Source organism: Salmo salar, chromosome 14 (genome assembly GCF_965601325.2).
Source record: "Salmo salar chromosome 14, fSalSal1, whole genome shotgun sequence".
In the NCBI taxonomy this organism is placed as follows: Eukaryota; Metazoa; Chordata; class Actinopteri; order Salmoniformes; family Salmonidae; genus Salmo; species Salmo salar.
Genome location: NC_138304.1, coordinates 67,252,905 through 67,313,852, shown reverse-complemented (window position 1 = coordinate 67,313,852; position 60,948 = coordinate 67,252,905). Strand labels below are relative to the sequence as shown.

At 42.2% G+C, this 60,948-nt stretch overlaps 2 protein-coding genes across 5 annotated transcripts; one reads left to right on the top strand and one right to left on the bottom strand.

Moving 5' to 3' along the window:
* Window positions 1–402: 402 nt before the first annotated feature.
* Window positions 403–16,942, bottom strand: LOC106570059 (transmembrane protein 268). Of its 3 annotated transcripts, none has more exons than XM_014142006.3 (9): window positions 16,845–16,942; window positions 14,282–14,411; window positions 13,677–13,771; window positions 4,613–4,720; window positions 4,245–4,397; window positions 3,760–3,870; window positions 2,891–2,980; window positions 999–1,220; window positions 403–735 (listed from the first exon to the last, which is right to left on the bottom strand). In XM_014142006.3, exons 2-9 carry the CDS (start codon window positions 14,397–14,399, stop codon window positions 565–567), a joined length of 1,068 nt encoding a protein of 355 aa, XP_013997481.3. In that variant the 5' UTR covers window positions 14,400–14,411; window positions 16,845–16,942; the 3' UTR covers window positions 403–564. The 3 variants fall into 3 exon arrangements, with proteins under 3 accessions (XP_013997481.3, XP_013997480.3, XP_013997479.3); XM_014142005.3 differs by lacking the exon at window positions 16,845–16,942 and adding an exon at window positions 15,445–15,725; XM_014142004.3 differs by lacking the exon at window positions 16,845–16,942 and adding an exon at window positions 15,471–15,672.
* Window positions 16,943–24,271: 7,329 nt separating this feature from the next.
* Window positions 24,272–54,766, top strand: LOC106570060 (sialidase-1). Of its 2 annotated transcripts, XR_001320609.3 has the most exons (8): window positions 24,272–24,674; window positions 26,241–26,430; window positions 28,781–29,043; window positions 30,700–30,882; window positions 36,454–36,673; window positions 36,831–37,055; window positions 53,497–53,558; window positions 53,721–54,766. XR_001320609.3 is itself a non-coding variant. In XM_014142008.3 (6 exons), exons 1-6 carry the CDS (start codon window positions 24,579–24,581, stop codon window positions 37,049–37,051), a joined length of 1,173 nt encoding a protein of 390 aa, XP_013997483.1. In that variant the 5' UTR covers window positions 24,273–24,578; the 3' UTR covers window positions 37,052–43,331. The 2 variants fall into 2 exon arrangements, 1 of the variants encoding a protein (XP_013997483.1); XM_014142008.3 differs by lacking the exons at window positions 53,497–53,558; window positions 53,721–54,766 and having other exon boundaries at window positions 24,273–24,674; window positions 36,831–43,331.
* Window positions 54,767–60,948: the final 6,182 nt, after the last annotated feature.

The following is a 60,948-nucleotide window of genomic DNA, read 5'->3' as shown; positions in this document are numbered from 1 at the left end:
GCCCTGCCTCCCCTACACCGCCCTGCCTCCCCTGAGCGCTGTGTCTCTCCCTGTGTGTGTGTGTCATCATGCCAAGCACCGGATACTTATGAGCCAATCACCTCAGCAGTTATGTCAAGGCTGATTAATAACCATGGGTTAATGAATGAAACTGTGTGCCACATGCACCTCCTGTGCAGCCGGCCAAGAACAATGATTCACGTTGACCCCCTGAGCTTAATACTTAATCTCTGCATCATTGAATCTGTCCTCTCCTGCCCCCCTCTCTCTCTTTTTTTTTTAGCTCTCCGCAAAATCCCTTCTTAATTTGCCCTGTTAATCTAAATGCACTCCCAAAATATATTGTAGCGTATACCTTATCAAAATAAAGGATTATACTTGTTTACTTAAGGACACAACTCATAAAGAAGATATACATTTATTGTTTGTACAATTTAATGCAAAATAATTTACACAAAAGTGGGTTTCAAACTGTGATTTTTACATGATCAGTGCAAACATTATACTGTCCTACAATAACATATTATTTAAAGTGGAATGAATAAGCTTTTCTGTGTCCCTGTCTTATAATCGTAGAACCTTGGTTTTGATATACTGACACAGACAAAGGGAGGCAGTGGTGCAGTGATTCCTCCTGGAGCGTAGGGGGCGGTGTGTGGAGTTTGGCAGCCTTTCAGACACTAACAGCTTGACATACACCGCACCATAGGTCAGTAAAAGTTGGAGTGCTTTGGCCTGCAAAAAGAGATATGTTTGGATAGCATGAACAACAAAAGAGCCTTAATAATACTATATTGAACACACTCTAGTCTGTAGGTAGGCTATATCTTAGACAGAGGTGGCTGGAGCCCATCCTCCAGATTTCTCCCTCCACCAGCCTCCACTGATCTGAAATACCATTTCTTCAACATATTGAACGATAGAAAAACCATTTAGTGAGCAGTCCAAATTCTAACATAAGATTACAAGTATTATTGAAAGCAGTTTCTCTAACTAACTTGAGCTGGTAGTATTTGGTCCGGTACCAAACTGTAGTTAGTGGTGAGTTTGGTGTCCTCCCTCTGGCTGGTTGAGGTACTGTGTCCAGCCTCCTCATCGTTCATCAAGAGGGGCCTTTCCTCATCAGAACTTTCATTGACACTTGACCCCCCCGCCACAGGATCAAAGGACATGACCTCTGTCACCAGGACAAGGTGGGACATTCTCTTATTAAGTATTTTCTAGGGAGTGAGTGAAAAGTGAGGATAACCGATTAGATTGCATTGCCTGCTACTGCTACACAGAACCACTGAAAGGTGGTCATCATTACACATCACAAGATTGCCTTACTAGGCAATAGAAGGGCTATATACACACCACCTAAAACCCTCTGATAGGCCTAAATCACAATCTATAATACTCAATGTCTGCTGTTGTCAATTTCCAGTTTAATTTCAATTTGCCTTATACAATTCCTTTTAACAGTACACAGAGATTTGTCAATATCAATCTACTGTAAAACTTCAATTAAATGCAGTCTCAAATAGCCAACTGTCCTTTTTAATAGCCGGGAGACGGCAAACATTTCAGCAAATAAACTCCTGTTTCAAATAAACGCTGGGTGTAGATGTTTATGAGGTTACCATGAATTGTTTATGAGGTTTAATGTTAGATTAATTACATTAAATAATTCAGTAATGACTCTAAAAACAATGTCAATCATCCATTTCTAGCACCAGTAAGAAACTTCTAGCCATTGACTGCTAACAGCTGAGTACTGCTAGCTAACTGGCAAGCGCAAAAACAGTCAACAATTTTGGGAGTACAGGGCCCGGTTGCATAAAGTATCTTAAGCGTTTTCCTTAAGGGTTTACATTAAGGAATAATTTTCCCTTACATAAGGGAATTGTTTAAGGACATTGCTTAGAGCCCACCAAATATATCCTTAGGTATGGGCATGCTCAAGGGGTTTTATGGTAGTTTGAAGGCACATATGGCAGAAAGAGTATCTGGTTACCATGGAGATGGCCTGATTCACTGACTAAGCTTCTCATGAAAGAAATCGCTTTAATTTTGTGAGATAGAAAAATATAACTTCAAGACAGAATAACCTAATTGTTTCAGAAGATAATAAACCATGTTTCTTGGAGTTACTTTTTTCTTTGTTTATACTACTTTCTAGTACGTCAAGCTAGCTTACAGCGTAGCTATAGCTAACTAGCTTTGTAGAGATGGATTGTGCATCTTCCATTGTTTAGCTAAGTAGCTAACGTTAGCTGGTTGATGTTTTCCATTTGTAACCACAGCAGACGAAAGCAACATTCACCTCCACAAATGCTGTTTACATTGACATCCATACTGAATGAAGAAGTTAAGGCACCGCATGGGTACTCTTAACTTTTTCACTTAAAATGTTTTGTTAAGGAAACTTTAAGGAAAACTTCAGGTGTTTTATGCAACCTGGACCAGACCCTTAGAAATCGGCAGATCGCCCTCTAGTGGTGAAATAACTGCCGAAAATGCACAGTCAGGAGAAAAATCTGTCAAGGAAGCATTTTTTTGAGGGGGGGATAGAGGCATTCTAAGACAAAATAAACTTGACAGTGTGTAAATGCTAACACATTAGTGCAGGTAATGAAGAAATTGATTACAATGCTGGAATTAAACAATTATCTATGCAAATGAGCAAAAGCTGTGTGCTTCAAATAGAATCTTGTCTCTAATAAGCGCTTGTTGTGTTCAGTGATTTAAGCAAATAAACACCAGGGCTATTAATCGAAGTTTTACGCTATGCATATTATATCCCATTGCCTTCCCGAAACAGCATGGACAGAAAAGCCTTGCCAAAGAGAACACAGACACAAATCAATAGAGTCATAGACCGAACATGGTGACATCATGATGTACCTACCTGGGCCTCGTCTCTGACAAAGCGCATCTCCTCTAGAGTTTCAGTCAGTGCCCTCAAGCAGTGGGCCGTATCCCAGTACACAATGAACAGCTGAGAGGGTAAGAGCGAGAGAGAGACAGACAGATAAAGAATGACAGAGGGAGACAAAAAGATACACACAGACAGACAGTAAGATGGACAGACAGATAATGTAATGGGGACATTTTAAATGACTGAAGTTGTGATCAACACAATGTTTAGCATATTCAGAGTTTCTGTAATACATCAATTCCAGGGTTCCATTTGTGACACTCAAGGTGAAGGTTGATGGTCACTAGACTTGCTTTGGATTATTCTCATATCTGTTGATCGTGATTGATGCCAGACTGGAGGTACAAGGACCAAGGATACTGATTATTCACTATTGTATTGATGGCATTCTGTGGCCACTGTGATTCTGTAGCAGCTGGCAAAGTCGCTGCCTTTTCGTTTTGACTTTGTACGTGTCAGAACATTTGGTGCTGTCTGATTAGGATATAAAGGGCCTGTCCCAGAGGCCAGTTAGACATTTTCTCTGCTTCTGTGCTGGGTGGTGTCTCCCTGTTGCAACTTACAATGAACCAGATAGATTTTTGATTGACCGTCTGTGGCTGCTCTTTTGTTTCCCCTGGAAATTCCTATTACAATGAAACTACACAATCATATCAATACATCGATATATAACTTCATAATTGATCGTTCGAGGGATCCGGTTACAGATTCATACCACAACAAACAGGCATTTAGAAGTAACCTCAATTACAAGAAATGGAGAGTGATAAAAAGGTTTGACACAAAATGTCTGCCCTCTCGGATTGAGCTGCCTAAATGTGCAGGTTAACGCAGCATACCTGTAGACTTCCAGTGCAGTTCTGCACCCAGTCAGCTACGCCCACAAGCAGCTTATGTCGGCTCAGCCTCTCATTCACCTGGATGAGTCGCACGTCAATGTTCATGTTTATCTGTAGGACGACCATTAAACATTACAGGTACATCTAAATCTAACGTTTCAGGGTCTTAGAACTGGTTGTAGGCTATAGCCCAATATCTCTACATAATTCAGACATGGAAATCATGGTGTTTAATAACGAACCATATTGGTTTCAAAGTGTCTGTGAATGTTTTGCTTCAATCCTCTTGAGTGTGACATATCTACATAGTGTATTTATGTGCTTCCACAAGCACAGATGCATTCCTATTAATATCTATGCATCGTTTATGTTGCTACCGCAGCTCACTAATAGCATTGCGATTAAAGATTGGATGGCATTAATAAGTGAGCAAACCATTACGGTTCTTAAGCACTCTCAGACTGGAAAACAGATTGAACACCCACCTCCTTGTTACTATAGTGGAGGATGACAATGATGGCTGTGGTGAGGAAGATGGAGACCAGACTGACAGACAGGCAGAGGACCCAGTAGTCAGTGACTGAGAGATAGAGGTGAAGAGTGGAGAACACAGCACACCATATCACCACATATAGAATCTGGAGGGGAGATAAAAATGATACGCAGTATAAACTAAACATACAAAGAACAAGCACTAACTCTGAACAGATACCGGACACATTAGTAAAAGATCCCCTGATGGTGTATGAGATTAACTGATACTGGACACTATAGTGTGAATAATGTAAAAGAGGTATAAATAACAGATACAATGGACCCTTGAGTTATGAACAAATACTTTGAGGGACCCTACCGGAGCCATGATGAAGTGGAAGAGAGAAGAGTTAAAGAACAGGTATCTCCTGACTGAGGGCACGTCCAGTGCTATTTCCAGAGGCGTCTCAAAGTCTGCTACAGGAATCTACAGTGGGGAAATCAGACAGTGAACACATGGCAATAATGTATTCTAAATGTAATTTTCCATGCAATGGCTTTCATACTTTACCAAAACACATTACACATAAACAAGATAAGGGGAAAAGATAAGAGGGGGGGGGGAGTGCTTTGATCTGGGTGGTAAAAAGGTTGTAAAAGTGTGTGTGTGTGTGTCACACTGGTATAAAAGATTTGGAGACAGACGCAGGAATACACAATAGGGGTTTTTAATACACCCAAAACAAACATGTATACAAAAACACTGGGCTGTACCCAAACAAAAGAGCGAGGGTAAACCTTGTTGAACGCCACGATACCCGTAATACACAATATATACGGCAAGCAGCATAACTGCTGCACCACCGCATAGGTACTCACACGACCAACGGACATGGAGAACAATAACCGACAAAGACAGCTGGAACAGAGGGCACATATATAACATACTAATCAGGGGAAATGGGAACCAGGTGTGTGTAATCAGACAAGACAGTCCGGGGTTGATGATAATGAATCCTGTCAGTAGACCACCGGAACTGGTGAACAGAATGAGCAGCAGTACTGGGGGGGGGGATCCGTGAAAGTATGTGGATGTGGAAGTGTATGCGTGTGTGAGTATGATCTCTAACATAAAAATCACTCACTTCACTCACTGTGTCTCTTTGAATAAGCTGTGCTCCAAAGGCAGCAGCACTACAGCCATTCCACACAAGTGGGTATTGCCACGTAACAATGTGTTTTTATCGTGATTCCCATGTCAAGTTTTGTGTGCCACAGAGCTTCTTGACAGAATAAAAAGACAGCTGATGCAAGCACACAAACCTTTTGTAGTTATATGTACAATCCATAAACAATGATTTAAGCAACTTTTATTTTCAATATAAGGTGTTTATTTAATATTGGGAAAAAAGGGTTTCTTCTCTCCTGGGACAGCCAGGGACAGCCCATCCATCTTGACGGATGACTGACTAGCAGAGATGCTCAGCGCAGACAAAGGCGTAAGCCTCGCTGCATTCATTATCAACCCACAGCGTTTGATAGTTTGTATTTACACAGTTTTGAGCCTCTCCGCCACCTTGGACCCGTCAGTCCACATCCACCTCCCTTCCTTAACGACGTCAGACAATCCAATCCAGGTGTAGAACTCTAAAGGGTCGAACATCTTGATTAGGGTTTTGATGAACTGGTGGTCTGCCTCACTGTGCACAGAGGCCAAGTTCGCTCCCTGAGTCACACAGTAGGACTCAGCGTCTGCCCAGTCCAGTCGTGTGGCAACATACTTATAGCAGCGTCCACATAGCTTCAGCATGTAAATCAGCTAGAAAGATGTGTCGGCATCGAGTAATTGTCTCTGGTCCCCTCCTAGTTAGGGGGAGTGATGAACTCTACAGCAGAGTCTCACAACTAAATCCTTGGTTGAAAACTGTTTTCTGCCCCTCCCAAAAGATAGAATTTGTAGATAATTGGCCTTCTTTCTGGGACTCACCCACAAACAGGACCAAGCCTGGCCTGTTGAGGAGTGACGGACTCCATCCAAGCTGGAGGGGTGCTCTCATCTTATCTACGGACATAGACAGTGTTCGTAGACAGTGTTCCCATAACTCCCCTAGCTCCACAATGAAATAGGGTGCAGGCCAGGCAGCAGGCTGTTAGCCAGCCTGCCAGCTTAGTGGAGTCTGCCACTAGCACAGTCAGTATAGTCAGCTCAGCTATCCCCATTGAGACCGTGTCTGTGCCTCGACCTAGGTTGGACAAAACTAAACATGGCGCTGTTCGCCTTAGCAATCTCACTAGAATAAAGACCTCCTCCATTCCTGCCATTATTGAAAGAGATTGTGATACCTCACATCTCAAAATAGGGCTATTTAATTTTAGATCCCTCACTTCCAAGGCAGTTATAGTCAATTAACTAATCACTGATCATAATCTTGATGTGATTGGCCTGACTGAAACATGGCTTAAGCCTGATGAATTTATTGTTTTAATTGAGGCCTCACCTCCTGTTTACACTAGTGACCATATCCCCCGCGCATCCAGCAAAGGCAGAGGTGTGGCTAACATTTATGATAGCAAATTTCAATTGACAAACAAAACCTGACGTTTTCGACTTTTGAGCTTCTAGTCATGAAATCTATGCAGCCTACTCAATCACATTTTATAGCTACAGTTTACAGGCCTCCTGGGCCATATACAGTGTTCCTCACTGAGTTCCCTGAATTCGTAACGGACTCCTCTTTAAATCTGCGTATTCCTCCAAAGCTCAGTTGTCCTGAGTCTGCACAACTCTGCCAGGACCTAGGATCAAGGGAGACACTCAAGTGTTTTAGTGCTATATCTCTTGACACAATGATGAAAATAATCATGGCCTCTAAACCTTCAAGCTGCATACTGGACCCTATTCCAACTAAACTACTGAAAGAGCTGCTTCCTGTGCTTGGCCCTCCTATGTTGAACATAATAAACGACTCTCTATCCACCGGATGTGTACCAAACTCCCTAAAAGTGGCAGTAATGAAGCCTCTATTGAAAAAGCCAAACCTTGACCCAGAAAATATAAAAAACTATCGGCCTATATCGAATCTCCCATTCCTCTCAAATATTTTTGAAAAAGCTGTTGCGCAGCAACTCACTGCCTTCATGAAGACAAACAATGTATATGAAATGCTTCAGTCTGGTTTTAGACCCCATCATAGCACTGAGACTGCACTTGTGAAGGTGGTAAATTACTTTTTAATGGCGCCAGACCGAGGCTCTGCATCTGTCCTCGTGCTCCTAGACCTTAGTGCTGGTTTTGATACCATCGATCACCACAGTCTTTTGGAGAGATTGGAAAACCAAATTGGTCTACACGGACAAGTTCTGGCCTGGTTTAGATCTTATCTGTTGGAAAGATATCAGTTTGTCTCTGTGGATGGTTTGTCCTCTGACAAATCAACTGTACATTTCGGTGTTCCTCAAGGTTCCGTTTTAGGACCACTATTGTTTTCACTATATATTTTACCTCTTGGGGATGTCATTCGAAAACATAATGTTAACTTTCACTGCTATGCAGATGACACACAGCTGTACATTTTGATGAAACATGGTGAAGCCCCAAAACTGCCTTCGCTGGAAGCCTGTGTTTTAGACATAAGGAAGTGGATGGCTGCAAACTTTCTACTTTTAAACTCGGACAAACAGAGATGATTGTTCTAGGTCCCAAGAAACAAAGAGATCTTCTGTTGAATCTGACAATTAATCTTGATGGTACAGTCATCTCAAATAAAACTGTGAAGGACCTCGGTGTTACTCTGGACCCTGATCTCTCTTTTGACGAACACATCAAGACTGTTTCAAGGACAGCTTTTTTCCATCTACGTAACATTGCAAAAATCAGACATTTTCTGTCCAAAAAGGATGCAGAAAAATTCATCCATGCTTTTGTCACTTCTAGATTAGACTACTGCAATTCTCTACTTTATGGCTACCCGGATAAAGCACGAAATAAACATCAGTTAGTGCTAAATACGGCTGCTAGAATCCTGACTAGAACCAAAAAAATGTATCATATCGCTAGCCTCCCTACACTGGCTTCCAGTTAAGGCAAGGGCTGATTTCAAGGTTTTACTGCTAACATACAAAGCATTACATGGGCTTTCTCCTACCTATCTTTCCGATTTGGTCCTGCCGTACATACCTACACGTACGCTACGGTCACAAGACGTGGGCCTCCTAATTGTCCCTAGAATTTCTAAGCAAACAGCTGGAGGCAGGGCTTTCTCCTATAGAGCTCCATTTTTATGGAATGGTCTGCCTACCCATGTGAGAGACGCAGACTCGGTCTCAACCTTTAAGTCTTTATTGAAGACTCATCTCTTCAATAGGTCCTATGATTGAGTGTAGTCTGGCCCAGGAGTGTGAAGGTGAACGGAAAGGCACTGGAACAACGAACCACCCTTGCTGTCTCTGCCTGGCCGGTTCCCCTCTCTCCACTGGGATACTCTGCCTCTAACCCTATTACAGGGGCTGAGTCACTGGCTTACTGGTGCTCTTCCATGCCGTCCCTAGGAGGGATGCGTCACTTGAGTGGGTTGATTCACTGACGTGGTCTTCCTGTCTGGGTTGGCGCCCCCCCTTGGGTTGTGCCGTAGCGGAGATCTTTGTGGGCCATTCTAGGCCTTGTCTCAGGATGGTAAGTTGGTGGTTGAAGATATCCCTCTAGTGGTGTGGGGGCTGTGCTTTGGCAAAGTGGGTGGGGTTATATCCTGCCTGTTTGGCCCTGTCTGATGGGGCCACAGTGTCTCCTGACCCCTCCTGTCTCAGCCTCCAGTACGTATGCTGCAGTAGTTTATGTGTTGGGGGGCTAGGGTCAGTCTGTTATATCTGGAGTATTTCTCCTGTCTTATCCGGTGTCCTGTGTGAATTTAAGTATGCTCTCTCTAATTCTCTCTTTCTCTCTTTCTTTCTTTCTCGCTCTCGGAGGACCTGAGCCCTAGGACCATGCCTCAGGACTACCTGGCATGATGACTCCTTGCTGTCCCCAGTCCTCCTGGCCGTGCTGCTGCTCCAGTTTCAACTGTTCTGCCTGCGGCTATGGAACCCTGACCTGTTCACCGGACGTGCTACCTGTCCCAGACTTGCTGTTTTCAACTCTCTAGAGACAGCAGGAGCGGTAGAGATACTCTCAATGATCGGCTATGAAAAGCCAACTGACATTTACTCCTGAGGTGCTGACCTGTTGCACCCTCGACAACTACTGTGATTATTATTATTTGACCATGCTGTCATTTATGAACATTTGAACATCTTGGCCATGTTCTGTTATAATCTCCACCCAGCACAGCCAGAAGAGGACTGGCCACCCCTCATAGCCTGGTTCCTCTCTAGGTTTCTTCCTAGGTTTTGTCCTTTCTAGGGAGTTTTTCCTAGCCACCGTGCTTCTACACCTGCATTGCTTGCTGTTTGGGGTTTTAGGCTGGGTTTCTGTACAGCACTTTGAGATATCAGCTGATGTAAGAAGGGCTATATAAATACATTTGATTTGATTTGATTTGATTCAAGTTGTACCAGCCAGGATTTTTGGGATAGCTCTTTACCCTGGTCAGGAGTGTCGTGTTCAGCATCCAAAGCAAGACTGAGGAGAGAGATAACACAGAAGAACACAAACATGGTTCTAGATGGGCAGGTAGGTAGGTAGGTATGCTGGGCTGAAGTGGGTCCTGTCCTTTTATCTGACTTACAGAGGGAACGTGTGGCTGGTAGGCATCATGTCATAGGCGGATCGTGTACAGACGTGGCACATTCACTCTCTCAGAGTAAATATTAGGCCTATATAAATAAACCTCAACCTTTACTGAAGCTGTTTAATCTGTAGAACAAAAAACTAACTCTAAAAGAAGAAACGAAATAAGGAAATCAGACAGTTTAAGAACGTTATTTCTCACTTCCCTCATTAAGGTCTGTGTGAATAAGCTGTGTACCAAAAGGTCTGATGCTGTACGACTGAAGGTAATTGCCTTGTTCCGCCCCACTCCCATCCCGCTGGACACCTTCCCTTCTCCATTCATCATTGAGCGTTGGTTGTTTAGCTATCGGGAAGAGGTGTCCAGAGAATTTGGCAACATAGCCACTCCGCTCCAAATGCATCACTACAGCCATTCTAGATAAGGGGGTATTGCCACATAAACCAGTGGTCATAACAACTCTGCAGCTGTGTTCTTCTCAGAATTTCTGTTCCAAGTTTTGGTACAGGGCTTTTTGACACAAACAAAATACACCCTGGATGTGATGTTTTAGCCAACAACTTAGACTTTTGAGGCAACATTTTCAACATGAACTGCTATTCAGTTGTCATTCCAAAGGATGATATATAATGATTTTTAAAGAACATAACTTAGAAATGACTCATGAGCTTAGTACACCGGTCTTCCCCATTATAACCCAAAATAAAGTGCCTTGAAAGTATTCATCCCCCTTGGCATTTTTCCTATTTTGTTGCATTACAACCTGTAATTTAAATGGATTTTTATTTGGATTTCTTGTAATGGGCATACACAAAATAGTCCAAATTGGGGAAGTGAAATTAAACAAATTACTTGTTTAAAAAAATTCGAAAAAATATCAACAGAAAAGTGGTGCGTGCATATGTATTCACACCCTTTGCTATGATGCCCCTAAATAAGAGCTGGTGGAACCAATTACCTTCAGAAGACACATCATTTGTTAAATAAAGTTCACCTGTGTGCAATCTAAGTGTCACATAATCTGTCACATGATCTCAGTATATATACACCTGTTCTAGAGACAGCAGGAGCGGTAGAGAAACTCTCAATGATCGGCTATGAAAAGCCAACTGACATTTACTTTTGAGGTGCTGACTTGTTGCACCCTCGACAACTACTGTGATTATTATTATTTGACCATGCTGGTCATTTATGAACATTTGAACATCTTGGCCATGTTCTGTTATAATCTCCACCCGGCACAGCCAGAAGAGGACTGGCCACCCCTCATAGCCTGGTTCCTCTCTTGGTTTCTTCCTAGGTTTTGGCCTTTCAAGGGAGTTTTTCCTAGCCACCGTGCTTCTACACCTGCATTGCTTGCTGTTTGGGGTTTTAGGCTGGGTTTCTGTACAGCACATTGAGATATCAGCTGATGTAAAAAGGGCTATATAAAAACATTTGATTTGATTTGATATGTTCTGAAAGGCCCCAGAGTCTGCAACACCTCTAAGCAAGGGGCACCACCAAGCAAGCGGCACCATGAAGACCAAGGAGCTCTTCAAACAGGTCAGGGACAAAGTTGTGGAGAAGTACAGATCAGGGTTGGGTTATAAAAAAATATCAGAAACTTTGAACATCCCACAGAGCACCATTAAATCCATTATTAAAAAATTGAAAGAATATGGCACCACAACAAACCTGCCAAGAGAGGGCCGCCCACCAAAACACCAGGCAAAGAGGGCATTAATCAGAGAGGCAACAAAGAGACCAAAGATAACCCTGAAGGAGCTGCAAAGCTCCACAGCGGAGATTGTAGTATCTATCCATAGGACCACTTTAAGCTGTACCCTCCACAGAGCTGGGTTTTACGGAAGAGTGGCCAGAAAAAGCCATTGCTTAAAGAAAAAAGTAAGCATACATGTTTGGTGTTCGCCAAAAGGCATGTGGGAGACTCCCCAAACATATGGAAGAAGGTACTCTGGTCAGATGAGAAATGTAGCTTTTTGGCCATCAAGGAAAACGCTATGTTTGGCACAAACCCAACACCTCTCATCACCCCGAGAAAACCATCCTCACAGTGAAGCATGGTGGTGGCAGCATCATGCTGTGGGGATGTTTTTCATCGTCAGGGACTGGGAAACTGGTCAGAATAGAAGGAATGATGGATGGCGCTAAATACAGGGAAATTCTTGAGGGAAACCTGCTTCAGTCTTCCAGAGATTTGAGACTGGGATGGAGGTTCACCTTCCAGCAGGACAATGACCCTAAGTATACTGCTAAAGCAAGACTTGAGTGGTTTAAGGGGAAACATTTAAATGTCTTGGAATTACCTATTCAAAGCCCAGACCTCAATCCAATTGAGAATCTGTGGTATGACTTAAAGATTGCTGTACACCAGCGGAACCCATCCAACTTGAAGGAGCTGGAGAAGTTTTGCCTTGAAGAATGGGCAAAAATCCTAGTGGCTAGATGTGCCAAGCTTATAGAGACATACCCCAAGAGACTTGCATCTGTAATTGCTGTAGAAGGAGGCTCTACAAAGTATTGACTTTGGGGGGGGTGAATAGTTTTGCACGCTCAAGTTTTCATTTTTTTTTGTCTTATTTTTTGTTTGTTTCACCCCAAAAAACTTTTAGCAGGCATGTTGTGTAAATCAAATAATACAAACCCCCAAAACATCTATTTTAATTCCTGGTTGTAAGGCAACAAAATAGGAAAAATGCATCCCGGCCTATCCCCTGTGTATGGATAGGCCAGGATGCGAATACGGAAACATTGCCTTTGCCAGTGCCAGCAGTATAACACCCTGCATCCCACTGCTAGCTTGGCTCTGAAGCTAAGCAGGGTTGGTCCTAGATGGAAGGCCAGATGCTGCTGGAAATTGTGTTGGAGGTGCAGTAGGAGGCACTTTTTCCTCAATTCTGAATAAAATACCCCAGGGCAGTGATTGGGGACATTGCTCTGTGTAAGGTGCAGTCTTTTGGATGGAATGCTAAACGGGTGTCCTAACACTCTGTGATTATTAAAAATCCCATGGCACTTATTGTAAGAGTAGGGGTGTTAACCCCGGTGTCCTGGCTAAATTTCCAATCTGGCCCTCAAACCATCATGGCCACCTAATCATCCCCAACTTTCAATTGGCTCATTCACCCCCTTAAGCTATTCCCCAGGTCATTGCTGGAAATGAGAATGTGTTTTCAGTCAAATTACCTGGTAAAATAAATCAAATGAAAGGTGCATAGCTGAAAAGGAGCGATCGGATTGAATCCCGGCCTCACTCATGGCTTATGTTTTGCTGTCATTAAAGACCTATAGCTTCAAAATATGTTTAACTATCATGTTGATCTCATGGAATGTCAGTGATTGCATGCAAAGCTTTATCTATGAATTTGAGTGCTTGCATTTCTCCAGCCCTATTCCTCAGCTTAGCAAATCAAGTGTGTGGGGTACAATTTGCTGTCTCATAAATTCAGGATTGTGGCATTAGCACGGGTCATGTTTTTCTTCATGAAAGCTTTTTAGATTGATGACATAACAGTAGGCCTATATTTTGATGAGACATAAGACAGTCTGAGAGAGGAAGTGAGATAGCGAGCTATTCTAGTTTAACCTCCCCACACAAGTGGACAGGCTGCTTGACATAGCGAGGCCCAACGGATGAGAATAAAGAGTGCCAGTGGGCGCCCAGAGAGAGAGAGAAAGCAAGCGTTTTTGTGTGTGTGTATGTGTGTGAGCACTGACCTGGAAGCCGTCCCTCTCCAGCAGAGCCCTGCAGAGCGACAGATCAAACCTGGGGCTCAGCATGGAGGAGGTGGGTACTGCCAGCACGGCCTGACCTGGAGGAGAGAGAGAGAGAGAGAGAGAGGGAGGGGGGTGATAGATAGATAGATAGATAGATAGATAGATAGATAGATAGATAGATAGATAGATAGATAGATAGATAGATAGATAGATAGATAGATAGATAGATAGATAGATAGATAGATAGATAGATAGATAGATAGATAGATAGATAGATAGATAGATAGATAGATAGATAGATAGATGAAGAGAGGGGAGAGTGTTAAGGTGGACAGTAACACATTCTGACAGAGATTGTAATAGTAACAACAAAGGAGAGTGATTGAGAGAGTCAAAACATAGAGAGAGAATGAAAAAGGTATAGAGGAAAAAGACCATGGGTTAAAGCGGGACATTGTGAAAAGTGTAAGTTTATCCCAAAAACTTGCCAAGAGGCAAAACAATGAACAAGGAAGAGAAACAAAAACACTGATTTGAAAGACAGGATATGCCACATGATCAGACTTTTACCCATAGTACAGTTTGATAACTATGTTACTACGCACCATTCCTCCATCTAAATGTTCTTCTGTTTTCTTGCTGGATCTTGGATGATCGTCTTAGGTCAACTTCAACATCACTCTCGTCTGAAAGCACAGAAGTCTTGTCCTCCATCTCATCCATGATGACGAGACCCTGAACGAGCAAAAACAGTGATACAGTTGAATCAAAATCCCCAACCATAATTCAGACGAAGTGACTAAGAGTGTAGTGAATGGCCAGTGTGATGACTGCCAGTGTGATATACAGCGCAGCAACACAGTTCCATTAGCCTGGTCTCAGATCTGTTTGTGCTCTCTTGTCAACTCCTACAATGACTAGAGGAGACAGCACAAAAATATCAGGGACCAGGCTACAGTTTTTTTGCTCAAGCAGAGAGATGCTTTGGCATGATTGTGAAACCACTTCCTAGTTCCCATGTATCGTAGACTGTCAGATACAGTATGTGTGTGATGTATACACATTGTTATGAAGTGAGTACTAACACTACAGCTTGCAAGAAGCACAAGCAGCACATTCCAGTGGCATGCAAAACAAACCAAGACATTGAAATTTAGAAAATTTGACCAAATATTTCCTCAGTAGATAATGTTTTCCTGAGGCATAGCTTAAACTGTAATCTCAGGTATACCAGAACTAAAATCTTGTGTAATTTGGTCGCGTTCGCAGAATCTGTTTTACAAGAGATTAATTATACCGTGACTCTACTGGAGAAAAAATGTCAAAGGGCTGAAGCTGAAGCTCCCTTCGAGAGCCCCCCTCTGAGACTATAACTTTATCTAGCAATGCCATCAAATGCCAAAGTTTAACTTTGGAGAAGTCAGTGTCCTACATCACTACTCCTTTTAGAACTGATTACATTGCTCTGCTATGTTATTTCAACATCTTGGAGAAACCAACAGAATAATTAAACTGTACTGCCAAGGATTTCAGATTCAGCACTTTCAACACAAGTTTAAACAATAATTTAAGTCGTAGACTGAGTAGACTGTTTTACTGTCATTGTACTTTCCTTTACTATCCAAGTATACTGAACTTAGGTGTAGCGAAAGGCAACTACACTTGTCTTTCAAATGTGAACTTTTCTCTTTTCTCAGGCTACACTCTTCACAGGTTTCTGTTGAAAGTGGTTAAACTGTACCACGGTTAGAAGATAGACATACTGCACCTCAATAGGCACTGTCTTCAACGCACCATACACAGCCAAATTATCGCTTTCCTTTCAGCAGCTACAAAATGTGTGAAAGAGAAATACTGAAAATGGAGAAGAGACAGAGAGCAGCTATATTTTTGTTCTTTGTCTCCGTATCCCTACTGTAGTTCTCTCTCTCTCTCCCTCTCACTCTCTCTCGTTCTATCTCTCTCCCCCTTTTCTCTCTTGTTCTAATTTTCTCCCCCTTCTCTCTCTCTCTCTCTCTCTCTCGCTCTCTCTCTTTCTCTCTCAGGCACACACTCTCTTACTCTCACTTCCTCCCTGCTGTAAGTGTTGTGACATCTTGCCAACTTTGAAACAGTTTGCCTCTATACGTTTCTGTGCACGTGTTGTAAAGAAAAGTGCATGCCTACAATGTTATGCGAATGAGTGTATGTAGCTGTGTATAACCATGTGATCTGCGTGTGTGTGTGTGTGTGTGTGTGTGTGTGTGTGTGTGTGTGTGTGTGTGTGTGTGTGTGTGTGTGTGTGTGTGTGTGTGTGTGTGTGTGTGTGTGTGTGTGTGTGTGTGTGTGTGTGTGTGTGTGTGTGTGTGTGTGTGTGTGTATGCAGGTTTAATGATAGAGAATAACAAAATATTTTAAGCAAAAACCATCGCTTCCGCTTGGCTGAGTACTCCCCTCGTGTTTTCTCTTTATCTATTTCCTTCCGAACTCTAGGTATGGTTTTTAAAGATAAAAACTATTTCAGAGAATCATAAAGTTTAGCAGTGACAGTGAGGTGCTGAACATAAAGGAGGACACATGACAAATAGGAGAACTCACCAGAGACTATTTAATGTAGAGTCTATTACATGATCAAGAGCTTCCTACCCACCCGCATTCAATGTAGTACAGTTACGGTATTACAGTGTGATCCTCTTCCCTTCCAACTACACTGCAATGCCTCTGAAACCAGACTCCCTGTATCCCCTTTATTCTTTATTTTACTACCCACTTAAGCCCCCCCCCTTCCCCCCACACAATCTCTAACTCTCTCTCTCTTTCTCTCAATTCAGTTTCAATTTAAGGGCTTTATTGGCATGGGGAACTCTCTCTCCCAGCTTGTGACTCAGATCAGCCGGACCACATGACTGGTGGAATGCGGCCTATGCTTCTCAGCCCAGCAAAGAGAATAGAGTGAGTGAGAAAGTGAATGAGAAAATTAGTCCAAATTGGGTATTGTCTACATACATAACCCTATCTGTGTAGGATCCCGTGTTAATGACATAGCAATGTATCACAACGCAATGACAACAAACTTTCTTTAACAGATGGATATAAACTGGCGGAATAGGATCCTACTTGAGCTATATGAGGCATCAATACACATACACACACACACACACACACACACACACACTATTCCGTACCTACCTTAGATTGTTGTTGTTATTCTAGCCAGTGTGGGTGTGGATCTGGATTCCTGGGAGAACAGCAGCTGTTCTCCAGGCTGTCATGACTCTGGTCTGGTGGTCTGCTGCTGGGGGCTGGGACAGTCACACATGAACACATGCCCCAGAGCCCAAAGGGGCATAGTGAGAGGTCACACACAGGCATGCACGCACACACAAGTCTGCATGGACGGATACATATACGGTCTCCAGGACGAATGTGCACAGGTGCATGCACGCACGCACACACACAGACACACATACACAGACACACACACGTACACAGGCACGCACACACACGTACACTTGGGCGGATCACATACGGTCTTTGGGACGGCTACGCACGTACACACTGACAAATGAGAACAGGCAGAGTGATATATGTTATTGATTGTAACTTGGTACCATGGAAATCTGTATCATTTTGTGAGACTAACCAGTTGACCTGAAAGAAGATCATCTAGAAACCACAATCTGATGACGCATGTGATACATTTATGAACAATTCCACCTTGGTTATGAGTTTACAATGAAGTTTCGTATTGTTCTCTCTATAATTTCAGGAACTTTATGAAGGCAAAAAAGTCCAGATTAAATGTTGACTTGGTGTTTCAATGGTTTATTACTCAGGACATAGCAGACCTTGTGACTGGGACATGGCACAACACAGGAATGGTGGCCAGTCTTTCACTTCACTAAAGTGCTCCGGCTAGTACGACATCTTGTGTGAAGGAGTAAACAAAACGGAATACTTAGTTGTGTGTAATGGGAATATTTAAGATGAATAAAGTTCTTATTCAGTTAAGAGTGATTAACACAATGTTTAGCATATTTATATATTTTCCCATGATGTAATTCACATGATTTCCAGTGTTCTGTTTGTCATGGTCACTAGACTAGACGCTGTATGTTATGGATTAAACTCATATCTCTTGAGAGTGATTGATGCCAGACTGGAGGTACAAGGACCGAGGACAGACTGATTATTATTGTAGTCTGTGTGATTAATCACTGTGTGATTATGTAGCAGCTGATAAAGTTACTGCTTTTTGTTTGAGTTCCTACAAGCCTCTCGTGCTGGTGTTTACAGAACATTTAGTGCTCTCTGATTAGAATATAATGGGTGTGTCTCCAAGATGCTAGATAGACATTTTCTCTGCTTCTATGCTGGTTGTTGTCTCCCTGTTGCAACTTGTATTAAACTGTATTGATTTCTGATTGACTTTATCTGTGATTTCTCTTCTCTTTTGTTCACCTGGAAATTCCTATTACAATCATCATCATCATCCTCATTACCATCATGTGCTATAGGCCTATATATAAAAATATAACCAAGGACAACCCTCCTGAAAAAAAAAACTACATAGACCAGAGCCATATGCATAGAGAGTTCGGCCAGGTTATAGAACGGCTGCCATGTTAGTGCCTTTATTCTTGAAATGTTGATGATGTCACAATTTGAGAGCGCCTCTCATAATTCACTATGAAATGACCCACTGTAAACAAGCAAAACAGAGCAGCGAATTTAACAGACATTTATATGTATTAGCATTCGGGATAATGTGTTTCCAATTCTGTACTGTGTTGTGGTGTCAACAAATGTCATTTCTGCGTTCACGGGACATCTTCATAGGTTTTGAAAACTATCAGAAATAAACGTAAACTTAGAGCACAGCACAGAAGCATCAGTTATCACTTAGCAAAGGCTATGGAGGAGAAAGTGGCGCTCTCAGAACGTTCTGACAGAAACCACATTGCCCCACTCTCTATATATATGGCTCTGGCCTAGACCAGCATATGCAGTGCCTTGCAAAAGTATTCATCCCCCTTGGCATTTTTCCTATTTTGTTGCATTACAACCTGTAATTTAAATTAATTTTTATTTGGATTTCATGTAATGGACATACACCAAATAGTCCAAATTGGTGAAGTGAAATGAAAAAAATTACTGGTTTCAAAAAATTCTAAACAATAAATAAATTGAAAAATGGTACGTGTGTATGTATTCACACCCTTCGCTATGACGCCCCTAAATAAGATCTGGTGCAACCAATTACCTTCACAAGTCACATAATTAGTTCAATAAAGTCCATTTGTGTGCAATCTAAGTGTCACATGATCTGTCAAATGATCTCAGTGTATATACACCTGTTCTGAAAGGCCCCAGAGTCTGCAACACCACTAAGCAGGGGGCACCACGAAGCAAGCGGCACCATGAAGACCAAGGAGCTCTCTAAACAGGTCAGGGACAAAGTTGTGGAGAAGTACAGATCAGGGTTCGGTTATAAAAAAAATATGGGGTGAATGCTTTCGCAAGCCACTGTACTGTATTTCAAGCTGGTCCATGGTGGTTTATGCTGGCCCATGGTGGTTAGTGCTGGTCAAGCTGGTCTGACCAGCTTGGTCTAGCTGTTCTGACCAGCATAGTTAGCGGGTTTGTCACGTCCTGGCCAGTATAAGGTTAATTGGTATTGTATTTTGGTCAGGACGTGGCAGAGGGTATTCGTTTTATGTGGTTCGGGGTGGTGTGTTTGTTGAAGGGGCATTTGATTTAAGTATTCCGGGGTTTTTGGGCACTGTTTGGTTTTCATAGAATACATGTTTAGTCTAGTGTGTCTGTTTCTATGTTTGGTTAATTGGGGTTGGGACTCTCAGTTGAAGGCAGGTGTTGTCTATTTGCCTTTGATTGAGAGTCCCATATATTAGGGTGTGTTTGTCATTTCTGGGGAATTGTTGTGAGCACTGCTTTTCTTTGGTTTAGCCTGCTGCGCTGTCATGTTGAGTCCTGTTCATGGTTTTGTTTTTTGTTTTTCCAGTGGATACTTTACTTGTTTTGTTAATTAAAGAAACATGAGTGTCCACACTTCCGCTGCGCCTTGGTCCGTCTCTCTCATGTATGACATTTTCAACGATGAGTACGACTTATTCTATGACAGGGTTATTCTGGCTGACCAGCATGGTCTAGCTGGTAAGAATTACTGACTAGCTAGTCATGCTGGTATGCTGGTGACCAGTTTATGCTGGTACGCTGGTGACTATACTGGTCCATGCTGGTCCAGCATGGTCTAGCTGGTCTACAAAACCAGGCCTATCATATTTCCCAGCATGCTCTATTGCAGTTAAATTTTTTGAATGGTTATTGCTATCCGGAATCCTTGCCCTAAACACCTACCCTTACCTTAACCACAACCCTTACCTTTACCTTTACCCTTACCCCAACCATAACCACAACCCTTACCTCACCCTAACCTTAACCCTTACCTTAACCATTTTAGATTTTAACTTCAATGGGGGGTAGGGACTTCTCAAGGATCCCAGATAACAAGTACCTTTTGGAATTATTTTTTTAAATATATTTTTGGTTTATTGTGTTTATGCATGTACATTGATTGATTAATGAATTAATCTTATGCAACACAAAGATAAATAACATGCACTACCTTTCAAAAGTTTGGGGTCACTTAGAAAAGTCCTTGTTTTTGAAAGAAAAGCACATTTTATTGTAATTAAATAACATCAAATTGATCAGAAATACAGTGTAGACATTGTTAATGTTGCAAATGACTATTGTAGCTGGAAATAACATAATTGCAAAAGGGTTTTCTAATGAACAATTAGCCTTTTAAAATTATCAACTTGGATTGCTAACACAACGTGCCATTGGAACACGGGAGTGATGGTTGCTGATAATGGGCCTCTGTACGCCGATGTAGATATTCCATAAATCTGCCGTTTCCAGCTACAATAGTCATTTACAATGTCTGCACTGTATTTCTGATCAATTTTATGTTATTTTAATGGACCAAAAAATTGCTTTTCCTTCAAAAACAAGAAAATTTCTAAGTGACCCCAAACTTTTGAACGGTAGTGTATCAATTTCTATAAAATAATCCAATCTGTTAGGATTTATTGCACCCGTTACTGAAATGGTTGTTCCAGCTAAACCAGCACTAGTCAACAGCATATGCTGGTGACCATCATGACCAGTCTGTCGGTCTATGCTGGTTTTCAGCAGGGAATATATATAAAATTGAATTTTATTGCCCATATACAGTTGAAGTCGGAGGTTTACATACCTTAGCCAAATACATTTAAACTCAGTTTTTCACAATTCCTGACATTTAATCCTGGTAAATATTCCCTGTCTTAGGTCAGTTAGGATCACCACCCTGTTTTAAGAATGTGAAATGTCTGAATAATAATAGAGAGATTGATTTATTTCAGCTTTTATTTCCTTCATCACATTCCGAGTGGGCCAGAAGTTTACATGCACTCAATTAGTATTTGGTAGCATTGCCTTTAAATTGTTTAACTTGGGTCAAATGTTTCGGGTAGCCTTCCACAAGCTTCCCACAATAAGTTGGGTGAATTTTGGCCCGTTCCTCCTGACAGAGCTGGTGTAACAGTCTGGTTTGTAGGCCTCCTTGCTCGCACATGCTTTTTCAGTTCTGCCCACAAATTTTCTATAGGATTGAGGTCAGGGCTTTGTGATGGCCATTCCAATACCTTGACTTTGTTGTCCTTAATAAGCCATTTTGCCACAACTTTGGAAGTATGCTTGGGGTCATTGTCCATTTTGATGACCCATTTGCGACCAAGCTTTAACTTCCTGACTGATGTCTTGATGTTAATTCAATATGTCCACATAATTTTCCTCCCTCATGATGCCATCTATTTTGTGAAGTGCACCAGTCCCTCCTGCAGCGAAGCACCCCCACAACATGATGCTGCCACCCTTGTGCTTCACGGTTGGGATGGTGCTCTTCGGCTTGCAAGCCTCCCCCTTTTTCCTCAAAACATAACAATGGTCATTATGGCCAAACATTTCTATTTTTGTTTCATCAGACCAGATGACATTTCTCCAGAAAGTACGATCTTTGTGCCCACGTGCAGTTGCAAACCGTAGTCTGGCTTTTTTTATGGCGGTTTTGGAGCAGTGGCTTCTTCCTTGCTGAGCGGCCTTTCAGGTTACGTCGATATTGGACTCATTTTACTCTGGATATAGATGCTTTTGTACCGGCTTTCTCCAGCATCTACACAAGGTCCTTTGCGGTTGTCCTGGGATTGATTTGCACTTTTCGCACCAAAGTACGTTCATCTCTAGGAGACAGAACGCGTCTCCTTCCTGAGCGGTATGACGGCTGCGTGGTCCCATGGTGTTTATACTTGCGTACTACTGTTTGTACAGATGAACGTGGTACCTTCAGGCATTTGGAAATTTCTCCCAAGGATGAACCAGACTTGTGGAGGGCAACAATTTTTTTTCTGATGTCTTGGATGATTTCTTTTGATTTTCCCATGATGCCAAGCAAAGAGGCACTGGGTTTGAAGGTAGGCCTTGAAATACAACCATAGGTACACCTCCAATTGACTAAAATGATGTCAATTAGCCTATCGGAAGCTTCTAAAGCCATATCATTTTCTGGAATTTTCCAAGTTGTTTAAAGGCACAGTCAATTTAGTGTATGTGATACAGTGAAATAATCTGTCTGTAACCAATTGTTGGAAACATTACTTGTGTCTTGCACAAAGTAGATGTCCTAACAGACTTGCCAAAACTGTTGTTTGTTAAAAATACATTTGTGGAGTGGTTGAAAAACGAGTTTTAATGACTCCAACCTAAGTGTATGTAAACTTCCGACTTCAACTGTATCATTGAGGTCAAAATCAATGTAAGCATAATGGCCTTGGTTCATCTCTCTCGACCGCACCTGCTGTCTCGACCTCTGAATTCTCTGCTATGAAAAGCCAACTGACATTTACTCCTGAGGTGCTGACCTATCGCACCCTCTATAACCACAGTGATTATTATTTGTACCTGCTGATCATCTATGAACATTTGAACATCTTGAAAAATGATCTGGCCTTAATGGCCATGTACTCTTATAAACTCCACCCGGCACAGTCAGAAGAGGACTGGCCACCAGTCAGAGCCTGGTTCCTCTCTCTTCCTAGGTTCCTGCCTTTCTAGGGAGTTTTTCCTAGCCACCGTGCTTATACATCTGCATTGCTTGCTCTTTGAGGTTTTAGGCTTGGTTTCTGTATAAGGACTTTGTGACAACTGCAGATGTAAAAAGGTCTTTATAAATACATTTGATTGATTTGATTGATTCAAGGTAGAAAAAGTAAAGTCTTGAACTTTTGAATTCAGATTTGTGTTAATGCAGACTTTTTAGGGCAAGAACATGCAATCTGATTCGGTCAGTGCTATTCGGTATAGCAAATACCCATCCGATTCAATGCTTCCCCCTTCGCAGTTTTGTTTATTTATTTGCAGTATTTGACGAGTTAGTCATGTGCGGGCTTGTTTAGATTTTTTTGTGCTTCTGTGGATCAGAATGAGCGTGCATTGTGTCTTGACCAATTTGATAAGTTTGAAGTGTAGTGTGTGTGTGTTTCTTCGGAACAGGGCACCCCTCAAGGGGCTTATTTGAGGCGTCTCGTGGGAAGTCGATTTTGAAGAGATTAAAAATATTCCTGGAGTGATTGAAGCACGTCGGATGAATCGTGTGGTGAATGGTGAAAAAGTGAAGAGTATCTGTTTTGTTTTTTGATATGGAGTCTCTCCCTACTCAGGTGCAGTTAGGGTATTTTAACAGAGCATTTATCACAAGAATGATGCAGTGTGATCATTGTAAAGCTTTTGGTCATGTATCAGGTGTTTGCAGAAGAGAGAAGCAGATATGTCCAAGTTGTGGAAAAGATCACATTATGTCTTTTAAAAGTGAGGAAAATGTGACATTTTGCAATTGTGGTGGGAACCATGAAGCCACGTATTTCGAATGCCCCACAACGGTGATAGATAATGAGGTGGCCAAAGTCAGGGTTGTACAGAGCATTCCATATGCAGCAGCTGTGAAAAGGGTTGAAGGTTTGAATGGTGCTCCTGAAGAGTCCAGGGTGGTGGATAGGCCTACACTGCAGGCTGCAGGAGTTGCCTTTCACAAGCAGGATCCTGATATTTTAAAGGTTAAGAAGGTGGGCTTTGTGGCCTTTATAGCTATGGTAATTAATTGCACTGCCAAGGTGGGGAGAAGGTCCAGGAAGATAGAAATCATAGTGGAGCGGTTCCTGGTGCTGAAAGATTTCTCACTGAAGGAGTTACTGGAATATTGACACAAGCCGTACCATTCTCTCAGGTTCTAGAGCCTGAGAAGGGAGATATGGAGAATTAAAAGAAGGAAGAAGTGGGAAGTTTTGTTTTTTGGCAATGTACTATTTTAATTGGGGTGGATTGTTAGTTTCACTATTATGTATGGATTTATTTGTATTTTTTGTGATTAAAACCAGTCCTCCTGAGTGGCATAGTGGTCTAAGGCGCTAGAAGTGTCACTACAGACCCTGGTTTGTTCCCAGGCTGTTTCACAACCGGCTGTGATCGGGAGTCCCATAAGGCGGCGCACAATTGTCTGGGTAGGGGAGTGTTTGGCTGGAGGGTAGGCCGTCATTGTAAATAAGAATTCGTTTTTAACTGACTTGCCTACTTAAATAAAAAAGTCCAGTTGGTGGCGGCAATACAGCTTTTTGGGTTGTAATCCGCCATAAAACCCACAGAAGACGACGACGACGAAGAAGAAGAAGTTAGTCATATGACCACGGTGTTTATGGTTTCGGTGAGGAGGAAGTGGTTGCTGTTTATTCGTCTACAGTTTTGCTCTGATTCCATAGTATCACAACGTTCTTCGTCAAAGAACGGCCGAGAGAATACTGAAACAGCATGGTCACAAGGGCTGGTTTGATGGGGGTACGAAGCCGACTCGCAGTACTTTTCTCAGTTGTGCTATCGCCAAGTCTATGCACCTCTTTTGGCCAGGTAGGAAACTTGTCAGGTATTTTGACCGGTTTGTAAGGCATGGGTTGTATTCCTGAGTGTTTACCAGAATTTTTAGCTTGAGTCTGATAATTATCTGTACAAAACCGTTAATCTGAACTTGTTGAGTATAAAAATACTAGCTTGATATGTTTTCCGGGTTATTGAAATACTTTGCAAATGTAACTTCTTTCTATGTGTGAACTGTAATGGTCTATTCATTCCTTTTCCATTGTAGTAGATGCTCCTTGTGAGTGCATACATTTTCATACAGGTCCCCCGTGGGAATCAAACCCACAACCCCAGCATTGCAAACACCATGCTCTACCAACTGAGCCACATCATCACAAACCACTTGATGTCTCGATGTACTCAATTACTGTATTGTGCTTTGTTTTTTGTTTTTTCATGGTGACAGAAAGTCTGCAGGTACAAACCTAGACGACCAGCCTATGTACAACACAGTAATGTACATTTAGATTAAGTGGTTTGTAAGGATGATACATTTAATACTGCACAACAAGTGGTTGTTTTCCCTGTTATTTGATCAAGAAAAATATTACATTTTATGGGGTTGATTTGTGTCTTTGTCCATAACTTTGCACCTTTTGATGTAAATGTTTGAGGACAGGGTTTTGTTCTTTTTGGATTCCATCAGAATGACAATCGCAGAGAAAGGGACAGGGCAACAACTATTACATCCAACTATTGAATCCTGCAAGATTCTGTTCTTAGTTATATAACTACCTTTTTTGGGAAAACAGTGAGTCTAAAAAATATATTTTTGCCTTCGCTACAGATGTCTATCGGTCCGCTGATACTAGTAAAGGCCCAGTGCATTACTTTGTATGGATGTTTTTATTATTATTCTGATTTTTCAAGGGGTGCCTTAGCACCCTCAGCAACCCTACTTCCTGTGGCTATGCTGTGTAGGCTTGAGTGTGAAGTCTCCTATACAGTGCAGAATTCTACACAGCTTTGCAAGATATAGCCAATCTATTTTGTAGATTGTTTACTGTAAGAACGCATAGCAGTATAATGATTTTGGGTGTGATAATGTTGTGGCGCGAGGGCTATTATCTCTGTAACCAACACTGCAATAGACTTGCGCTGTAAGTTTGCACTAACAGGCCGTTGCAAAGCTAAGCGACCTAAACAATCCAACATAACCTCTTGCACCTCTACATTTAGTAATCCATCCTGTGTTTTAATAGCAGATACGTTAACTTGCTGAATTGGTGGCATACAATATGTGAACAAGAGTAACACTTGTTCTGAAGGATCATGTCACTTGACATTACAGTTAATGATGTCATACGTTAGTGAACTTGGGTGGCACAGAGAATTATTTTTATGGACACATCCTGTTCATCTTGTTCTGTCACTGTCACATGCTGTCTTTTTATAATGGGCTCTGTCAGCAGTTATTTTTGGCTAAAATCCAAGCTTCTTCCAAGAGGGAACTTTGCGGTTTGCTTTTTGCCCACTCAGTTTCCCCTGGCCTAACCTGGCAAGTGGCTACATCTGCCAAGCAGTGAGCCAAATGAAGTCTCTCTTTCTCTCTCCCAGATTGACCCCCTGGTCTATGATGAGCAGTTGCTGTGGGTGAGTGGCGGGGCAGGGGCGGTGAACACTTACCGGATCCCACTGCTCTCCTTCACCCCCAAGGGCAGTCTGCTTGCCTTCGCTGAGGGCCGGAAGAAGTCCCCCAGCGATGTGGGGGCCAAGTTCCTTGCCATGCGACGGTCCACAGACAGAGGTAGGCAGGCAGAGCGAGCAGACAGACACAGTAATGCAGGGATGGGCAACTTTGATGGGGTTGGCAGCCCCCCCCACCCCCCCCCAAAAAAATGTGGCCACATCGTGAGGGGCCACAGTGGCTCACAGGTCTGCGTACCCACATGCAGTCAGTAAGCCTTTTGACAGCAAAACAAATCCTGCAATTCTACATATTTTGCCATGGGGCGTGGAGAAAATGTTGCAGTTTTATAGCAAGTTTGCTGCAATTCTACACATTTTGCCATGAGGTGGAGAGAATTTAGCAAAATTATAACTAATTTCATGCAATTATACTCATTTTGTTATCGGTCGGAGAGAAAAATGTGCAGTTTTACAGCTAATTTCCTGCAACTGTACACATTTTGCCATGGGGAGGGGACAAATGTTTGCAGTTTAATATGCTATCTGATGATCAATGGGGCCCCCCCATTTGGTAATTCAACCATGATTACTACAAGTTTAGATAGTTAGCTGGCCGCTAGACTTACCAAATCAAAACATTTTTTGCTGACATGGGCTAATTGACTGACATAACAATGATGAGAACATGCCATGTGGGGAATTGTAATTGGCTCGTTTCAGCTAGTTTTATCTTGTTCTTGATACCATGTCTTGTTTTGAGGTGTTTTTACCGATTTTTATTTTATTTTTTATTTTTTTCCATGTCAACGCTAATATGGCTCAAATTCACTAGCTAGGTCAGCAATGACTGTAACGATGCATTTGACAGACACCAAGTGCTCATTGTGCAAATTGTATTTATGTTTTCAAAAAACATTGGAGACGAAATATATGTTGTCAACAATCTATGCCAACCCGGCCTGTTTTGCCCAATAGTTGCTCACGTTGGAAAACGAGGAGAGGTTTGGTTGTGGTTCAAAGTTCACTGCTGCCCTTACTCTGTTACTGCTTACAAATTGGATCATAACTCTACAAGTATCAGAAATCCCACTCTGGAACTTTTGATATGTCCGTAGAGTATATTATGTTCAACAATATATTAAACATTTAGCAAAATCAAACAATACATTTTTTTCAATATTCATGTTTATATTTTTCAATATTCATAAATGAATGTTTCAAAAATGTTTAATCAAAATACCATTCCTATTACAGAGCAAGCGGTAAAGCTTTATGACACCACTGTATGCTTTGTAGCACCTACAGAATAAACACTATGGAGTGTGTTAAAGGAGGCCTGGGTAAGGTCAATATGACATAAATATGCCAACTTTGAGTCATTATTGGTCAATTATGCTTTTAGATATATATGTCAACAATCCTTCCTCAAAATGAATATTCTATGGATTACATTTTGTTAAAATCCCCCAACTCATGGTATTTTTTTTGTCTGGGTTTTGTGAGGAATAATTCTAATAGGAAATTCCAGGTGAACAAAAAGGAAAGGAGAGCAGTAGCAGATAAAATAAATCAATCTTGTTTATTACAAGCTGCAACAGGAAGACACTTCCAGCACAGAGCAGAGAAAATGTCTAACTGGCCTTCTCTGATCAGGCTCTTCTATCTTAAAGGCCCATTGCAGATGATAACTTTATTTTCCTGTTTTATATTTATTTCCACACTGATGTTGGAATAATTATGATAATATCCTTTCAGTGTAAGAGCTGTTTTGATATTGAAATAAAAAGGGCTACATTGGACCTTTTTAAATCAAAGCTGCAAATCTTCACTTGAAGCTCCAGTGGATCTGTTTTTATCTGGATATCAAATCATTTCTGGGTAACAATTGAAGTACCTTACTGTGATTTGTTTTCAATTAAAATGGTCAAAGCTAGCTTCTAAGCAAAAAGCCATTTCTCATGCAAGAATTTTGCTAGGACTGTCTGGGGGTGGTCTGAGTGGGTAGGGGAAAAGGAGCAGTTTGAGGGGATTTGATTGATCTGGCCTGGGTGCCCGGATTGGCGTATTTTGCACAGGGTAAAAGTTGATTGCATTAGTTTTGGAACCCGGCGGCCTTCAGTCTGGCATCAACCACTATCAACAGATATGAGAATAATCCATAACAAGTCTAGTGACCATCAACCCGCACATTGAGTGTCACAAATGGTACACTGGAAATGATGTATTACAGAAACTCCAAATATGCTAAACATTGTGTTCACTCGAAATTAAATATGAACTTTTATGTTAAATATTCCCATTTCAGACAGGACAGAGAAACACAGACATTCGTATTTGAATTGACATTGCTTTTTATCAGTGAATCTTCACTCCAGTGCATTTCATTTACAGCACTCTACTTATGACTGATACTTTCCTCCTCCCTTTGTCTCTCTCTCTCCCTCCTCTATATCTCCCCTCCACCCTAGGTGCCACGTGGTCTCCCACCACCTTCATAGTGAACGATGGCTTCCTGGCTGACGGACTGAACCTTGGTTCAGTGGTGGTGGATGAGGAGACTGGCTCTGTGCTACTGATCTACTCTCTGTGCTTCCACCAGTACCAGTGTGACCCCGCCAGTATAATGCTGGTGGAGAGCATGGACGACGGACTCCGCTGGAGCCCACCAAGGAACCTCTCGGTCCAGCTGGGGGTCAAGAACTTCCTCCCTGGGCCCGGCTTCGGCATTCAGGTGGGTCACCATCATCCAAGGCTTTCAGACTTCTCTTCATCTCCCCTTATTCCTCTCGCTCTTAGAGTCAATTTATATAGTTAATTGAATTAATACATATACACTGAACAAAAATATAAACACAACATATAAAGTGTTGGTTTCATGAGTTGAAAGAAAAGATCCCAGAAATGTTCCGTACTCACAAAAAGCTTATTTCTCCTTTGCCAAGATAATCCATCCACCTGACTGGTGTGGCATATCAAGAAGCTGATAAACAGCATGATCATTACACATGTGCACCTTGTGCTGGGAACGATAAATATCTACTCTAAAATGTGCAGTTTTGTCACACAACACAATGCCACAGATGTCCAAGTGTAATTGGCATGCTTACTGCAGGGATGTCCACCAGAACTGTTACCAGAGAATTGAATGTTAATAACATCGTTTTAGAGAATTTGACAGTACGTCCAACTGGCCTTACAACCGCAGATCACGTGTAACCACGCCAGCCCAGGACCCCCACATCCGGCTTCTTTGACGGCAGGATCGTCTAGGACCAGCCACCCGGACAGTTGATGAAACTGTAGGTTTGCACAACCAAATAATTTCTGCACAAACTGTCAAAGCTCATCGGCGCGCTCGTTGTCCTCACCAGAGTTTTGACCTGACTGCAGTTTGGTGTTGTAACTGACTGTACCGGGCAGATGGCAGACATTGTGTACGGTGTCATGTGGGTGAGCGGTTTGCTGATCTCAACATTGTGAACAGAGTGCCCCATGGTGGGGTTATGGTATAGGCAGGCATAAGCTATGGACAACAAACACAATTGCATTTTATTGATAGCAATTTGAATGCACAAAGATACCGTGACGAGATCCTGAGGCCCATTGACGTGCCATTCATCTGCTGCCATCACCTCATGTTTCAGCATGATAATGCACGGCCCCATGTCGCAAGGATCTTCTGTACACAAGTCCTGGAAGCTAAAAATGGCTCAGTTCTTCCATGGGCGTATAGTCACCAGACAATGTCACCCATTGAGCATGTTCGGGATGCTCTGGACCGACATGTACGACAGCATATCCCAGTTCCTCCCAATATCCAGAAACTTCGCACAGCCATTAAAAAGCACTGGGACAACATTCCACAAGCTACAATCAACTCTATGTGGAGGAGAGGCAAATGGTGGTCACAACAGATACTGACTGGTTATCTGATCCAAGCACCTACCTTTTTTTTTTTAAAGGTATCTGTGACCAACTGATGCATCTCTTGTTTTTCTCAGTCATTTGAAATTCATAGATTTGGGCCTAATGAATTTATTTCAATGGACTGATTTTCCTTATATGAACTAACTCAGTGAAATTGTTGTATGTTGCGATTTTTATTCAGTGTAGTTTCCCCCTCTTTATTTGCCTTCTCTACCGACCTATGACGAGAGCTCCTTTGTATTTCCTTCCTCGTGATTCCATTGCTGACGTAGCCTACTTTTGTGTTGTCAATTATGAGGCCAATTTCTATCATCATAACCCTAACCCTTATATTGTGTATAATAATAAACCTTAGTAATAAATATTGGGGTCAATGCACCAAGGTCAGTCGTTTTGATTGAACTGTTGTGCTTTGATAGAGTACACTATTTTGACTGTCCCTCCATGTCTCCGCTCACAGAAGCACTACCCTCCTGCTAAGGGGCGTCTGGTGGTGTGTGGACATGGCACCCTGGAGGGTGACGGGGTCTTCTGCATTCTGAGTGACGACCACGGACGAAACTGGAAGAATGGCGCCGCGCTGAAGAGCATCCCCTACAACCAGCCCAAACAAGACCTGGACTTCAACCCAGATGAGTGCCAGGTAAAGCTAACCAGGGAGGGAGTGAGCAGGAATGAAAGGATGGCACACAGTACAATAGCCGTGTAGTTATTAGGCTGGTGGGAGGAGCTATAGGAGGAGGGCTCATTATAATGGCTGAAATGGAATTAATGAACTGGTATCAAACTTATGGATACTACATGTTTGACTCTGTTCCATTAACTCCATTCCAGCCATTACAATGCAGTGGCGGTTGTAGACCATTTCAACTGGGGGGGCCAAGCTGCGGCCAGTTGTACTGTTAGAGGGGCCAGTTACATTAGACGTTATTGTTGTCATATCATTTTCTTCACTGCATTGCAGGCATTAGCAGGCAAAAGACCATGTTCATAATCATCATCGTTGCCACTGTCTAATAACGATGTAAAAAAAGAACGATAGCAAAAATTACTTATGTAAAAATTATTTCATTTAGTGTTACAATGAGCCTGTCCTCCTATAGATCCTCCTCTGCCATTAGGCAACCCTCTAGTTTTACTAGTCTGTAGTTTTACTAGTCTGGTACTAGTTTCATAATTATTTTATTTAACCTTTTATTTAACTAGGCAAGTCATTTTAATAACAAATATATACATCAATGATGTTTCTCTTGCGGCTGGTGATTCTCTGATCCACCTCTACGCAGACGACACCATTCTGTATACTTCTGGCCCTTCTTTGGACATTTTGTTAACTAACCTCCAGATGGGTCTCCTTCCGTGGCCTCCAACTGCTCTTAAATGCAAGTAAAACTAAATGCATGCTCTTCAACCAATCGCTGCCCACACCTGCCCGCCCGCCTAGCATCACTACTCTGGACGGTTCTGACTTAGAATATGTGGAAGAGAGAACACAGTAGACGGCATCCGTCAAACGAGGGATTTATGACCTATTTTATGGGTCACGTGGTTACGCCCATATATGTACACCCTGTCCTTCCGTTCTCACGCTCTCGAGTGAGTGCTTATTTAACCAGATAAACAGATGCACTATGTTAAAGCTTACATCTGTCATGATGATTGACGTGTAGTGACCTCGTTGAACCGTGGAATGGGTTTGAACATTTCAAAGAGTATGGCCCCCTTGTTGTAGTGAACTTAGGGCCTGGCTGTTGTATATGAAAACAGTAATGTCTGGGGGTATTGGACAGCCGCAGTATAAGTAAGAGCTGTGAACACTAAATAAGAAATTAAAATAAACCCAGACCACTAAAGAGGAAATTTAACATGTCTCCTAGACAAATTGTAGGTGTACTGTGTTCCTCGTGTCAAGAACACATTGACAAAACAATCGAAGACATTCTTTGGGAAGCCCCTGATTTGTTTTAATGGAGTGCTGGATATGAGTGACGGCCATATGGGTTACATTTTCCAACCAGACGATTCAACGGTGAAGATTTTCACAAACAGCGGCCACGGCACCCTTTTTCAAACAAAAGCAGGGAGTTTTTCTCCTGCGCTGCGGATGAGAGAGTGGCTTAAAATACGGCTGGTGCTATGCCAGATCAAACAGGCCCTGAGTGGGACAACCCTGCCTGGGTACGCACTGGAAGAGGAAGTCTGCAGGTGAGATGATTTGAAAGCCATAAGAATCGATCTATCGATCTATCGATCTATCGATCTATCGATCTATCGATCTATCGATCTATCGATCGATCGATCGATGCTCTTATCCAGAGCGACTTACAGTAGTGAATGCATACATTTCATAAATTGTTTTATTTATTTTTTCTGTGCTGGCCCCCCGTGGGAATGGAACCCACAACCCTGGTGTTGCAAACACCATGCTCTACCAACTGAGCTACGGATGCTGGCCAGGTGGGACGCTACCGTCCCACCTGCCCATAAGAAGTTAAGTTAACCCCCACTGCCGCCACCACCTCATCCTCTAATACCCAACTGTTGAACTTTCGGGGCCTGTTTTTCCAACGGACCAACAACCATTTTTTACCCTTTTTTTTCTCTCTTTTGATCCAGAATCTCCTCCACGTGAAAGACTTTGTCTTTACCCAGCTGTACCTTCTGGAGTTCCTTCTCATAAAAGGCACCCTCTATAAGCTCCCAATCATCATAATATTTTAACTTGTGGACAGGGGGTATACGTGGTAGACATTCGGTAACTGTGAAACTCTACGCTGTAACCTTTTTTGTCAAACACCCCTCAACTTGGATATACGTACCAAGTCCCCCACCATGAATTTAAAATCTATTTTCTTACGGCGAAGGGGGAACAAACCATACAGATTTTTAGACTTAAAGAGTTTTCAGAAGAGACCTCGGAGGGCTTCATCTGTATACTCTTATGGTAGCTGTAGTTGTAACCCTTTACTAAATCTTGAACTATATCCACATATCTATGGGTGTTGTGAGCTGTAAAGTATTTCCACATCCTCTCCTTCAAAGTTCTGTTAAAGCGTTCAACAACTGAAGTTTTCAAATCCGAACCTGTAGCAAAATGTACGATATTGTGCTTCTTCATGAGTTTCTGAAAAGTATTATTAAAAAATTCTTTACCGCCGTCAGTCTACACTTTCTTGGGTGCTTCTCCTTCAGGAAAGCTTCATTGTATTTGTTGTCGTCCACCAGTGCGTGGCATATTTCTTTGAGTTTCTCGTGGATGTAGATCACCTCCTTCAGTTCATGTTTAAAGACTTGGTTAGACTGTAAACCCTGAGAATAGATGGCACAAGACCCATAGACTCCAGGGCTCTGACCATCGATGGTATAAAGCGGCTGGACCACAGTCTTTTCACCAGCTCCTCAAAGTGGTTGAAGAAGTGGTACTTGGGTGGGTCATATAAACACAGATGTCATCACAACCTTGGCATTTTTCTCTTATATACTCTCCAATCACACATCTAAAAGTGTGGCTACAGAGGCCTTGATGGTGTCCACAAAAATAGTACTGACCACCCCATCAAACACATCCTCAGGCTGTGTACATGTAGGGGGTGTCAGGGGGCTTGCATGGGGGGAGTAGAAAGGATGGCTGTGAGGCATAGAGTACTTAGGGTCTGGTACCCATGACGTATCGGAGTCCTGAGATGGTATGAATATCCATGGTATATGCTGAAATGAAGAACCAGAGGCTTTATGGTCACCCCTTTTATTGTTGAACCATTCCTTTGGTATCGGGGCATGGTTAACGTAACAGCCACATACTTCGTTTTTTTCAGGGGATGACCCTTCTGGGGGTTCCTTTGAATCATAATCCTTTGGCTTCGTAAATATCATGCACTTCCTTAGTTGAACAATGCTCTGCCGTTGTTGGCGCTGTACAAAAAGAGCATCCACTAACTCTAACATTTTCAATTCCATTATATCCCAACTTTTAAAAGGAATAAGCATACGCAACCTAAAATCCCCAGTCACGGATGTTATCGTTGCGGATTTTCTCGTTGCTGATCTAGAACTCCACGCACACACATGGAAGTCCATTCTTTCTTTGTATTTTCACCCAATTAATATTCTTCCTGAGGAGTCGGGCACCTTCCCAATGGGTCTCGTAGCCCGTGAACAAGCTATACTCCTTTGTGATAACTCTCAGTTTGGGACACACCACCTTGCGAAACACATGCCAGTCTTCAAGCCTGTAGTCCACTCCTAAAGTCTGGTCTGTATATTCTTCTCCTTCGGCTACGGTATAGAGTTTCACTCTATAGGCCGGGTAATCAAACAGATAACCCCAAAGCTGTCCATTAGACATCAACACTTGATCTTTCAACACCGTTGCGGCGGTATTTGGGTTCTATACATATTTAGAAAATGCTTTTTTGGAGCATCGTATATATTGATGCTTTATACTCTTCCCTTTCTCTATGTTTTAACCGGCCCTGCTTCCGTTGTTACGATCATCACGTGTGTGTCAGTGATCACAAAATCAATGTTTAATTTCTTCTTTAGTGTTCTGGGGTTTATCGAGGTCGCTTGTAGTGTTCACAGCTCTTACTTATACTGCGGCTCTCCAATACCCCCGGACATTACTGTTTTCATATACAACAGCCTGATATACAACATATTATTTAAGTTCACTACAACAATGGGGCCATACTCTTTGAAATGTTCAAACCCATTCCACAGTTCAACGAGGTCACTACACACCAATCATCATGACAGATGTAAGCTTTAACATAAACAGATGCACTATCTGGTTAAATAAACACTCACTCGAGAGCGTGAGAACGGAAGGACAGGATGTACATATATGGGCGTAACCACATGACCCATAAAATAGGTCATAAATCACTCGTTTGACAGATGCCATCTACTGTATTCTCTCTTGTGAATAACTACAAATACCTAGGTGTGTGGCTAGACTGTAAACTCTCCTTCCAGGCTCATATTAAGCATCTCCAATCCAAAATTCAATCTAGAATCGGCTTCCTATTTCACAACAAAGCATCCTTCACTCATGCTGCCAAACACAGTCAGTTTTACGAGGGTATCCTACCGATCCTTGACTTCGGCGACGTCATTTACAAAATAGCCTCCAACACTCTGCATCCTATTTGCTGAGTAGTCTATCACAGTGCCATCCGTTTTTCGTCACCAAAGCCCCATATACTACCCACCACTGCGATCTGTATGCTCTCGTTGGCTGGCCCTCGCTTCATATTCGTTGCCAAACCCACTGGCTCCAGGTCATCTATAAGTCCTTGCTAGGTAAAGCCCCGCCTTATCTCAGCTCACTGGTCACCATAGCAGCACCCACCCGTAGCACACGCTCCAGCAGGTATATTTTACTGGTCACCCCCAAAGCCAACTCTCCCTTTGGCCGCCTTTCCTTCCAGTTCCCTGCTGCCAATGACTGGAACGAATTGCAAAAATCACTGAAGCTGGAGACTTATCTCCCTCACTAACTTTAAGCATCAGCTGTCCGATCAGCTTACTGATCACTACACCTGTACATAGCCCATCTGTAAATAGCCCACCCAACTACCTCATCCCCATATTATTTATTTTAATTATATATTTTTTGCTCCTTTGCACCCCAGTATCTCTACATGCACATGCATCATGCCAGTTTTTATTTGCGAAATTGTAATTATTTCGCCACTACGGCCTATTTATTGCCTTACCTCCCTAATCTTACTTCATTTGCACACACTGTATATAGACTTTTCTATTGTGTTATTGACTGTGTTTGTTTATTCCATGTGTAACTCTGTTTGTCAAAATGCTTTGCTTTATCTTGGCCAGGTGGCAGTTGTAAATGAGAACTTGTTCTCAACTGGCTTACCTGGTTAAATAAAGGTGTAAATAAATAAATAAAAATTATTATTTAAAATGACGGCTTACCTTGTGATACCTTTGCTTTTGTTCTGGTTTTATGCAGTAGTGCTGTATACTGATTACAATGCAGTTCCTCAACTTTTTTTGTATCAGGGACTGGAAAGCTATAGTAGCTAGTCCTTGTAGGACAACTTAAATGAATTAATCTGAGTAACAACCATCAGTATCCCTTGATGATAAGTGCTTGAGAAACACCGTATTAGCTTTTATCACTTAAAGCCCATGATCGGGCTCACCTCAGTTCCTCAATCAAACTCCTCTCTCCCCCCCCTCTCCTCCGTAGCCTGTAGAGATGGAGGATGGTAGCATCGTCATCAACGTGCGCAACCAGAACAACTACCACTGCCGCTGCCGCATGGTGATGCGCAGCCTGGACGGGGGTGAGACGCTACCCATGGAGCAGCTGTTGTTTGACTCCACCCTGATAGACCCTGTGGTAGCGGCAGGGGCGCTGCAGAAGGAAGGCGTGATGTACTTCACCAACCCAGCTCACAGTACTCACAGTAAGGACAATGGGATGGGGATGGGGCCCTCTGGTGGACAGAGTGGGTAGGACAGGGGAATAGTGGTGAGTTATTATTTTTTACTTCCACCCTCAACCTTTCTGTCCCTCTCGCTTTCTTTCCCTCCCTCTCTGTCTGTCTCCTTCCTTTCTTCCAGGGGTCAACCTAACCCTGCGCTGGTCTCTGACCAATGGCACGTCGTGGGAGAAGAAGGCCGTCCAGATCTGGGCGGGGCCAAGCGGCTACTCCAGTATGACATCACTTACGAGCGGCGGCGCAGAGGACAGGAAGTTCATTTTCGTCATCTACGAGAAAGGCCACAAGGACTACTATGAGACCATCTCCTTTGCCAAGATCCACCTCTACGGTGGACTGTAGTAGAGTAAGGCTGGGGGGGTGGGTACTTGGTAGAGTCTGCTTCTAACCACTGGTCCATGGTCAGGGCCCCTATTCTCAAAGCCTCTCGGAATGCTGAACTAGGATACATTTTGCCTTTTAGTTCATAATGGACTAGATTATATAGACGGGGGACCTGATCCTAGATCAGCACTCCTCCTCTGAGATGCTTTAAAAAATATATATATAATACCAAATATTTTTATCCATTTAATAGTTATGGTTAGGATGAGGATTGAGGAATGTCATCTGTGGTTAGGGTATTTCATCTGTGGTAAGGGGGAGGATGTTGAAGATTCTTTCAAGAAGGAAGGAGGACTTATTGGACTTTGCAGCACAACTTTATTTTGATAGGTGAAGGGAGACTTGGAGAAATCCGAACTACTGCTGTTGTATGGCACCAAGAATGACAGGTTTGTGCCACTTTATCCTAAGGTGGACTTTTTAAATACATCATGATTTTATTCATTAGGGCAAAACGTAGCAAAAACCTTTCGCAACGGAAAATGGAAATTTGCTTTTCTTTATTGGATAAGTTCAGGTAGTCCCTCCCTGTTTGTCTGTTTTCCTCGATTTGGTGCCTAATGTACATTTATTAGTATGGCCCAATCACAGGTGTCCCGTCCTTTACTGAAGCTATGGTAGTCTGTAATGATTGGTGGTATGTTGGTGTACGCTTCCTGTCTGGGGCTCCCATAGCTGAGGGAGGAGGAAATCCCCCACTCACATCTTTTATGTTGTGATGTGGGGAAGGAAAAAGGTTTGGGTGGGGTATGCATCTCCAAGCCATACAAATATTGGGACAGACTTACTAAGCATTTGCAACTGTGCTATTTCCATAGGGCAAAAAACTAGAACAAAGAGTAAATATCTAGGTTTAGAGGAGGACCATTTTAACGCCGTGTAAATCTAGCTCCCATGCATCACAGCCCATAACAGAATGGTTTCACTTTCAGAATGGATCTTGCCAACTTTTGGCATGAGAGAAGTCTATGATGAGACAATAGTTTGTGAGGGAATGGACCTGTAAAGGATTGACTTGTGTCAGAATATGACATGCACATTTTGAATCCCTTTTTTTTTAAAATTATTATTATATATTTTTTTTGAGCCATGGAGCCAGGGATCTGTCATTTAAATGTAATGGAAATCCCCCTTGTTGCGCTATCAGTTGAACATTTATTAAATGTGATTGTGCCTCAACTCAGTACCTGGCACTCCCCTTGTATGTGAAACAAAGTGACAATTTACCTCTGGTTTCTATAGCATATTTGATCAGTCTCATCTATCTAGCACACTTCTGTCCACAGCAGTTGTAGTTGTTTCTCTCAGCTCACCTGGATGCAATCTGGATGCATGGCAACTCATTGTGGCAAGAAGTTTAATTGCCGTATGTTATGGTCTTTAGGTCCACTTGATTTTGTATTTTATTTTGCATATATTCTTCTGTTACTGTAAGACTACATATCTTACGAAGTTTATTATTCTGCCTTTCCTGAAAGTGTAACTTCAATAGAATGCTTTCAATTCATGTTTGAAGCTAAGATTTGTGGTTTTAACATTTTCAGATGTGTTTTTCTGATCAAGACATTGAATTCCAATATAAATAGTGATAAAGGGAGGTGTGAGTGTGATGTGTGTCTGAGTACAAATATGATATTCTGTATGTACGTTTGGATATTGTACTGATATATTTCCAATTAGTGGTAAAATATCAGAACTGGGCTGCCTGTTTAAAAGCAGCCATTGAACTACAGTATGTGGAAACATACTGTTGTAAAATCGTTTCAGATCTTTACATTTTCTTAAGCCTCTTGTCATGTTTTGGCATATCCCCTGGTCTGTAGATCATGTACTGTATTCTGTACTTCCCTGAACAGTTTGCCAACTCGTGTTTCATGCTGTGTGTGTGAGCACTAGATTCAAATTGAGCTTTTGGAGCAAAGAAATTGGTCCATGATAAACACAGTTTACGATGTAAGACGACAGATAGATGTAAGATAAGGTTATAAAAGAGAATACTGCAAATATCAATTTAACAGCTCTTATTATCTCTGTCACATTCATAGAAGTAATATATGTTGCCTTAATATGATAATGTTGCCAGAATCTTATAGTAGAATCCCAAAGTGGGTCTTCTAAAATGTATTGTGTTATGCATTAAAGCAAAATTATAATGGGGAGAGAACAGCATTCATCATTACTGAAGATACTTATTAATATCGGCAGTGCTTCAAATGCATTCATAGACATGAAACAAGTTATTTGAAAATGAACCGCAATGAAGGGGAATTATTTTCCCCTAACCCTACCACCCCTACCATAATAGGAGTAAACTAATGGACAACAACGCTTAGGCTTCTACTTCCAGCTTATACATACTATATACATTTTACGGACACAGTATATTTTACATTGGTTATCTTTTTTTTGTTTTTAGTCCCATCCTTCAGCTACCCTCAACCCCTCCCATCAACCCTGAAGACCATCCAGTTTTGATTTCTATTTGCCATATATTTTTCAACTGTGCTGTTTCACAAAAGTTCTCAAAGTATTCAAACTCCTTTTTCCACATTTTGTTAGGTTACAGCCTTATTCTAAATTTGATTAAATATTTTTTCCACCCCCTCATCAATCTACACACTACCCCATAATGACAAAGCAAAAACAGGATTTTTGCAAAGTTATTGAAATATCACATTTACAAAAGTATTCAGACCAGGGGCGAAAATCTGATATCAACTTTGGAGGGGACAATTACATGAAATTTTCTCGAGCAATTCCTGAGGGGGACACCAAAAGTAGTGCTGTAACACAGCTTACATTGTAATATGGTAAATGTATATTGAGGAACCAAAGAAATAAGGTGTTTGCCGTAGTCCTAACTACCGGTACCCAAAACTACACAACTAATCACAACAGCAATACCATTGCCTTTAACAAATCTTAGTTCAGTCACCAGTTTAAGTTGAGTGGGGGTATCCATGGCATTTTCCAATTATGTTCCTATTTTACAAGTCAAAAAAATTGAGAACCTTTCATAATGTTGCCAAACAAAGACTCAACAAACTTACCTGAGACTCCCTGTCTCTGCCAGTCTGTCCCTGCATATCTGTCCCCAACTCTGCTGTCTGTGTGCCATCTGTTGCCTGCTCTGCCTAATGACATCATTGTGAAACATTTCCATTAGAATTTCATTTCTTTCTTATGAACATTTTATCAACTAGTCTTTGAGATATTAGGCTACTAGGGTTCTTACTATGCGTTTTGGTGTATTGAAAAATACTCTGATGTCCGTCTTTTATTTTTCTGCCATTTTTCTACCTGGCTGGCTGGCTGGCTACACACACACACACACAGTGTGTAGGTTATTTACAGTAGGAGATGGGCTTCTATCATCTTCAATCATTCTATTTGGGCTTCGATCTAAAAGGTAGCTAGCAAATGTGAAACGGATTAAAATGACAAGAGTTGACAGCTGTATGAGTTCACCATTTACACAACATATGCTGCAACCTTTTGTAATTTTAATAGTTTGTTTCATATTGGCTGGCTTCCAACAATAGCTGAATTTGCAAAGCTAGCGAGCACCAATTCAGTTTCAGTGGTGTTTGCTATAATCTTTGCTACCTGGGTTAAATAAAGGTGAAATAAAATAAATAAATAAAAGTTCCCTTGCGACAATTTAGCTTTTGCAACGAGACCATTAAATATATTTAAGACAATGGTAGAAGAGAGTGTAGTTCTGTTCAGTTTGGACTTCAGTTTATCGCTAACCTTATCACAGGGACTTTGAAGCACTAACTTACATCATCTGCATAAATGATCTTGGAATAAATTGACGATAGCAAAGATTCCATCTTTGACGACGCCACATAAATGGAATAGGTACTAGCTAGCTTAATAGTTAATATTTGCGCGCTATCTCTGCATATTCAGCTAGTGTGTGTGCGCGATTGACTAGATTAATCTCACGTCAGTTACGTTCATTGAGTGCCTTTCAGACAGTAGATACGACCCCTCTGTTACCTTGCCAACTAAAGAACTGGCAGTGGATCAAACCATTGTGAGGCAAAGGGTGGGGGGGTTGCAATCTTTTGAAACTTAAAAACGTGCTATTAAGTGTCTATAATCAGCGCAATTGCTTTCATTGCGTATTATTAATATTATTTAAATTACATAGTTATGTTTCAGTGATATATTGGGGGGGATAAATCATATTTTTCCCAGGATGGGGGGGTCGTGTCCCCCCCGGGATTTCCGCCCCTGATTCAGACCCTTTACTCAGTACTTTGAAGCACCTTTGGCAGCGATTACAGCCTCGTCTTCTTCGGTATGACGCTATAATCTTGGCACACCTGTATTTGGGGAGTTTCTCCCGTTCTTCTCTGCAGATCCTCTCAGGCTCTGTCAGGTTGGATGGGGAGCGTTGCTGCATGGCTATTTTCAGGTCGCTCTCGATGTTCGATCGGGTTCAAGTCCTGGCTCTTGCTGGGCCACTCAAGGACATTCAGAGACTTGTCCCGGATCCATTCCTGCATTGTCTTGGTTGTGTGCTTAAGGTTGTTGTCCTGTCAGAAGGTGAACCTTCACCCCAGGATCTCTCTGTACTTTGCACCGTTCATCTTTCCCTCAATCCTGACGAGTCTCCCTTTCCCTGCCTCTGAAAAACATCCCCACAGCATGATGCTGCCACCACCATGTTTCACCGTAGGGATGGTGCCAGGTTTCCTCCAGAAGTGACGCTTTGCATTCAGGCCAGTCTTGGTTTCATCAGACCAGAGAATCTTGTCTCTCATGGTCTGAGAATCTTTTAGGTGCCTTTTGGCAAACTCCAAGGCGGCTGTCATGTGCCTTTTACTGAGTAGTGGCTTCCGTCTGGCCACTCTACCATAAAGGCCTGATTGGTGGAGTGCTGCAGAGACGGTTGTCCTTCTGGAAGGTTCTGCCATCTCCACAGAGGAACTCTAGAGCTCTGTCAGAGTGACTAGGTTTTTGCTCCGACATGCACTGTCAATTGCCGGACCTGATATCAACAGGTGTGTACCTTTCCAAATGATGTCCAATCAATGGAATTGACCACAGGTGGACTCCAATCAAGTTGCAGTAACATCTCAAGGCTGAATTTCGAGTTCCATAGCAAAGGATCTGAATACTTATGGAAATAAGGTATTTCTGTTTATTTTTTAGATATTTGCAAAAATGTATTTGTCATTATGGGGTATTGTGTGTAGATTGATGAGGGGGGAAAATGATCTAATACATTTTTGAATAAGGCTGTAACGTAACAAAATGTGGAAAAAGTCAAGGGGTCTGAATACTTTCCGATGGAACTGTACATTTTAGGGACACAGTCTATTTTACATTACTTACCTTGTTATTTTTAGTCCCACCCTTCAGCAAAACTCAACCCCGCCCATCTACTGTATCTGTGAACAGTTTTGATTTTTATTTGCCATATATTTTTGAACTGTGCTCTGTTTCACAAAAGTTCTGAACCTTTCTATTCTCATAGTTTCTACAGATTGTAAATTAAAGATACAATTTTTTGCTAACAGTATTATGTTATTGATTGATAGACTGACTTTTTAAATCATCCAGCAGTGCTATTTGCAGAGTTAGTTCCAGGTAAATATTGCAATTCTTCAGCCATTCCTCAACCTGCGTCCAAAAACAAGCTACATATGGACAGTACCAAAACAAATTATGTAATGATTTTGTCTCTAAGCAGCAAAATCTGCAGTGCTGGGAGGGTTGTATCCCCCGTTGCAAGAATTTTGTGTAATAATTAAAATTGAAAAACTCAGTTTTGAATCCAGCATCGTTTTGTGTATCAGTTCATAAACCATGGAATGGGTACATCAAATCTTTTCCCAACTATTTTGCAGTCTATATGGCACAGCTGTCAATTTTTGGGTCCTTAAATTAAACTGGTATACTTTTTTTCTTTAACCAATTTTGATCTTTAATGCAGGGCTGACAGACAAGTTCCTTACTTTCTCCCTCTTTCACTTGCCTCTTCCATTTTTGCAATAAGGCTGCAATTGGTTTGTTTTAATTTTGAGTAGAGCAGACATTTCCATATCTTTGTTAGCTGCATGTGTGGCAACTCCACCAGTCCTATTTATGATATCATTTATAAAGATTATACCATAAATGTTTTTTTTTTTTTTTATCAATTATATTTGAGTTTAACCATAATATTTGTTGTTGTAATATTTGTTCTGTCTATTCTGGTGGATTAAACTGAAATTGCAACCAACTTTCTATGGCTTGTTTTAAAAAATATTTTGGAGATAATTTCATTTTTAAGTAACAGAAAGTATCTGAATAAAGGGGAAAAGGCCGTTCTTGAACACGGGTTGAGACATTCTTACTAATCTGCTAGAGAACCAGTTTGGATTTAAGTATTACTTTGGTATGACTGAAGCCTTTAGTGAGAGGTCTAATGCTTTAATATTTAATAATTTCTGCCCTCCGAATTCATAAGTTCAGCAAAAAAAAGAAACGTCCTCTCACTGCCTACTGCGTTTATTTTCAGAAAATGTAATGTGTAAATATTTGTATAACCATAAGATTCAACAACTGAGACATAAACTGAACAAGTTCCACAGACATGTGACTAACAGAAATTGAATGTGTCCCTGAACAAAGGGGGGGGGGGTCAAAAGTAAGTCAGTGTGGCCACCAGCTGCATTAAGTACTTCAGTGCATCTCCTCCTCACGGACTGCACCAGATTTGCCAGTTTGTGGTGTGAGATGATACCCCACTCTTCCACCAAGGCACCTGCAAGTTCCCGGACATTTCTGCAGGGAATGGCCCTAGCCCTCACCCTTCGATCCAACAGGTCCCAGATGTGCTCAATGGGATTGAGATCCAGGCTCTTCGCTAGCCATGGCAGAACACTGACATACCTGTTTTGCAGGAAATCACGCACAGAACAAGCAGTATGGCTGGTGGCATTGTCATGCTGGAGGGTCATGTCAGGATGAGCCTGCAGTATGGCTGGTGGCATTGTCATGCTGGAGGGTCATGTCAGGATGAGCCTGCAGGAAGGATACCACATGAGGGAGGAGGATGTCTTCCCTGTATCGCACAGCGTTGAGATTGCCTGCAATGACGACAAGCTCAGTCCGATGATGCTGTGATACACCGCCCCAGACCATGACGGACCCTCCAAATCGATCCCACTCCAGAGTACAAGCCTCTGTGTAACGCTCATTCCGTTGATGATAAACGTGAATCCGACCATTACCCCTGGTGAGACACAACCGCGATTCGTCCGTGAAGAGCACTTTTTGTAACAAGTTCCAGTAAATTATTTTTGGTAGCATTTCTATGTTGAAAAAATATATATTCCATTCATTTCGCTTTATTATAATAAATTACACTTGAATAAGTTAAGGGTCCCAATCACCCCAAAGCTTGTGACAGTGCTTCAAAGAATCTGTACAGTTCTTCAACCATTGAAAGGTTGTGGAGGTATGGATTTAGAAAAATGTAAGGTTAAAATGTCTATACACAGCATTCGACGGAAACTTTTCCATTATTTTGGTCCCCCCCCCCCCCCCCTCAGGAATACTCACTTAAATGTTTCACCAAATTACAAACACATACAGTACATATGGAATTATCTCAGTTTGTTACAGTACCTCTTTCTCTTCCCATGTTCCATTGCGGTCCAAGTTGACACACACAGGCCCTCCTGTCCAGCTCGCTCCACTCTTACCCTGAGTCCCGTTCTTCAAACCAATCCCTGCTTTTGTCTCGCTATCTAAAGAGTCTTTCACTTGAATGAAAATGTTGTCCATGTGAGATCTGTTTACACTGACTAAAGTGCTGGTGCCATTGGCCTTTGCCCATGTCTTTGTATTACTACTGTAAACACAGGAACATAAAACTCACTAAGCACAGGAAATAAAAGTAATATTCAAAACTCCTTGCACACAGAACACCCAGCTGGTGATGGTTGTTGAACAATCCTTCTACACCAGACTGACATTACCTAAATCCTTCATTCCTATACATTTCAAAGCAATAATATGCTAATCTTTATGCAACACTTTTAACTGCCACCTGTTATAATGTATTTAATGATATATTAACGTAATATTTATTTATAAATACAGTGCATTGGGAAAGTATTCAGACCCCTTAACTTTTTCTAAATTTTGTTACGTAACAGCCTCATTCTAAAATTGATTAACCTACACACAATACCGCATAATGACAAAGCAAAAACAGGTTACATTGTTTTTGTTGCAAATATATTAAAAATAAACTGACATCACATTTACATAAGTATTCAGACCCTTTACTCAATACTTTGTTGAAGCACCTTTGGCAGCGATTACAGCTTTGAGTCTTCTTGGGTATGACACTACAAGCTTAGCACACCTGTATTTGGGGAGTTTCTTCCATTCTCCTCTGCAGGTCCTCTCGAGCTCTGAGGTTGGATGGGTAGCGTCGCTGCACAGCTATTTCAAATAAAATAAAATTGTATTTTGCACTGTGCGGTGGGACAGGTTAGTCGAGGTAATTTGTTAATGTAGGTAGGGGTAAAGTGACTATGCGTAGGTAATAAACAGCGAGTAGCAGCAGCGTAAAAACAGAGGGGGGATGTCTTTGCAAATAGTCCGGGTGGCCATTTTGATTAGTTGTTCAGCGGTTTTATGGCTTGGGGTAGAAGCTGTTAAGAAGCCCTTTGGACCTAGACTTGGCTCTCTGCTACCTCTTGCCGTGCGGTAGCAGAGAGAACAGTCTATGACTTGGGTGACTGGAGTCTTTGACAATTTTTTGGCCCTTTGTCTGACACCACCTATTATACAGATCCTTGATGGCAGGAAGCTTGGCCCTAGTGATGTACTGGGCACGAACGCACTACCCTCTGTAGCGCCAGATGTCGAGCAGTTGCCATACCAGGTGGTGATGCAACCGGTCAGGATGTTCTCGATAGTGCAGCTGTAGAACTATTTGAGAATCTGGGGACCTGTTGTCGTGCCCTCTTCACAACTTTCTTGGTATGTTTGGACCATGGATAGTTTGTTGGTGATGTGGACATCAAGGAACTTGAAACTCTCGACCCGCTCCACTACAGCCCCGTTGATGTGAATGGGGGCATTTTCGGCCCTCCTTTTCCTGTAGTCCACGATCATGTCCTTTTGTCTTTGCTCCCGTTGAGGGAGAGGTTGTTGTCCTAGCACCATACTGCCAGGTCTCTGACTTCCTCCCTAAAGGCTGTCTCATCATTGTCGGTGATCAGGCCTACCATTGTTGTGTCGTCAGCAAACTTAATGATGGTGTTGGAGTCGTGCTTGGCCACGCAGTTATGGGTGAACAGGAAGTACAGGACGGGACTAAGCATGCGCCCCTGAGGGGCCCCTGTGTTGAGGATCAGCGTGGCAGATATGTTGTTGCCTACCCTTACCACTTGGGGGGCGGCCCGTCAGGAAGTCCAGGATCCAGTTGCAGAGGGAGGTGTTTAGTCCTAGGGTCCTTAGCTTAGTGAGGACATTTGTGGGCACTATGGTGTTGAACGCTGAGCTGTAGTCAGCGTTCAATGAACAGCATTCTCACATAGGTGTTCCTTTTGTCCAGGTGGGAAAGGGCAGTGTGGAATGTGTTTGCGTCATCTATGGATCTGTTGGGGTGGTATGCAAATTGGAGTGGGTCTAGGGTTTCCGGGATGATGGTGTTGATGTGAGCCATGACCTACCTTTCAAAGCACTTCATGGCTACTGATGTGAGTGCTACGGGGGCGGTAGTCACTTAGGAAGGTTACTTTCGCTTTCTTGGGCACAGGGACTATTGTGTTGTGCTTGAAATATGTAGGTATTACAGACTCTGTCAGGGAGAGGTTGAAAATGTCAGAGAAGACACTTGCCAGTTAGTCCACACATACTCTGAGTACACGTCATGGTAACCTGTCTGGCCATGCGGCCTTGTGAATTTTGACTTGTTTAAATGTCTTGGTCACACCACCTACGTAGAGCGTGATCGCACAGCTGATGCTCTTATGCATGCTTCAGTGTTGCTGGCCTCGAAGCGAGCATAGAAGTAATTTAGCTCATCTGGTAGGCTTGTGTCCCTGGGCAGTTCTCGGCTGTGCTTCCCTTTTGTAGTCTGTAATAGTTTGCCACATCCGACGAGCGTCGGAGCCGGTGTAGCCTGTTTGATGGTTCGTCAGAGGGCATATAAGAAATCCTGCTAAGCATCTGGGTTAGAGTCCCACTCCTTGAAAGCGGCAGCTCTATCCTTTAGCTCAGTGCGGATGTTGCCTGTAATCCATGGCTTCTGGTTGACGCATGTACATATGGTCACTGTGGGGACGACGTCATCGATGCATTTATTGATGAAGCCAGTGACTGATGTGGTGTACTCCTCAATGCCATCGGAGGAATCCAGGAACATATTCCAGTCTGTGCTAGCAAAACAGTCCTGTAGCTTAGCATCTGCTTCATCTGACCACTTTCTTATTAACCGAGTCACTGGTGCTTCCTGCTTTAGTTTTTTCTTGTAAGCAGGAATCATGAGGACATTCTGGTCAGATTTGCTGAATGGAGGGCGAGGGAGAGCTTTGTACGCGTCTCTGTGTGGAGTAAAGGTGGTCTAGAGTTTTTTTTTTTTTTCCCCTCTGGTTGCACATTTAACATGCTGGTAAAACGGATTTGAGTTTCCCTGCATTAAAGTCCCCGGCCACTAGGAGTGCCGCCTCTGGATGAGCATTTTCCTGTTTGCTTATGGCCGTATACAGCTCATTGAGTGCGGTCTTAGTGCCAGCATCGGTTTGTGGTGGTATATAGACAGCTACGAAAAATACAGATGAACTCTCTTGGTAAATAGTGTGGCCTACAGCTTATTATGAGATACTCTACCTCAGGCGAGCAAAACCTCGAGACTTCCTTAGATTTCGTGCACCAGCTGTTTACAAATATACATACACCCTCACCCCTTGTCTTATCAGAGGCCGCTGTTCTATCCTGCCGAAAAAGCTTAAAACCCGCAAGCTGTATGTTATTCATATCTTTGTTCAGCCATGACTCGGTGAGACATAAGATATTATGTTTTTTAATGTCCCGTTGGTAGGATTGTAGTTCGTCTATTTTATTATCGATTGATAGTGCGTTGGCTAATAGGACTATGGTAAAGGTAGTTTACACTCTCGGCGACAGATCCATACAAGGCACTTGGACCTTCATCCCTGATACCTCCGTCTCTTTCTCCTGAGAATGACGGGGATGAGGGCCTTGTCGGGCATCTGAAGTAAATCCTTCCCATCCAACTCGTTGAAGAAAAAGTAGTCCTCCAGTACGGGTTGAGTAGTCGCTGTCCTGATATGTAGAAGCTCTTTTCGGTCATAAGACACAGTGGCAGAAACACTGTCTGTCTGGTCTCATCCCGTCTTTACTTTCATTAATCTGACAACTCTAACTAACTATAATTGTTACCCGATTTTTAAATGAATCATGTAACAATTAACTCATTAAGATTTGGGGCACCACAGGAAAGGTTGTTTTAAAGAGATACTTATCTCCCGAATTAAACTATTAGGCAGCCTTTCTTAAAGTATTGGTGTCAGAGTAAATGTATAATTACTGGAATTGATTTGGCCAAGTGCATCTGCGCTCTCTATTCAGTGCGCTCTCTGCTTAGCAGCGTCTCTGCCCAGTTTGGCAGCTGCGCTAGTGGGAGAGGGAGATGCCCTTGCGCTTTGCGGTTTACCAGATCTATTTTTTTTGCTGTTTTCTTGATGATCACGGCCCCACACACGATGCAGAGCTGTCGTTCAGCAGCAGATGATGCGCTGTCTGCCACTGACTTGTCATTCCCACTCGCCATCACTCACCGCTGTCATCAAATGGACTCATGCTAGCCACAAGTTCTGACTGAACTCGATTGTCATGAAACGCATATACAGCGATGAGTTTCTCTCCCTTTCATACAAACTTATAACGAGAAGCACCCTCAATGTGTTTTATAGAGGGAAGTGCTGAGGAATAAGTCTCTCAAAACGAACAAATTAATAAAACGACACGTCCTGACCAAACCCAGGGAGTTCTTTCAGAAAAGGGCAGAATGCTTCAGGAAACAGTGCTTCAACAGTGGAAAAGTCAGCCAGCTAGGAAGGCATTGTGGTCATTTTATAACAGGTGATGATGAGCAGAAATAAGGGAGTACTAACTAGCTCTCATAGTAGTAGATGAGTTTCTCTGTCAAACAATCCCCTGGCCTTGTACACAGCTAATAGCTAACAATAGCCAAAGCATGCTAGCTACTGCAACCATAGTAACAGTACAGATGAAGATGAAAAATGATCAGGCCTAATGTACATCTTACTGTAGAAATTATTGTAGAAAACTAGTCTAGGTTGGAACTGTCGCTGTTAAAATAAAATTATCATTTTGATTCTTAATTGGAATAAACTGATTGAAGCAAGATGCTTTTTTAGGCAAACCACACTCACACTGTTCTGGGTTGCTCATCTACAGCAGGAAGCGGTCTTCTGCCTGACTGAGAAAGCAGTAGATGTTCTGGTCCAGTGTGGCACCACATACCTATTCGAGTCAGGGTTCTCAACTCTGACATACTTAAAAAACAAGTACAGAAACAGTCTCAATGCTGATTATGACCTCCGTTTTGCACTGTCAGAAACTGAGCCCAGAATAGACATGCTTGTTGAAAACTTCAACCAGCCACACACCTCTCATTATGACTGTGTGTGTTTTCTGGTATACATCTGTGTGATGTGATCAATCAGTTTATTCCAGTTCAGAATAAAAAAAATTGTATTGTATTTTCACAGAAACAGTTCACAGAAACAGTTCCAACCTAGACTTTCTTTCAACAATCATTTCTACAGTAAGATGTACAGTAGGCTTGATCATTTTTCATCTGTACTGTTACTTAACATTGCACTATCAAAAAGCCTGTGTATGTGTTTTGTTATTCACCTGTGTGATGTGATCAATTAGTGTAATCCAGTTCAGAATGAAAATTGTATTTTAACAGCAACAGTTCCAACCTAGACAGATATGTAAGCGTGTTATTAATGGGGGAAAATAAACATTAATAGATATTTATATGGATATTTAATGTCATTGTTATTGTCTATATTGCATTTGTGTTAGGCATAAGGGAAAATGTTTGTATAGTTGCATATTTTCCTAAGCTTGGGTCCCAGGAAAACACAGAATTTCGAATTTGGGTCCCAGGCTGAAAAAGTTTAAGAACCCAAGCTATAAGGTATATATTTGTTTATTGATGTAATAATCATCTTATTAATCATTACCTCTTATCATATCATCATTCTGAACAGTCGTAGCCATCTTGGATCTGCAAAATCCCCAGCCTTAATCATGATTCAGTACTACACAAATTGGTTTAATTATTTATCTACTAGCTAACTAAATGAGAAAACAGGATAACATACACACTTAATACATGAGAAAACGGTCCCTAGTGGACTGTTTAAAATATGGTGACATGTTACACAGAAAATTAAGAGGGGGGGAGAGAGAGACTTATCGTCAATACATTTCAGAGCTATTCTCACAGTAATCATATAGTTTGCACACGAACCGCCGCCTGTTTGGAATAAGAAATCAAGAATGTATTTACGTGTGAAGGTTGTTGTCGTTTAAGCAGCCAGCTTGTATGGCTCTGCTTGTCCGACAGGGGTCTCCCCTTTCCCGTCTTCTACTGTTGTTCACTCTGGAAGATAGCTAGCCAGCCGTGTTGACGGTTCCCATTGGTGATGAGCGTAGTAGGATAGTCTCACTTGTATTTGCTTTTCTAGATATTTGACTCAAGACAGCTAATCAGCTGTACCAGTGATTGTCTAAGAGGGGAGTTTGTTTTCCCCTCGTGTCAGTATTCAGGATTTGGACCACTTTGGACATGAACTGCAGCTTGCTGTTTTTCTGGTCTAAAGGAAGGTGATTTTATTTCTTCACCTCGTATTGAGGTTCAAATCTGTTAACAAAGGATATTCCTTGGTGGATTTTACTGGAGGGGCAAGAGAATCCTCTGCCTGAAGGTACCACATTCATATGTTCAAACAATAGTACGCAAGTATAGACACCATGGGACCACGCAGCGGTCATACCGCTCAGGAAGGAGATGTGTTCTGTCTCCTAGAGATGAACGTACTTTGGTGCGAAATGTACAACTCAATCCCAGAACAACAGCAAAGGACCTTGTGAAGATGCTGGAGGAAACCGGTACAAAAGTATCTATATCCACAGTAAAACGAGTCCTATATCGACATAACCTGAAAGGCCGCTCAGCAAGGAAGAAGCCACTGCTCCAAAACCGCCATAAGAAAGCCAGACTACGGTTTGCAACTGCACATGGGGACAAAGATCGTACTTTTTGGAGAAATGTCCTCTGGTCTGATGAAACAAAAATAGAACTGTTTGGCCATAATAACCATCGTTATGTTTGGAGGAAAAAGGGGGAGGCTTGCAAGCCGAAGAACACCATCCCAACCATGAAGTACGGCGGTGGCAGCATCATGTTGTGGGGGTGCTTTGCTGCAGGAGAGACTGGTGCACTTCACAAAATACATGACATCACGAGGAAGGAAAATTATGTGGATATATTGAAGCAACATCTCAAGACATCAGTCAGGAAGTTAAAGCTTGGTCGCAAATGGGTCTTCCAAATGGACAGTGACCCCAAGCATACTTCCAAAGTTGTGGCAAAATGGCTTAAGGACAACAAAGTCATTCAACTGTATACAGTTGAAGTCGGAAGTTTACATACACCTTAGCCAAATACATTTAAACTCAGTTTTTCACAATTCCTGACATTTAATCAGAGTAAAAATTCCCTGTCTTAGGTCAGTTAGTAGGATTACCACTTTATTTTAAGAATGTGAAATGTCAGAATAATAGTAGAGAGCGATTTTATTTCAGCTTTATTTCTTTCATCACATTCCCACTGGGTCAGAAGTTTACATACACTTAATTAGTATTTGGTAGCATTGCCTTTAAGTTGTTTAACTTGAGTCAAACGTTTTGGGTAGCCTTCCACAAGCTTCCCACAATAAGTTGGGTGAATTTTGACACATTCCTCCTGACAGAGCTGGTGTAACTGAGTCAGGTTTGTAGGCCTCCTTGCTTGCAGACGCTTTTTCAGTTCTGCCCACAAATTTTCCATAGGATTGAGGTCAGGGGTTTGTGATGGCCATTCCAATACCTTGACTTTGTTGTCCTTAAGCCATTTTGCCACAACTTTGGATGACCCCCCTGAACAAGGCAGTTAACCCAGTCATTGTCCATTTGGAAGACTTTTTTGTGACAGTATTTTGATTATCATGTGAAATATAATGGTACATTTCAAACAAACTCCAGACCATTTTTAACTAAGCAAGTCAGTTAAGAACAAATTCTTATTTTCATTAACGGCCTAGGAACATTGGGTTAACTGCCTTGTTCAGGGGCAGAACGACAGATTTTTACCTTGTCAGCTCGGGGATTCGTTCTTGCAACCTTTCAGTTACAAGTCCAACGCTCTAACCACTAGGCTACCTGCTGCCCCATTGCATTAACAGCCACTATTGCGTTAGTTAGCTGGCCTCTGACATTCATCCTAGCTTTACTATCAACTATATTTATCAGGCAGCTTTAGATGTGAGGGAAAATGGATATATTTGCTAGTTAACCATCTGATACAATTGATATAAATGCCATTACTTAGCTAACTTGAAGCTTATTTTACTCTGGACTTTTACTCTGCCCCCATCCAAATGACATTCATCACTGTTGCAGTTGTTAATATGTATGTATGTTTATTTATTTATTTATTTATATTGTTTTATTTCACTTGTTCCCCACATCCCCTCAATGGTAATTCAGTCTGACTGATGCTCCCTCTATGGTCAGTCTTTACTCTGCTTCCTTCTCAATGGAAATGTATTTAGTCTCCACTGCTACAGTTGTTATTATGTATATAGTGATATTTATATTGTTTTTTTATTACCATTTTCATAATTTTATTTCACATTCCTGCATGTCGGAGCTCAGAGCCTAAGATTTTCACTGTACCCTGCAGTCACAACTGCAACCCTGTACATGTGACTATTAAACACCGAATCTGGATCTCTGCTGGGGAAAAGCTAGCTAACTCCCACCATCATCACTTCAAAATCGATATATTTGCTCTCTATATTTTAAAGATTTGTTACAGACTTTTGAACACTTGTCAAACTACTTCATTCTGCTGCCTGTTTTTGAAGAATTGTTGACTGAAAAGTTTGCAAGAAAAATGCTCCTCCCAATTTCACTGCAAATAGACTACTAGGCTGTATTGGTTGGGTATCATTTGCCTGATGTGCACATTTACATGAGTATTTCATTAGTCTAGTTAGCCAAGTTATTGATTGACTAGGCTCATTGTTATTCATGTTTTTGTTGTTGTATTCCAGGTGTAGAGGGAGTAAGAACACGAGAAAGCAGCATGCTGCCAGACCACCAAAGGACCCTAGAGGTATTACAGTCAATGCTTATTAACTGGATATTGTATGTGAATTGCCCATTTTATATCAATGACAGTAACAAAATGGTTGGATTGTTCAGCAACATGTGCAGTAAATGCTAACACCGCTTAGGTGATGAAAGTTACATAATGTATTTGTCATCTCCCTATCAGGCGACTGCATGATGTGACAAGGGCCTGGATGGCGACCCACATCTGCTTCAAGCTGCCTGAATGAATACTGTGGCCTTCAGTGGTACCTGCCTTTGGTTACAGCAAGAGTCTCCTCATCTCTGTTTCGTAACCATTTAACATGTAATGTCTATAACCACTCAAGTTCATAAAACTGCTAAGAACACAAGAATTGACTTATATTCACTTGTCTCTGGCTTTATTTAGACAGGCAGCCCAATTCAGATTTTTTTCCACTCATTGGTCTTTTGACCAATCACAAAAGATCTTTTCGCATCAATCTTTTTCAGAGCTGATCTGATTGGTCAAAAGACATTAGTGAAAGCTCAGACTTGGGCAGCCTATTTGTCCTATTCTTCAGTCTTGTCTGGGATATATATGTTGGTTGGCACACCTGTGTGATGTCTTATTTACGTTAATACAAATGTATTCACCCTGGATATGAGACTTGCATTGATTTTTGTCACCAAAGCCCCATATATTACCCACCACTGCGACCTGTACGCTCTCGTTGGCTGGCCATCGCTTCATACTCGTCGCCAAACCGTTAGAGATATTTGGAACTCGCATGTGAAAAGGTTAATGTATTGATAACCATCACAGATTGAGTGATAACCAATTTCTGTGTTCTATGTTTGTGCTTTTCTAATAACCAATTTCTGTGTTCATGCAAGTGACTGATTGAATGAATCCTCACTATCAGTATCTGCAATTTGGCAGTATGCCCAGAACCTTGTTTTGAGAAAGGGATATCTCAGTTTCAAGGTCTAAGCTTGGAGAGAAGCCTCGAGGTATTGGTCTGTCACATGAATGAACCAGCATTAGTCAGTAACATGAATGAACCAAATATTAATGATAAATTAATTATGAATAAGCTAAATAATGCCTATGTAATGTGTCTGTAAGCAGTGTATATAAGAGAACTAACAGGACTGCCCCGGTAGAGCTCCTGATCAACATGTGTACTTGGTGCATTGAGTTGGTTGAAACATCTCCAGCGAGTTGATAATAAAGAATTATTAATTTAAGATGGACTTTGTGTGTCCCTGTGTAGAATTTCCACGACACAGGTAAAACAGTGTTTTATCCCCTACCAAACAGCTGCTTTAGACAAGCTTTTATGCATTTTGGTTTGAAGTTACCCTTACTCTGTGGTTCAAGTTATTCTTCATGTCTGTAACGTTGTCCTCACTCCCTCTGAACCCTAAGGCCTGACCTCCCATTGGCCCAGTGCTTCGGCAAAACCTAATCAGTCTCTCTGACAGGGAGTTACTTCAGGAGTAGACAGGTTTATGGTGCATAGGGGTTATCCACTCCTCATATGAATGGAGTATTATATATTTAATAAATATGCATGACCTACTGGCACTGAGATGGAGCACTCCATGTTCCTGCTGTTAGCAGGCCTAAAACTAGATGCAGGGAAATGTCCTGCTTTGGAGTATGGTTGTATCCATCTCCCCCAGGCTCCTGGGAATCATAAGACAAACCTGTATAGAAAAACAAAATAAATAAGGTAATTGTATTTAGGCAATTGAAGTTTGTTTACAAGAATATTCATACTTGTAAACAGACAATAATTCAGGAAAAATAAATGCTTGCAAATCTTGAATGTATTCAAATGTCAAGTCACAAGTTTGTGACCGTTAAGTCTCACATGATACAAGCTTGCGAAATTAAAATGACACATATGCAAATCGTACTTGCGGCCATGAATCTCTTTGTGTAACCATTGTAATATTCATATGTGAATACATACTGAATTATAATTGGATGCATTTTACCGCCGTATCATACTGTGCGGTGATTGGTTAAGACCACCCAGACGGTTAGGTCATGTGCAGTTGATCGTGGTTGGAGATAGGCTAACATGTAGTTGTAGCTAGTTAATAAAGAGTTATGTTAAGAAACATCCTGTAGTTCTGCGTTTTATTATTTTGTACAAAGTGTACAAAACAAAACATGGTGTCAGAAGTGGGATGGTCTTAAAAGATGGATTTTTCTGGAGTTCCTTCACCTCGAATGGACTGGGAGTCTACAAACTTACCCGATGCATGGCGTAAGTACAAACAGCAATGTTCACGGGTCCCCTGAAGGAAAGAGGAGAAGAGGAAAAATGTAGCTACCTGCTCCTCTGGATCGGTGAAAAAGGGAGAGATATTTACAACACATGGACACTTACCGAGGCTGAATCAAAGGTACTGGAAACATACTACGATCGTTTTGAAGCATATGTTGTGCCGAAGACTAATACAATTTACAGGGAGCTAGCGAGTCTTTTGAACAGTTTGTGACTGAGCTGCGTCTGCTTGTGAAAGACTGTGATTATGCAAACAAGGATGAGATGGTCAGGGACCGTATTGTATTTGGAATACACTCACCACGAGTGAGAGAGAAACTTTTGAATGTTGGGTCTGAGCTAACGCTGGACAAAGCTATCGACATAGCCAGATCTCACGAGCTAGCACAGGCTCAGATGAAAACCATTTCGCGCGGCAGCACGAGCGCATCACGTGAACAAGCAGTGCACGCAGTCAGGCAGACATCAAAGCACACCTCCGGTGCCCAGAGAGAGCGTTTCAGAACGGAGAGAGACATAACTCCAAAACAGAGCGACACAGACTCAAAACGCCCCAAAACATGTGGATATTGTGGATACAAAGTGCATGGCGAACAAGGAAATTGCCCAGCTAAAGGCAAACAGTGTACTAAATGTGGTAAATGGAATCACTTTGCAAAAGTGTGCAGAGCTTACCGTGGAAAAACAGTACACACAGTGAGTGAAGATGAAATGTCAATCAAAGAGTCAAATGATGATGAACTGTTTATTGATTCAGTGACACAGAAAAGTCACATATCAGAGACAGAGCAAGCCTTTGCTGACATTGAGATAGGAACACAAGGCACAAAGCTAAAGTTCAAACTAGACACTGGTGCACAAGTAAACATTATTCCTCTGAATAAGTACCGCAGCTTGACATCTGAGTGCGAGCTACAGCCCACCATGCGCAGACTGAATGGTTATGGTGGTGAACAGCTCCCAGTAAAAGGCACATGCACTTTCAAATGCAAATACAAGGAAAGTGACATGATGTTGGACTTTTACGTTGTTGACACTAGAGCACCTGCAGTGCTAGGTCTTAAAGCATGTTTAGACATGGACCTCATCAAGCTAGTTTTATCAGTAACAGCACCAGTAGAGACAGAAAATGTACTGGAGGAGTTTGCTGATGTCTTTACAGGAATAGGATTATTCCCAGGAGAATGTACCATTCACCTTGACCCAGACGCAACCCCTGTGGTCTACCCACCGAGAAAGATTCCCCTTGCTCTCCGTGCCCGTCTGAAGAAAGAGTTGGAGAGCATGGAGCAATCTGACATAGTCACCAAGGTTACAGAACCGACTGACTGGGTAAACGCGTTAGTGGTGGTGGAGAAACCACGCACAGGCAAGCTCCGAGTATGCCTCGACCCAAGAGACTTGAACAAGGCTATCAAACGGCCCCATTACCCTTTACCGACGCTAGATGGTATCACGCACAAGCTAGCGGGAGCACACTACTTCAGTGTCATGGACACTAGATCAGGCTACTGGGCTATCAAGCTCACAGAAGAGTCATCTAAGCTCACAACATTCAACACACCGTTTGGACGCTACAGGTTCCGTCGCCTGCCTTTTGGGATTATCTCAGCCCAAGACGAGTTTCAGCAAAAGATTGACGAAGTATATGAAGGCCTCGACGGAGTTGTGGCAATTGTGGACGACATCCTTGTTTATGGTCGAACCAAAGAGGAGCACGACCGAAACCTCCGCGCGATGCTGCAAAGGTCCCGCGAGAGAGGAGTCCGGCTCAACCCCGAGAAGAGCACAGTCAGCGCTACAGAGGTCAGCTACTTCGGACATCTTCTCACAGCGAATGGAATCAAGCCAGATCCACAGAAGATCTCAGCCATAAAAGAAATGGAGCCACCAAAGAACCGTGCAGAGCTGGAAACAGTGCTTGGCATGGTCAACTACTTAGCCAAGTTCGCACCCAGCCTCTCCAATGCTAATGCACCCCTGCGTCAACTGCTAAAGCAGTCCAGTGAGTTTCTTTGGGACAAGCAACACGACATTGCTTTCCAGAATGTGAAAGACTTGATCACGAGAGAACCAGGACCAATCCTTGCCTACTACGACCCCAACAAAGAGCTCAGACTCCAAGTGGACGCGTCGAAGTATGGACTAGGTGCAGTGCTACTGCAAGAAGGAAAGCCCATCGGCTACGCTTCCAAATCTCTCACAGACTGTGAAATCAACTACGCTCAAATCGAAAAGGAGCTCTATGCCATTCTGTTTGGATGTAAACGTTTCCATCAGTACGTATATGGACGACAAGTCATTGTGGAATCCGACCACAAGCCCCTTGAGTCAATCATGAGGAAACCACTAGCTGCAGCCCCGCCAAGGCTACAGAGAATGATCCTTCAACTACAAAAATACGACTTCACAATCACTCACCGTCCAGGCAAAGACATCCCTGTCGCAGACACACTCTCCAGGAAGTTTCTTACCTACAAGGACAGCAGCCTCAGTGAGGGCATGGACATGCAAGTGCACACTGTGTACAGCAACTTACCAGTTAGTGACACGAAACTGAAGGAGATCCAAGCAGAAACAGACAAGGACTCACAACTCACACAGCTGAGGAAAGTCATACAGGATGGATGGCCTGAGGAGAGGAGAAAATGCCCTCAGAGCGTCTCAGAATTCTGGAACCATCGTGATGAACTATCACAGATCAACGGAATCATTTTCAAAGGACAGAAAATCATTATTCCTACCAGTCTCAGAGAACAGATTTTGACAAAGATCCATGCTGGACACATGGGCATGGAAAAGTGCAAACAGAGAGCACGGGACATTTTGTTTTGGCCTGGAATGTGCAAACAAATAGAGGACATTGTTGGTAGATGCACCATCTGTCTTGAAAGACGCCCCTCAAACACCAAAGAGCCAATGTTACCTCACTGTATCCCAGACCGACCCTGGCAGGTTGTGGCAACCGATCTGTTCACCTGGAACAACGAGGACTACATCGTAACAGTGGACTACTACAGCAGATACTTCGAACTCGACAAGCTTCACAGCACCACATCTGCAGCTGTGATACACAAGCTGAAAGCAGCCTTTGCCAGGCATGGCATTGTAGAGACTTTAATATCTGACAATGGGCCCTGTTACAAATCAAATGAGTTTGAATCCTTCACAAAAGCATGGGAGTTCACACATGTCACCACAAGCCCACATTACCCTCAAAGTAATGGCCTTGCTGAAAAATCTGTGAAGATTGCTAAATCACTCATGGACAAAGCAAAAGCAGACAAGAGAGACCCCTACCTCAGTCTCCTTGAATACCGCAACACTCCAGTTGACAACTTCAAATCACCAGCCCAGCTGTTGATGAGCCGCAGACTTCGCTCAACCCTTCCCAGCACCAACCAGCAGCTGCAACCTGAGGTTGTCAGCTACAAGGAAATGCATGAAAAACGTGCACAGAGACAACAACAACAAAAGCGATACTACGACAGGTCAGCTAGACCACTGCCACCACTGATCGACGGAGAGTCAGTTAGAATCCAGGAGCATGGCCTCTGGAAACCAGCAGTCGTCATCCAGCCAGCTGACACTGAACGTTCATATCACGTCCGCACAGCAGAAGGAGCAGTGTACCGCCGCAATCGTCGTCACTTACTGAACACAAAAGAACAACACACTGATGAGATGAACTGTTCCCCTGAAAGAGAACGTGATGGACTAAACACACACACAGCACAACATACACCACACTTACCTGCAACACCACAAGAGCTGTTGACTGACACAGAAGCATGCTCAACATCATATCGCACAAGGTCAGGAAGAGAGGTCAAGCCCAGAGCTGTCCTCGACCTGTGAAATGTCAAAGGGTGTAGGCGGATCGCTGCCCTAAAAGCGTTCCAGACTGTAAACTTGTTATTGAAAGTTCACTTGACATGCTTTGGTATTGTATTTGTTTGAAATGTTAAGATGTCATTTCTACAGTGAAAGCTGAGTTGCTGAGAATCCCTTGTTTGAAAAGTTGGATCATTGTTTCAGAGTCTATGTTGATTCAGTTGGTGTATTATGCAATATAAATGGTTACTTACCTTGAGTTCAAACTACAGAGCATGTATCCAAAAGAAAAGCTTAGAATATGTAAAACATTTGTATTTTGTTTAAAAGAAGGGGGATGTAATATTCATATGTGAATACATACTGAATTATAATTGGATGCATTTTACCGCCGTATCATACTGTGCGGTGATTGGTTAAGACCACCCAGACGGTTAGGTCATGTGCAGTTGATCGTGGTTGGAGATAGGCTAACATGTAGTTGTAGCTAGTTAATAAAGAGTTATGTTAAGAAACATCCTGTAGTTCTGCGTTTTATTATTTTGTACAAAGTGTACAAAACAAAACAACCATGACATTCAAACTCACGTTGACCAGTGTGGTGACTAATTTCTGCATTACATTTTTACATTTATGTCATTTAGCAGACGCTCTTATCCAGAGCGACTTACAAATTGGTGCATTCACCTTATGATATCTAGTGGAACAACCACTTTACAATAGTACATCTATATATTTTTGGGGGGGAGGGTAGGGGGGGGTTAGAAGGATTACTTAATCCTATCCCAGGTATTCCTTAAAGAGGTGAGGTTTCAGGTGTCTCCTGAAGGTGGTGATTGACTCCGCTGTCCTGGCGTCGTGAGGGAGCTTGTTCCACCATTGGGGTGCCAGAGCAGCGAACAGTTTTGACTGGGCTGAGCGGGAACTGTGCTTCCGCAGAGGTAGGGAGGCGAGCAGGCCAGAGGTGGATGAACGCAGTGCCCCTCATTACCAAATGAGGATAGTTACAAACACACCAGTCCGAGTTAACTACATCTTTAATACTTAAGATACTTTTGCAAAAGCACTTGACCCTCAATGATGCCATTGAAAAAGGTGATTACACAATGGCTACAGAGATATTTTATAGCAAAGATACACCCCCTTCAACGTACATGACAAACCACAGATGCATAGAATGGGTCACAAAGGTTAAGTTTTGTATGACAGATATCCATAAAACACAGCAGGCAGTAACTGCTATGTCAACAGGGTTCATTGTATATCCCAGTATCTGGTCCCCCTAGAACCGTCCCT

Excerpts from the sequence above, each read along its gene's own strand:
- LOC106570059 (XM_014142004.3), bottom strand. Across the intron at positions 13,772-14,281 it reads AACATTTAGATGGAGGAATG|GTCAGGCCGTGCTGGCAGTA; the intron begins GTGCGTAGTAAC and ends TCTCTCCTCCAG. Across the intron at positions 4,721-13,676 it reads TGGAGAGGGACGGCTTCCAG|ATTCCTGTAGCAGACTTTGA; the intron begins GTCAGTGCTCAC and ends TCCCCACTGTAG.
- LOC106570060 (XM_014142008.3), top strand. The coding sequence starts at position 24,579 with ATGGTCACAAGGGCTGGTTTGATGGGGGTACGAAGCCGACTCGCAGTA. Across the intron at positions 30,883-36,453 it reads TCAACCCAGATGAGTGCCAG|CCTGTAGAGATGGAGGATGG; the intron begins GTAAAGCTAACC and ends TCTCCTCCGTAG. Across the intron at positions 36,674-36,830 it reads CCCAGCTCACAGTACTCACA|GGGTCAACCTAACCCTGCGC; the intron begins GTAAGGACAATG and ends CCTTTCTTCCAG.